Source organism: Thalia democratica, chromosome 1 (genome assembly GCF_965202585.1).
Source record: "Thalia democratica chromosome 1, ktThaDemo2.hap1.1, whole genome shotgun sequence".
NCBI classification, from domain to species: domain Eukaryota; kingdom Metazoa; phylum Chordata; class Thaliacea; order Salpida; family Salpidae; genus Thalia; species Thalia democratica.
This window is the reverse complement of record NC_139165.1, coordinates 46,790,236-46,850,858: the sequence shown is the minus strand read 5'-3', so window position 1 is coordinate 46,850,858 and position 60,623 is coordinate 46,790,236. Positions and strand designations below refer to the sequence as shown.

The following is a 60,623-nucleotide window of genomic DNA, read 5'->3' as shown; positions in this document are numbered from 1 at the left end:
ACTAAACGGATAACAAACAAAAAGGTTGAAAGTGATTTGACTTGAATTGATCACCGTTTAGTTCGAACTGTCGGGTGGGAATTAATTCAGGTGGGAATTGTTCGGAGAGGAATTGATTCGGGTTAGAATTGATCGGATGGGAATAGATTCAGGTTTGAATTGGTCGGGTTTGAATTGATCAGGTTGGATTAGAACAGATGGGAGTTGTGCGCGGGTTGGATCTGAACGGTTACCTGAGCAATCGCCTAAATCGCTAGTTACGGCGATTATCAGTTAGCTTTCTCCACTCATTGATTTCTTCATTAAGACTTTTAGGTCATACTTACAGAAGTCTTTGTAGAATATTCAATGTCGATCAACTTTACGCTTTCTCTAGAGCAAAGCATTCGGAATACACTCGTAATTCATCCCAAGAATATGACAAAGGTATTAAAATCTGCAGTGGCTTGTGGCGATTTTCATAACAATGAGCCCAGTACGTCTCATCACCTTTTCGTTACTTACCTGATGTTGCCATTTAATTCAGAGAACTTGACCGCGACATAGATGTCTTAAGGTTTTATTTAATAGATTAAGGTCAATCGGTAATTATTATTTTATTCACAAAGGCACAAATCATTTAAAAAAAAACAACTCTTTGTTAAACTTCTGGATAACTTAAAATTTAATTTAGCCAGCTAGTGAGCAAAAAAATCTTTTGACTTTATAATGTTTTGGGTAAAGTAATTTTAATAAGAACTGTTAAAAATATTTAATGCAAAAATATGAAAATTATAAAATTTTTGCTGACATTGAATATATTAAAGTTTTATTTAAATTTTAAATTTAAGTAAATTTACAACTAATGAAATTACAATTTATCTAAAGGGTTGTCGTATATGTTTCCATTAGAACTGATATTTATTAATACTATGTAACTCGATTTGTATTGCATCCAATTTTTTTAAAGCTTGTTTTTTAGCTTAAGATTTAACTGAAACGAGTTTATTTTAATTTTTTTAACATAATAAATAAATCGACATCTAACAATATAGTCCAAGCAGCTGATGTTTAAAAAACCTCACGGTCATCAAGCTACAAACCATTTATACACACACAATAACTATGTTAAGCTTTGAAAAAATGATTTTTACAATGATAGATACTATGTAACTTGATTTGTCTAATATCTTTTTTTAAAGCTTATCTTTACGTTTTAATTTTGACTAAAGAGAGTTTAATTTTTTGAACACAATAAATAAATCGACATTTAAGAATATGGTCCAAGTAGCTGATGTTTAAAAAAACCTTACGGTCATTCATTTACATACCTTTTTATTCAGTTTAACTATTTTGAGCTTTATAAAACATCTTTTATAACTTTAAGAATTTTTTTCAGTACAATAAAAAAAACAGTTGCATACAACTTAAAAAAAAATAGTAAATTTAACTCAGGTTAATGATATAAATTGATAATATAAATGGTTTTCAAAAAAAAAAAATATGTTTTAATTAATAAACTCAAGATTATTAACTTGTTGTTAATGGATAAATTCGTAAAATGTTAAATACGTGTTCTTACCTATTTTTATTGATTAAGTTTAATTCACACAGTCAAAACTATTAGTAGTCTTAATTTGAAAAAAAAACATAAAAAGTCTTTAAAAAATGTTTTAGAGGTCTCCTAATAAAATATACTCGAAATCATGTTTTCCAAGTTTAAATTTTATGGCTTAAAAAAGGTTAGTAAAATTTACCAAGCATAGTTTGAAGAGTTAAATGTAAACTTGAATAGTTATTCAGATAAAACAAACTGTATAAAACAAGATTTAATTAAATTATTTCAGTGTATTATAAAGTAAGATTTTATTCTATTTATAAGTAAAAACATTAAATTAAAGCAACTGAACATTAAAGTAAAATAATTAAAGCATCATGCAGGATTCAAAAGAGTTTAAAGGTTTATGTACTAAAGTTTTCAGCCAAAGTTTATTTAGTGTAAAGTTACAACGCTAGTAGGAGCTGTTGTCCTTTTACATTTATGTAGTTTTACATTTTGCGTTCGTACATAATAAAAACTTCGCAAAGCTTCAATTCAACTACACATGTCGATGGTATAGGAGGGTTCGGAATCTAAAATGGATAACTGCAAAAGATATTTCTTTGTAATACTTAACATTTTGTATGTGGTTAGAATGCAGTTTTTATTATTTTTACTAAACCTATGAAACAACTGATTTTTAAAAGTTTAAGATTAACTTAAAGTTTAAAACAAAAACGTTATTTTGGTAAAACGACTGGTTTAAAATCGGCTAAACTGTTTAGTTTTAAAATTATTTTACCAAATTTCAAACATCTGTATAATTTATAAAAACTTATTTTTATCAAAAAAAAATTTTTGTTAGTTAAATTTATAAAGTTTTGACTAATTTACTTGTTAAATTTTATAACAAAAACTTTTTTGAACAGATTGAATTAAACTTAGTTATCTTAAAACTTCAGCCGCAAAATTCCTTATACTAGTTTTTTTATGTTTATATAGTTTCAACCTTTTAGTAAATGTTAAAAACGATAAATATAAAAGCTTATAGTCTAAGGAGTTGGAAAAAATTTGTTGTACTTAAAGATAATATTTAACGAGGTGTTTTTGTTGAAAGCATTTAAAACTGATCATGCATAAAAATGTCTTAAAATTTTCACTTAAAACAAATTTCAGCTAAATTAACGTTTATACTAAATTAAACTTTTAGTTTACTTCGTTTTTTAGATAAAACTGCAATAGGATCTAACATCCTTTTTAAAAAGTTTAATTATTTCATGTTAAAAACAAAAATTTACTTTTGAAATAATAAATTTGTTGTCATTAAAATAGATACTATTACTTAAAGTTTTTTTCATAAAACTACTATTGCAACAGCATTGTTGACAAAAGTTACATGTAAAAGTAAAACCTGTTTATTTTTAGTCAGCAAAACACTCCTTTTTGTATTACAGCAATCAGTAATAAAACTCTGTTAAAAAAGGCGATAAGTTTTAATAGATTAAAAATATTTGCAGTTTATTATTCTAATATCAGGAAAAGTCGTACTAATTTTATAGATTTACTATTATTAAAATTTTTAAGTATATACAACATATATTGTCCTGGACATGGCTTTAAACTGTATCCTGGTGTATGACTCGATAACCGAAAGGTTTTTTTCGTACACCAGGTCCTTGGACCAAATATTTGAGTGTTTTTTTTTTCGTTCAATAAACAACAATATTATATGCTTAAAAGTAAACTATACTTTAATTAAATTTTTTTGTTTTTGTTTTAGGTATTAGGTTTACTGCTTTTATTTTTCGCTTTGTGGCTGAAATTGGGCTCACCAATCAAAGAAATAGCAACAGATGTCCAAATTAGCAGAATAATCTTCATAGTTACAATTGTTGTTGGTTGCCTGCTGACATTATTAGGTTAGAAAATTGTAACCTGTTATTTGTTTGTCTTATACATATAGAAAAATTAAAGTTTTAAGCGCAAAGCTTCTATGCTTCATGTTTTCCAAGCAACTTTAATGTTTTAAAATTAAGTTGGTAAGGTGAAAAGTTCATATAAAAACGTTAGTAATTACTTGCTGCGTCATAATGCTTTTGTTTCCTCGTACTTGACAAAGAAAATCGTTAACAATATTTTAAAATACTTTGTAAAAGTTTGTTTGCAATAATATTTAAGAGTTTTGACACAACATTAGAACTAAAAAATACTTGTAGAACTTTTTTGTAATTAGTTACTTTGATTTATTTTTTATTTTTAAGTTTACTACTAATTTTTAGTACTAAAAGAATTAAAAAACTTAGTTCATATAATTAACGTAAACTTGAAAGACTTATATAAAATTACTTTAAATAAAATTATATAGTGTTTGCGAGTAGTCTTTGAGAGTTAAAAGATTTATTTAAATTATTCACAACTTAAGCAGTTATTTGGCCTATTTTCCTAAATTTACAACAAGTTTAAGTTTATAATAATAGTTTTAAGTTAAATCTATTTACATTTGTTTAGTCGCTTTTTCGTATAATTTTATGTTATAAGATTAAGTAATAAGTACAGTACATATAAGTTCTTTGATGTATAGTCATAAAACCCATAGTTAACGATATTAACAAAAGTTATATTGGTATACAATAAACAAGTGTTGATAAAAGCTGTTAATAATATCATTAAGTCTAGATTATTTTTTACTAAAACACTGGTAGTAACTTTCTTACTTTTATAAATATTTTTTAATTAATTTAGGTGCTGTAGGAATTTGTGGTAGTTTGTTCAGAAAAAAAATTCTACTTGTTTCCGTTAGTTATGTCTTTTTATAAGCTTAATTGTTTTGTTTTACAACTAGGTGCTAATATGAGGTAAAAGATTTTTTTGAATCAATCATATTGACCTAAAACTATTGAAAACATTAAAAAAAATTAGTACATTAAAAACAGGATCTAAATTGTAACTTTAAGTATGTCTAATCAGTTTTGTTAACATACAACAACTTTTTTGATCATTAAGTGTGTAGCTTTTACCTGATATACTTTATTTAAAAAAAAAAGGTCAAAATATTTTTAAACACTACTTTTTTTACAGTACATAATAGTCGTTGGTTTGTTCTTGTTTATTGAAGCCGCTGCCGTGATATACATCGCATTTACGAGCATAACTGAAAATAGTAAAGTTATCGATTTGAATGTGTGGAAAGCATTCGGAGAAGAAACTCAAGACATACTTCAGGAAAGGGTTAATATCAAGCTTTTAAGATTTGTTTTCTCTTTAAATTCAAAAAAAATTTTAGTTTGTACAAAACAAAAAGTGTACTTGTTGAGTACTTTTTCTTTTTGAAAATTAATTATTATGGTATGTTTTTTGTCAGTTTTAAAGCTATAGGTAGACAGTATTTTTATACTTGATTTTTTTTTTTGAAGAAACAAAGTTTAAAATTTTTTTATATCTATGTCTTTTCGATAAAACTTGAACTAGCTTAAAATTTTTTCGTTAAAAATATGTATTTCATCTAGTTCCAGTGCTGTGGATTTCAAAATGTCACTGCAGAACTAATAAGTACTGATGATATCAGGTGTTCGTGCTATAAAAACCAAACAAAATGCGAGAATGGTGAAGACTTGGATAACTACTTCAAGGTAAGTTTTTGTGATTTTTAAATTTTTTTTATTACATTTACAAAAATACTACATTTAAAAAAAATATTACATTTCGCTCAATGCGTCTTTAATAAGGTTACAAAGCAATGTCTAGGCTTTTTTTATATAACTTGTTGTTATACTCACAATCAATGTAATCAAACTATAAGCTTGTGTTTTTAAATGTATTTGTTTAAGATGTTTTAAGCATGAAATACACATATACAAGAAACTTGAAAAATAAATCGATAATTTTTTTCATTTAACTATCATTTTTTAATTTGCTGATAAAGAAAAATATACTAATTATGAAAATTTATACACCATAATAAGTTCACACAACTTTAATCAAAATGAACATTGTCCTTTCATACGTAAAAATTTGATATTTAAGAGAAGTATATTAATTAAGTGTTATCAATTACACAGAATTACAAAAGGTTTTATAAATGAATACTGGAGTCTAGAATTATATTTTACTATAGTTTTTGCTATTTCACAATCCAATAAAAACAATTTACAAACATGACCAATAGATATAATTTACAAAAAAAAATATTTTAATTTTATTTGGAGATATAATACGAGTTTTATCTTTTACTTTAAAATGGTTTTATTTTTTTGTTAATAATTAAACTTCAGTAGCATTACAACAAAAACATTTCTATTTCGTTTAAAAAGTTATCGTCTCCTGCATACTTAAAAGAGATTTATTTAAACTTGCTTTTAAGTTTTACCGCGAAAAAAATCAAGCTCGTTTCTGACCGTGGCATTGGTGAAATCACTTTGGGCAGACAGCAAAGAAGTTAAGAGTATAAAAATCCGAAAAGTGAGATAAATAATAAATCATTTTGAGTTTTTTACGTTTGAAAAAATTACAGCGCTCCTACGACGCAACGAAACTTCGTAATTTTTAAACAGAGTTGGTGGTCAACATTTTCTTTGATTTGAAATGTTTTTTAAATGTTTAATAAAAAGTACGCAGTACGGTATAACTGTATTAGCGAGAACTTTTTTAAAATTGTATATAATGTACGAATAAAAGTATCGTGTATAAATGTACATAATCATTTTATAAAATAAAGCAAGTTTATTTTGTTTTTAAATTAATAGCCTTTATAATCTACAAGTAGTACTTAAAATAACCAGTATTTATAATAACATTTAGATAATCATACGTATTTATTTGTTTTATAGAACTATGTTTTACATAGATATTTATCTAAAATTAAAGTTACAGTAGGTATTCCTTAAAGTGATTCAACATTATTTGTTTATTTTGCAGAAAAACCTCTTTGTTTTTCAAAAAAACTTTGCCTTTCTAATCAAATAACATGTACAAAGCATGACTTAATACAACTACGTAACTTAGTTTTAATTTAAAAATCATGGGTTATCAAAAACCCATTATGAAATGTTGAACTTTCGGGGTAGGCTTTGCAGATTGAACTTCAAACCTTTCTTTTTACTCAGCATTTGTCCCAGTAATCGCTATTGTTAGCGATAAGCTGCTAAAACTTTGTTTACAACTGAATGCTTTGTTTACTTATGTTTGAGTTTGCCGTGGCTGTTTTTTTTTAAACTGCGTTGAATTGGGTCATTTAAAATTATTTCAGCATTTTATTTTTGTACTTCAAAATATTTCCCTTGATTTAAGTATGTTTTATAAGTATTTTACTCCACTAAAAACATATGTTTTCTAAAGAACTTGTTTTTAATAGAACTTTGTTTTATTTTAATATATATTTTTAAATTCTAACAAAAATTTGAAAGTTTATTTTTCTATCAATTTTAAACTTGAATATCTAAACTTTTAAATTTTTAAGCATGAAAGTTTAAAAAAATTATTTGTTAATAATAAATGTAGATTATCACTTTCATTAAGTCTAGTACAATGTATTAGCTCAAAATTTTGATAAATAGTCTATGAATTTATTATGATTAAAAATAATAAAATGTATTTAAATTGAAAAGTATTAAAAAGTAACTAAAACTTGTAGTTTATGTTTAAAAATGTAAACTCACGTTAACAAAGTTATTTTGAAATACAAAACAAAATGTTCAAATATTTACTTATTTATGAATAAACAGCATTTTCTTTCAAAGTTGTCAATAAATAATTCTTTTGTTTGTTCCTTTGTTCTTTTGTTTGCCTTATTTTCAACACCTTTAGTTTCAATTACAGATTATAATTACTAAAACTGAAAAACTTGTTATAAAATATAACTACAAAATAGCAAAGTGGTTTCTTACTTGCTTAAATCTTAAACATTTAAAAAGGTAGTTTTTTAAACAATCTTTACCTTATTAGAAGTTAGTTTTTTATTAATAGAAATTAAATTTAAATAACAAAAAGTTATAAGAAGTTAATAAAAACATTAAAAGCAGTTTTAGTTATGAAAGCAAATTTAAAAATGATTTTTACTTAGTAACTTAAAAGCATAACTAAGAAACAAATTCGTTGTATTTATAGATAATGATAAAATAATGCTATAGATTTTTTTTTAACAAACAAAATATTATTAAGTATAAGCTAAAAATTTTACGAAAATAATTGTTTTATTTTTCACTATAACTTTTCTAATTTTGAAATATAACGAGGCTAGGGGTGGACAATTACTGCGGCCCATTTAGTAGAAATCTTACGCCCGCTATGTGGTTATAGCATGAAAACAGTTTGTAAAAAAGCGTTTTACTTTGTTTTTATAGCATAGTTATTTTTCAAGACTGCTTGGCCTTTGAGCACTTGCTTTAGTTATACCTACCCGAAAAATACTTTTTTTTAATATAGCCCGCAGAATAAAGTGTTTGCCGCCTGTAAACTAGTAAGTCAATGTATAAATGCCTGTTCTAGAATTTTAAATAAAACTTAAATGCATTTTTCTATTATGTAGTTTTCTATCTAAGGTCTACTTTTTTAAACTTTAAGACCCCAGAAAATTTGAAAAATCAATCTGTAACTTTTATTGTGGAACATAGTAAAAACTTTAACAGCAAGGATGTTACGACACAGTAGTTGAATGGGTTGCAAACAACAAGTACGCTTTGATAGCTATCACAGCCACTGTGCTTTTCGTTGAGGTAAAAAACATTTAGTTTAACCTAATTTTTGTTTTAATTTTTATTTTTGTACGTTTAGTTTTTTAGTGTTTTTACAAAAACATTTCTTGAAGCTTTGTGTTTTGACGCAGCTTTTACAAGTGGTAGTCGCGTGTCTGCTCGTGAAAGACGTGAACCGTCGAAACCAGGTGGAGGCGGATCAAATAAGAAAAGAGAAGAGAGTGTCTCAACGTAGGGAGAGCCCCCGCAGAAGAAACAATAGGGCGCGATACGATGACAACGGGAGGTCCCCTCGTCGTTACCATGGCAACCAGCAGGGTTCGCCACGAAGGGGGTATTCGAGCGGACCAAGGCCGTACTCAAACGCAGGATATGACGTGGAACCGTAAATACAATAATTCAAAAATAATAATCACTGTAACTTTACTTTTATGAACAACTGCGACTTATTTGTGTTTATTTTAAAATATATTGCAGTTCACTAAACTATTTTTGACTCGACGTTCGAAACTGCTTTTTTAGACGCAGTGACATAATGTTTATATTGCACTAAGTTTTAATATTTTGTTTGAAACCTTATTTTAGTTTAAAATAAAATAAAAAAATTACAACCTATAATTTCAATACACAAGTTCCATTAATAGACTTAATGTTGTTTTTAAAAAATAATTAAAAGTAATTTAAGTTTGTATCTTCACTAAAAAACTTTACAACAATGAGTTTTTTGAGTTTTGCAAACGTGTAATTGAAATAAATATTTATTTTTCAACTTTAGCACTCCTTTTATTTCTTTTGTTGGCTCAAAGGTTTTTCCGTAATAATATTTGTTTATAAAAGTTTTAACAATAAACAAATTTATAGTGTGAGAAATTCTAGACATTAATTACGACTTGCTCAACATTAAAATTCATAACAAAAGCAGCTTTAACATAATTTGTTTGAACTTTTCATTATTTTGTTAACACAGAATACAAAAAAAACTGTTATAAGATCTAGTAAGAAAAAAATGGCATTTTTTTTTAGATTTTATAAAGAAGTTTGTAAATAGTCTAACAAAAGAGCATAAAATAAAATACGGCCTTAATTAAAAATAAGAAGAAAAAACTAAAGCAAGTAATTTTATGTAAAAATAGTTATACTTTTCATATTAAGTAGTAATTAAAGTTATTTTATTTTTTGAAGTTGGTCATTTTGACTTTTTTGTTAGTATTGTGTCAAACAGAACTAATTATAAAAATAATCTTATAAAAGCTTAAACTTGAAGGAACGGTATCAAGTAAGCTAATTAAATAAAAAAAAAAACTTTACTAAAACAAAAAAAAAAATATTTGAAAAAAAAACTATAACACCGCATTTAAGCATTTCCATTTATGTTTTTTTAGTTTTCAAATTACTTCAATGTCAGGAAATGTTTGATACCTTTGTTTTGATAACGAATTCTAACCCTTTACCTTTTTTAGACATTAAACTTTGGTTATTTATTAAAACTGTACCTAACTTGCAGTATTTAGTTTGTTTACAAGTTTGATGAATATTATACATTAGGGATGAGCAACATTTTTAGTCGGCTGGCTAGATGTGGAAAAATTTTAGTCTTTGACAGGCAGGAGCATTTAAACTTCAATCAATTTAAGAAAATTACTCAACTTTCCAATCTATTTCGATAGAGTCTTTGTTCTATATGCTTTTTTACAACAAAATTTATAAATCTGCTGTAAAGTTCCGAAAGCGTTTTTTCCTTTTCAATTCAAATCCAGAATATCTAGTGTAAATTACGAAAATTGGTTTATAGTGGCAGATTTAAATGCATGCGGGCCGCAGTTTTACTTTTTGTGGGCCGCATTAACTTAAGTTTTGTAAAAATTCGTGGGTCGGTCATTTTCACTCTGCAGGCCTGATCCAACCTGCAGGCCGTACGTTGCTCACTATTAGTATAAATGTTTTAGGTTTTCTTTTAAATTATAAAATTTCTTAAAGTTTGCTTAATTGATAGCTAGAAATTAGATACTGAAGCATTTTTTAATGTCTGTATTCTTATAATTTTAGCACAATCTATATTTAAAAGTATATTATTATACTTATTTAGGATATATGTCCTTGAAAAGACTTTAAAAGGTATCCAAGTGGTGTACGACTCGATAATCAAAAGGTTTTTTTCGTGCACAAAGTCCCAGGACTAAATATTTTGAGCGTTTTTTTGTTGTTAATAAACTATATATATATAAATGAAAATAGAAAGTTATTTTACTTTGATACCATGTTATCTCTGATTTTATTTATGTTTCTAATTTATTTGAAAGCTGTCCAAAAAATTCAAATGATTAGACGAAAGTAAAAGCCATTAAAAGTAATAAATATAAATTCAAGTAGTTTTTTGTACAAATTTTTAAGTGAAAAATGTATACTTTTTTTTTTTTGTTAAGGACTATTAACTTTATATTTTTCTTTTTTTATTGCTTCTTTACCCATTGAATAAGCTGGATAGAATAAAAAAAAACGTTTGTTAATAATTACTTAGCAGTTAACTTATTTTTATCAACAAAAGAAACATAAAGAAAACTAGTTTTTTTTAAGCTTGTTACTTTTTTACTATCTTTCTTTATGAATGTTGTTTTCCGATTAGTTAAAAGTTTTTATAATTAGGTTAATGCTTATATGTAATAAATTTTTTTTATTTGTATTGCAGTGGAGTTTTTTTAATTGGTTTCCTGTACGTCCCCTGAAAAACATTGGAATAAACGTAGTTAAAATCGATAGAATATATGTATATAAAAGGCCTCAAAATATTTGGTTCAAGGACCTCTGGCATGAAAAAACATTCAGTTATCCAGTCGCACACCACTTCGATACCTAATACATAACGTCTTGTGCTGGACAATTATGTTTTCTTTTCAAAAAGTTTACTTAAATTCCATATCATCTATCTGTTAACGTTTTGCTATCAAATAAAGTTTAGTTTATAGTTTTTTTTTTTACAAAAACGTGGTTGTTGTTTTTTTTTTTAGAAAAAGTTTAAACTTTATAAAAGTTAATTACGAAAGCGACACAGTTAAAAAAGGAAACTTTTGGTTTAAAGTTAGTCAATCAAAAGTGTTTTAGAAAACTATTTTTGAAATTATTTTACACCTCCAAAAAATGTCTTTTTAAATTGGAAACCATTAACTAATTTGAAAATTGTTTTTATTTATAGAACATTAGAAAAATCGTAGTTTTACAATTTGTTTTTTTTTTATAAAATTGTAAAATAGTTGTTCACGTTAGCTGCTAGTTTGTTTTCAAAATTATATTTATTTTTTATTAATCTTTGATTTTTAGCTTGGTTATCTTAACTAAAACTATTTAATTGACTAATTTACTTACATATTATTAAATATGTGTTTATATTATTGAGACAAGTTATTTACTAATTTTGATTTGCTTATTTTGATTTCTTTAGTTTATTATAGAGTTAAGCGTAGAGACTAAAATCTCACATTAAGCTGACAATGTCTTAGACATTGGGCTGTGAACAATTAGGCTGCGTCAATTTTTCGGACTTTACCCAGAAACGGTCGCTTCAGTGCATATGCACTTAACCCCGCTTGGTTAAGATCACAACAGCGGTTTCTTGCGACTATGCCTGCCTGATGAGTCCTAAAAAGGACGAAACTGGTCGTAGGTTGTCTCATAGGATGCTGTTGTTGTTGGTCGTGCGGTGAAGTTAATTGTTTATTATAGAACTAAGTACGCAATTTTTAGCCGAAAAACGCTGTGTACAAAATTATTATTTTCTTCTTAAAATATAAAAGTCAAACTTAAAAGTTAGTTATACAAAAGTATTATGTTTAGAATAAACTACACTGTATTGTGTTTAAATAATTTAAAGCTATAGGGATCGAAAAAAAAATTATAAAGTTACAAACTATGTATCAAATCCAATATTTGAAACAAACATATTACAGTTAGTTTAATACAATTCAGTTAGTCTTTAAATTAGGAAATAGTATTATAAAATAATTAAAACTGTAAAAAAAAACACAAAAAATAAGATACAACTAGAAATAATGTCCGTTTGAATCTTGATTTTTTTTTTACATATCAATATCTCTTGTTTATATATATTTTTGTAAAGCAATTTAACTTAAAAAATAAAACTCATTTGTCTCTTGAAAAACATAATGCTCAAACTTATACAAAGAATAAAACTTTATTTGATTAATAATTAAATGTGTAGCCTGATGGTGTAAGGGTACTAACGATGATGTTTAAAACTTTCTGAGTTTAACATTTTAAGGTTTAACCCTGTGGTAGACTCATAAACTATAAACTTTTAAAATAAGTAACAATATTAAAACATCATAAAAAGATAACTACATGAGTTTCCTGGTGTTGTAGATGTAGGGGCCTAATGTTGGTTTTGTAAACTCTATGTTACCATCGCATCACAAAATCTAAACATAGTGGTTGACACATCTACAAATAAGTAATTAAATATATATATATATGTAAAAAACACAAAATTAAAATATTTTAATTAAAAGTTTCACTAAACTAATGTTGTCGTCAAGTTGTTAACATAGCATGGTAAGTTTTTGGTAAGCTGTAAGAATCAAAGAAAAGTTATTGTATTTGTGTTGACCTTGCAATTTTAAACTAAATATTCAATTACTATGTAGTTTAAAGTAATATGCATTACTTTATCAAACTTGATTTTTACAATAAATTAAGTATAATTAAACTTAAGTAATTAAACTTAAAAATGTGTAGTAAAATTGTACTTACTAGTTCATATACGATGCACAAACAAAATTTATTTACATTAAATAGCATTTAAAAATGGTAATTTTAAGTAACTTAATAAATATTTTACCACTACAACAGTGAAGCCTTAAAATATTTTTTCTTTTTGACATCATAGTTAAGTTTTAGATTATTTTTTTCAGCTGACTTGAAGAGATGCTTAAGCTAAAGGTAAAAATTATTATTTCTAATAGTTCTATGTAATAAATTCAACATTCATTATTTAAAATTTAGCAAATAACCGGTTCAACTTTATAAAAAACATTTTTAGTAAATAATCTTATTCTTTTTTTTTCATTTTCAGGGGTTACCTGGAAACATGAAACCAGTCAAAGCAGGGTAGCTTGAAAAACTTGCAAATGGTTTTAACAAATTAGCGAGTCATTTGCATATTTGCTGCGTCAGCAAAATAAAATTAAGATTGTCTTATTGTTCTTAATTTTGATTATTTGAAATATATCTTTGATTTATTTTATATATATATTTGGATAAGTAAAAACAAATTATACAGTAATCTTCCTTTATTCTACCAACATATGTTTCTGTGTGTCAACGAATCAACACACTTCAACTGGGTTCTGTAAAAAAATAATTACTGTAATGAGAGAATAGAAGCATAGAATAAAGTAGGTGTATACATGTTTTCATTAAAATAAGATATTTTCTACAGATAATAGTTATTAATAGGTGAAATACTTAATATTAAATCCGACTGTTATAAAACTATATAATATTTGTGATTATTAAGTCTAAAATAAGTAAAGTAAGCTAAATTACACAACAATACATTATATAAACAAACAACTCACGTTAATGGGAAAGATAACTAATTCAAATATTATTGTTGTTAACTAATGAAAAATACATTCGTTACAACTAATAATTACGTCTCGATGTAAATGAGGTTATTCAAACTATTTAATTTGTATTGCAAAGAACATTAATTTAGTTTTTATGTAATCTATTTTTAACAAAAATAAAACATTAGCCATTAGTTAGTGAATCAATAATGTTTAATAAAACTAAACGACGCTATAGGCAATAAAAGTCACAGAAACTCGATGTAACATGTATATTATATATTGAATGTTTGTAATGATTGAATCAAATTTATATAGAATTAGGAAGCAGATTTAGTTCAAATGTAAAAATCTAAAATGAAAAAATTAAACTTTAAGAAAAAACAAAACGCAAAAAACAAAATTGTTATTGGGCTTACAATGTACTGACCGATAATTAATCTACAGCGACATACATAAAATCATAATGACCTAAATTAAATATATGTTGTATTTTGTAATTAATAAAATAATTAATTGGTAAAGTAGGAGTCGGCTGTTTAATTTAAATATCCCATACAGATATTTTAAATATTAAATAAGTAAATTGTGTTATATATGAAAGTTAAAATGTAAAACAACAAGGTAGTCATATGCTAAGTATAAACCTGCAGTAAAAAACCTACTAGCTCTCTTGGGCGTAGTAGGTAAAAAAGCACGGTTTATCTGTGATTTGAATACAGGCTTCCAACTAAACTTGGAACTTAACATATAAAGGTGTGAAGAATTATAGTCGGATGGTAAAAGGAATATAGGAAATTTCAGAGAATAGAAAGTGACTTGTGTGAAATAGATATAAATAATAAATGAATAAAACTATATGTTACTTAGGATATATAATTATATTAATATATGTTAAGTGAATGTGTGTGTGTATGTGGAAGGTGAATGAAAAGTATGAAAGGTGAGAAGGCGCCAAGAAATCTATTTTATTATATCTATATTTTGAACAGTTATATTTGGATAAGGGTATTTATTCAAAAAAAATTAAAAGAGCTTAAAATTAATTTATGTTGTAGGGGATGCCCGAAAGTAGAAAGTTTTAGAGTTTAATGTTAAGATTACTATATTTTTATTGGAAAGTATAGTCTTTTGTAAAATAGTTAATATTTTTGATTTTTATGAGAATGAATAAAAAAAAGCAGTACTGCACAAACATCTTATATCTCAAGTTATTGTCATTTTATAGAGTATACAGTAAAAGCTTCTATAAGGTTGTGCCCTCTACTAAAATTAATTTATATTTATAATCCCTTCTTATTGAGTAACATGTTTAATTTTTATGGTTGCTCTTGTAGAAAAGGTATGAAAAATGTAAGTTTAAATGATCCAAAAAATTGAAATGTAAGGGGGAAATGGCATGTAACTCATGATAGGTTGTGGTTTCAATTGTCAATATTATCTTTTACTATCTTTAACATTTTATTTATTTTTAAGTGAGATTTATTTAAACTTTTTTCTTTAATATATTTTTTGTATTTAATATTTAGTTGCATATCTATAACTGTGATTTCTTCATACATATTCTTTTTCTAACAACTGTTACAACAACTAAAAAAAATGTCCTGGACATGAGGTTAAACTGTTATAGTGTATGATTCAATAACCAAAAGGTTTTTTTTTGTGCACCAAGTTCTTGGACCAATATTTTTGAGCATTTTTTGTTGCTCAACAGTCTATATTAGTGTGAGAATAAGTGATTAAAACTAAGTAATTAAATAAAATATTTGAAAAAGTAATCTATAGTCGCCTGTACAGTTTTTTTTTTCTAAAAATAAAGTTCTAAATAATTCTCAGTTTGGTTTTCAACAGAATAATTCCACCACTTTAGCCTTGTCTGAATTTGTTGAAGGGGCTCTGTCAAATTTTGATAAAGGAAACCCAGTTTGTGCAGTCTTTTTGGATTTAAGTAAAGCATTTGATAGTGTAGATAAAAATATCTTACTAAGGAAATTAGAATGTTATGGTGTGAGAGGAAATATGCATCTACTAATCAGTTCATATCTAGATGAAAGGAAACAGTTTGTTTGCTTTGGCGGATATGAGTCAACCTGTAAAAATGTGAAGTTGGGGTACCGCAAGGCTCAGTATTAGAACCGTTGTTATTCCTAATACACATAAATGACTTACAAAATAATACTAGTCTTAAAGTCCTAAACTTTGCAGATGATACAATGTTATACAAAACATTCAAAAAAGACACATACCTAAATGACAGTAAAACTTTTAACATAGAACTAAAAAAGGTATCAGATTGGCTTATGGGAAACAAACTTAAATTAAACTTTAATAAAACCAGAAGCATGATTCTACAACAATCAAAAAATAGTTTTTGGAAAAATATAGAACTTAATGTTAAAATAGGTAAAACAGTTATTACAAACACAGATAGCTATAAATATTTTAGAATAATTTTAGACAGAAATTTAAAATGGACACAACACATAGAAGCTATAAAAACAAAATTACAAAAAACATTGGGTGTATTATATAAAACCAGACATATCTTAAGTGAAAAAGCATTATATTTGATCTTTAATTCTTTATTTATCAGCAATGTTAGATATGGCTTGTTGTGCTGGATCTTTAGTTACCATTATATTTAAAAAATATAAGTCATTTTGTGAAGTTCCAGGATGAACTTAAAAGTTAACTTTTAAATAGTGATTCTCAAGGTCATTAGTGATCATTCCTACTCGTCTGTTTACTTTGTTTAAGGAGTTAATAGTATTTGTCATTTAATATCCAAATTTTTTTTTTTTTTTGTTTGGAAGTTGATTTGTTTGGTTACAGTAACATTGGTTTAGTCTAGGTTTAAGCATTTTCTATTTGGTTATATTTCAAGATTATTCTTTAAGATTACTATTTTGAATTAAGTTCAAATTACTTAAAAACTTTTTTTTTCTTATGCTTACAATTTTTTTTCTTTTATAGCATGCAAATGTAAAAAAATATTTATAGATGTTTTTACTTTAGCTGAAAATAAAGTATTTAAATAGTAAGCTAAGATAACTGTTTCAAGCAAATTTGAGTTTAAATTTTTTTTTTTTTTTTGAGGAAATTAAAGAAAAAATTCTTCTTTTTTATGTTTGCAAGCGTTGCTTGCTTTCTATTATTACAGTTTTAGACTTGGACAAGTATTAAAAAAAAGAAAAAAAAAGAGAATATTTTAAAATAGAATGAAATATGTTGTTCTTAATATCATTATTGTTGAAATTATTATAATTTTTTATCCTTTTTTTCTTATTAAAAGCATAAATCTTAATATTTATCTTCATATTTTATAAAAGTTAAGTTCAGTTATTGTAAAAATCACTTCTTTAAAACTCTTATAAAAGATTACAATAGTTTATTTAACTATTCAAATGTAAAATGTTTTTACTGTTCGAGTTAAATTATTAAATAAAATCAAAATTACCTTTTAAACAAAATTAGTTATAAAAAAAAATGTTTGTAAAAAATTTCAGCGTATTTCATTTTACTTTCTTTAAAGAAGTTGTAACCTAAAATTCAAGTATTCACACGTTTGTTATTAGTGTTGTTATCTACTTTTAAAAGTTAATTTAAAGTAATATATATTTTTTTATTTCATATGTTACTAAACAAGATTCATAGTACATTATTAAACACAAAATTCAGTTTAGTTTTATTTTCTTTCATTTTCGTTTTTGTTTAACTTATTGTTTATTATTAAATCAGGGTTGCCACACACTCAGGGAACTCAGGGAATCTCAGGGAATTTTCAAACTGTAGAAAATCTCAGGGAAACTCAGGGAATCTCAGGGAAACTCAGGGAATTTTGGCATTTTTCTTTTAACTCAGGGAAACTCAGGGAAGTTTTGATTTTTTCTCTAAATTTCAGAGAAGTTTTTGAAAATCTCAGGGAAATTTTTTTCTAGATCTAGAATGAGGTTTAGATAATCCAGTTTCAATATTTTGTTCAAAAGTAGTAATTTTTATTATTTAAGTGGTTATTTAGAATTTTTTTAGCCTTGCGGCTAGTTCTTCAATATTCTTAGTATTAACATTGTAGTTTTTTTAAGTTTTAAATTTATATTTACTTAAGTAAAATCAAACAGTTTAGAGAAATGAAAGTTGTTGTTAACTATTCATTGAAAAGTTCTAATAAACTTTTTATTTTTAGTTACTTATGTAGTTTAAAAAACACTATGTTGTACTATTAGTTCTTATTTTTTAAATAATAAAGTTGTTTGTTATTTGTTTACAACTACTTGTTTTCAGTAAAAAAAATTAAAATGAATACAGATTAGTGTTGTATTACTTTTGTTAAAAAAATAGAGGTTAACAAGAGTCCTTGAGGCTGTTGTTGTGCTTCACAATGGCCAGGCAAGTGTTGAACAGGGCTTTAGCTTAAATAAGGAAGTAATATCAACTAATATGGGAGAGATGACAATAAGGTCCCGAAGAATGATCAAAGATCATCTATATGCAAACAGTCTAGAACCAAGCACAGTTGAACTAAGTTCTGAATTGTTTAAATTTGTAAAATCTTCTAGGGCCCAATATTTAGCATATCTTGAGCAACAGCGCTTTGCTAAAAATGTTCCAAATAAAGGTGATGCTTTGCGCAAGTTAGGAGAACAAAAAAGTAAACTTACAAAGCAACTCAAATGTTTGAATGAAGACTATGACAAATATACTGCAGATGCCAACAAACAGTCTGATTTAGAAGCAATGAAAGAATTATTAGCAAGAGGAATAGCTGCTAAGGACAACGCAAATAAACTTGAAAATAAAATTAAAACTATTGATTTAGAAATTGCATACTTAAAAAAACAGTATTAAGATTTTTTTATTAGGTAATGTGAAATTGTTTTAAAATACAAATTATGTTTTCAGCTATTTAAAATAGATTGTGTATGAACATCTAAAAGACATAAAAAAAAATAATTTTAGATTATTTTGTATCAGTTGTTAGGTATTAAGTTGTACTTTGATATGAGATATTTCTTGAGCTATTTCTTTAAACTTTCTTTTTGCAGGTTTTTTTACAATAATGTTAAGCTTTTAAGTTTTATTTACTGCATTCAGAACAGTTGCTAGGAAAGACATACAAGTCATAATGAAGTTATTATGTATGCATTTAAGTGAGTTCTTCATGTGAAATTATTATTATATATAATTAAATTTTGTCAATTAAAATGTCAAACAAATTAAACTTTATTCTTTTATGTAGAAAGTTAACTAACAAGTTTACACAAAGTTGTGCAAAAATTTAGTTTTTAATTTTTAATTGGTTTAAACCTTTTAAGATTGAGTTTTTGAAAACAGTTTTTTTCATAAATTTAATGCAGAAGCATACACATACAGCCTTCCTTTTATTATTAAAGATGAAAAATGAGAATGAGGTATTAATAATTTGTGTTAGAAGAGAAAAAAAAAAATTAAGATTTGAAAAATACTCAGGGAAACTCAGGGAAATTTAAGGTTACTCAGGGAAATTTTTGGTCACTCAGGGAAGATTTTTTGGCTCAAAGAGTGGCAACCCTGTTAAATATTTAAATGATAAAAAACAACTATGTGTAGTAGCTCGTAAGAAACTTTATAAGCATGTGGTGTACAACTCGATAACCAAAAGGTTCCTTTGTACACCAGGTCCTTAGACCAAACTATTTGAGCACTTTTTTTCTTATCATTTAATAAACAATACTAATTTACTTATTAATAAGCACATAAAAAGAACCTCTATAGAAAGTTTTAAAACATGTTATGCTTTACAGTTTATGATTAATAGTAATTTTAGCACTTCTCCCTTTTTGTTGTGTTGTTAACCTATATATTGCATATTCTTGGTCGCTCTTGTAGAATGCACATGGTCTAAAATATTGAATTCTAAGTAAGGCGACGGTTCAGTACCCATGTTAGACTATGGTTTCATGTAGACTATCAACCATGGTTAAAATAATTTAAATTGTAGTAAAAAAAAACTATTAATTAATAATAGTAATAATAAAAACAAGTTGTACAGTAATCTTCCTTTATTGTACCAACATATGTTTCTGTGTGTTAACGAATCAACACACTTCAACTGGGTTCTGTAAAAAAATAATTACTGTAATGAAAGAATAGAAGCATAGAGTAAAGTAGGTGTATACATGTTTATAGTAAAATAAAATATTTTCTTCAGATAATAGTTAATAATAGGTAAAATACTTAATATTAAATCCGACTGTTATATATTTGTATTTTACTTATTTTAGACTTAATAATCAAAACTATTATATAGTTTTATAACAGTCGGATTTAATATTAAGTATTTTACCTATTATTAACTATTATCTGAAGAAAATATTTTATTTAAATATAAACATGTATACACCTACTTTACTCTATGCTTCTATTCTTTCATTACAGTAATTATTTTTTTACAGAACTTAGTTGAAGTGTGTTGATTCGTTAACACACAGAAACATATGTTGGTACAGTAAAGGAAGATTACTGTACAATTTGTTTTTATTTATATTCCAGTGAAGTTACTTCACTAGGATCTTTTGTTAGCAAATGATTAAACCTATATTTTTTAACAGTAATAGTAATAATATTAATTTTTCATTGATCTTAAGTTTCTTTTTTATTGTTTCAATTAAAACTGCTCAACAAATGTTATAAAATGTATTGTGTGAGGCTCAATGACTAAAAGGTCTTTCTCCACACCAATCCATTAACCATAGTTGTGGATGTTCACATTTTTCTTTCTTTTTTTCTTTCCTGGTTAAATTTAGCAGAAACTGATTTAAAATACATTTTTTTTCTTTTGAATTTGTTATTACAATTTAATTTAAATAGAAATAAAAACAAAATTTATTTTGTTATTCATAAAGTTTCATTCATATTACTATTACTATATTACTATTCAATCTGCTCAAAAATTATTACAAAATATTTTAAGTGAGGCTCAATGACCAAAAGGTCTTTCTCCACACCAATCCATTGACCATAGTTATGAGTGTTAAAATATTTCTTTCTACTAGTGGGTTTTCAAAAAAGAGTGACTACAATTTTATAACTTATTTTGTCTTTTATAAAAAAATAGTGAAATTTTGTATAAAGTCTTCTAGTTTTTTATTACTAAAAAAATGATAGTTTAAAACAGTGTTTACTAGGGTTGCCACAAACTTACTAGTTAGTGGCATAGTACTAAATCTAACTCATGCTAGTTTAATGTTAAGAAAAACTCAGTTTAGTTCAAATCCTTTAAAGGATATTTTCAAAAGGCCAATATTGATTGTTTTTAGTAACCTTAGGCTAGTTTTAACAACTTTAAAATCTGTTTTTTCAATGAGTTTTATGTTTTTTTTTTCATTGGAATTTTAGTCAATTTATTACTATACAGTTTTTTGGTATTTGTTTTAGGCAATTATTTCTTATGCAGTAGTGCCACCTTAAGACTTAGCTCACTTGTTCAATAAAGTTTTAACAAATTAATGATGGATACTGTTTAGAAAGTTTAAATAACAATTTAGCTTATATAAAACTACTCATGGGTGCAGCTGGCTATAGTTTTATATAATTAATATGACATGATGTAAAAATAAGCAAAAAAGTTAAAAAATTTTCTATTTAAGGTCTAAAAGAATTCAACATAATTACTCAAATACTAGAATTACTAATAACTTTTATAGCTAAGTAATAAATGAATATTTTGTTATAAGTTTCTTAACTTAAAAATTAATCACTTATTTAGTTAAAAAATATAAAGTTATAGCAAAATAAGTGTAAAATTATAGCAAAATAAGTGGCTTTTCTATCTGATTAGTTCTCATGTTTGCACAGCTTTAAATATTCTAATTAGTAAAAATCATAAAACTGATAACAATAGCAATAAATTTCAATTCAATAAATAATTAATAACAATAAGGAAAAAAAATAGTTTGCTACTTAATTCCAAATTTGGAGTTTTTTTAAAACTTAAGTTAGTTCCTGCTTAAGTATTGCTCCATGCAAAAGTGACGCTCTATGCATTTTTGACACTTACCACTTTTTTTATTTTAAGTTGATGCGTTATTAATAAACTTATGTACAATTTTAGATGTTAGCTTAAATTTGATATTTATAGTTATAAAATTTAAAAAACATTTTATAACAAGAATTTGATGTCTATTCTTGTTTATAGAATCAAACTATAAACTTATTAATCATGTAGGTAATCAAAATTAAATCCTACAAATTGTAATTTAGTTATTTTAATATTAAAGACTTGCTTAAAGTTGTAAAAATTACAAACTTGATTAATTGCATTGGTGAAAAATAATAACACATAACTAACATTTTATAATGCAATTAACACTACAAAATAGTTAAGCAGTATTTTTTAAGAAAAATTAACAAAAATAATAATTTTATTTTAAAGTAACACTAAATCAAAAAAAAACCAATTTTTTATGTGTATAGTTGCTTTCTCGTACTGATAGAAATTATCAACTAAAACATAAGTCAATTTAACAAATTTTTTTTTAAGTCTTAAATGTCTCAAGACAGCAAGAAAAAGAATGGGTTGGTGCCGAAACAAGCATAGTTCATCACAGAAATCCTGAAAGAATCCCGTATTAAGGATTATGATCCTAAAGTGGTGAATCAGTTGTTCGAGCACTCTTATGAGTACTGCACTGAGATAATGAAGGTAAGCAGTATTATCATTAGTATGCGATAATATGTTTAGTTTTTGGTTCTCATGGTTTGGTATTGCAGGTAAATATTAGTATTGTTATTTACTGTTAAGTAAGAAAGTACATATATTTTTTGTAATACCTGATGATATTGATAGTAAGTATTAATTTAAATATTATCAGATAAGACAAGTTTGGAATGTTATAAACTTATCATTTGTTTTCATCAGGTAAATAGTTGTTTGGTAACTGTTAAAAATTTTCTTTGTTTAACAGTAACCTTGTAATTTAGTAGTAAGATAGAAATAAATTTATATTACTAATTGCAATAAATGCATCCTGAACTTTTTAGGATTTTTTTATTTACTAATATTAAAAAAATGAATTAGTTGTAATTTTCATTAACATTTGACTATAAAATTTTTCAAAAATTTTTACTTATGTTTTTTTTTTGGTAAATGGATTCTTTAATTTTAAACTGTTACTGTTTTAACTTTTATTTTGTTTATAATATTTAAAAAAAAACAGTAAGTAAAAATATGAACTTTTGACAACAAAATTTAATCAATATGAAATTGTATCATGTTTAACACAATAAGATAAAATTTCTTAAGTTAAAGTTTTTATATACTTAAAAATTGAAAAAATATAAACTTTCTTTATAAATATTAATTTTAGTTTCAAATCAATAACGTTCAGTTTTTATCCTTTCAACAGGGTTGCCACAAACTCAGAATAACTTAATACGTATTGAATTTTCTTTTTAACTCAAGCTGACTCAAAAAAGTTTTGCTTTTTATAAAAACTCAAGAGGCTTTTTCTAGGTTATGAGATTAAGTTAAATTAGTTTCAATATTTTGTTATTATATAACCAATATTGTCCAAGAACTTGATTTCTTATGATTTTATATACTTAATAAAAAATCTTTAAGAATTTGAAAAAGCTCAGGACAGTTTTCGGTCACTCAGGATATTCTTTTTTGATTGAAAGAGTAGCAACCCTGTATATCACTTGTGGTTTTAATAACTCAAAAATACAATATTAGTGCTGTAAAATACTGTAGGTGTTTCCGTTTGTACTAGCTTGGTATGTACTGCATATTAAGTTCTAGTACATATAATTTTTTGAACATTTTACATAACTTAGTTAATCAAAGTTAAAAATAAAACAAATAGATTACAAAGCTAGGCAAGCTTGTTTATATTTAAGTAATTTTTAACTTTAATTTACTTAAAAATAAATGTGGTGTATCAAACAATACTTTGAAAAGTACTAAATGTTCTTACTCACAGGAAAGTGAAAGTAACGCAAATCATGCAGGTAGGACCAATATCTCCCACAAGGACCTCATGCTATTCGTGGAAAGGCAAGCTAAAGAAAGATCCTTCAAGGTAGTGTCCAGGGAAAAGCTCATGGAAATAGCCAGGAAGAAGAACTCAACAAGCTTACCAGCGTTAAAATACAACCAGGGTTTGAGGCTGCCTCCTGACCGCTACACTTTGTACTCCAAGAACTACCAGCTGGTCGAGGACAGGAACATGGAAGTCGAGCTGCCAATACCTCCCCCTACTGCTTCAGGGGAACCGCCCAGTTTCATGAACCCAAGTTTTGGAGGTTGCCACTAGCAACAATGAGTTTGTCAACCCCCAGGTGATCATGCCCACCAAGACGCTGTCTCTTTATTTAATAAATTCAGTTTACACAGGTTAGATCGCTTGTAAAAGGATCAGAACATTTTTGCAGTAATGATGGTTAAGAAGATAAATTGCAGTTGCACCTTTGACACTTGGCCCGATTTGCTTAATTGTGTTGTGTAATACCAGGTTAGAAGACAGTATGTTGGGCACAACTAAGAACCTTAGTGAGCTTTTTAACTTGTTGAGGAGACAAAAAAAGTAAACTGACTGGCACCTCTTTTTTGTTCTTGTAAATTAAATTCAACTAAGAGTTGAATTAACATTACTATTAACTGTTTATTAGTCTTAAATGTTTAAAATGATTCTAAACCAAGTAAACACTACAATAAGTAAAACAACAATAAGAAAAATAAACCTTTTAGTTAATAATCCAAATAATAAATCATTTTAAAAATAAATTTAATATAAAAATACAATATCAAGATTTAGAAAGATTAGTCTGATAAAAAAAAAAACTTTCGATTAACATAAACTGTCCTTTAACTTTAAAAGTAACATTTCTAGAATATGTAGCTAAAAGAAATTTTCAGCTTGCTTTAAAATTGAACTTAAAATTTATAAATATTAAAGCTACTGACACACTCATAGTTGTCAATAATGTGTTAGCAAATTGCAGAAAAGTAGTTTTAATCAGATAGGCAATTAAATAACTTTTGAGGATATTTTGCACATTCTGATTAATTTGTAAATAAACATATTTTTTGCATATATTCACTAGCTTAATCACAACTGAAATTTTATAAGATTATACTTTTTGCTTTTTAACTATTTAAGCACAGTTGAAATTTTTGCTTTTGTAACAACTATCAATATTTAGCTACATGGATACCAAAAAAAAGAAAAGCATATTAAAGTGTTTTTTTCAACTTGTCTTCAAGATGGCTGTGAGAGCAAAGGCTTTTGAAAAGTTTTACCATACTTTTTAAAATTCTTTACTTTCCCTCGGTTGGTCCAAAAGATGCCAACAGCACATACAATGTCTCTTAGTTAAACATTCGATGGATTTTAATTAAAATTAAACTAATAGAGATAACATGTTTCTGAGAAGTTTGTTAATGAACATTTTAATAACTAAGTCTTATTTTTGGATCTATACATTTATGAACGATTTTGTACACTAATCCAACTGTTAAATAGAAATATATAGACCTCTCTCCAAATAATTAATTGAGTACCATCATCTTTAAGTTTAGTTGTCACGATGGTAGTGATTATTTGGAAATAAAAAATTCTTCTTCATTTACAATTTGATTAGCATGTGCTAGAAATTCTAAAAAGAGTCTTTCTGAAAAACCTAAACACTTTTAAACTTACAAAATAGTTGATGCCAACACTTATACGACAACTATGAGTGTGCAGTAACATTCAGGTTGAGCACTTTTTACTTTTACTATGAGCTAAAGACTTTTTCTAAGAACATATTCTGGAAGCGTTATTTATACGATTGTTAAAGAGCATTTAATGTAAAAAGAAAAAGTTTGTTTATTAGGCTATGTATTATAAATCTTTATATTTTTCACTAGTATGCTTTTTATAACAAATATTTTTCATATAATTAAAATGTTTATTTTGTCCTTATTCTTATTTTACTAGTTGCATCATAAGTTTTCTTTAGAATGATTATAAATTTAAAAGGTTCTAACAGTAATATTAATTAGATTTTTTGTTAAGCTCAAAATATAAGTTGGACAAAATAACTTGTTCAGTTATTACCTTATTTTGTAACTTAATTTGAAATGTGTTGTTTACGTTGTACTCTAGTTTTATTTGATTATCAAGTTACCGAGTTAAATTAATGTTTTGGTTTTGTCAAAAGTACTTTAAAACAAATCTAATAGGTAATGAAATAGTTTTTGTAGAAATCTTATTAAGTTAATGCACTACTGTAGATTTATTAAGATAGAAAATTGAAATGTTTTTTTATAGATTACATTATCTTATTATTAAAATAATACTAGACTGAAGAAAAACCTAAATAAAAGATAACATTTTTTTACTTTATAAAAGAATAGATCAACAGTAGTTTTCACGTTCACATTTCTTTATTTAAAAAAAAAAACAAGCTTAATTTTTATCTTAACCTTAAACTATTACATGAATAAATATAAAATAGTATAAGTATTCTTATTTTAAACAATGACTTTTAGTCTGGTATATTTTAAGATTTTTTTTTATATATTTGCAATAGAGTTACTTTTTTTTATAAATACTTAATTTGACAAAATTTAAGATGTACAATTTAAATAAATATTTTTTTAATAACAAAAAAATGTTTATATTTACCTTAATTGTTACAGATAATTAAAAAATATTAATATAACTATGGATTTCTTCCAATTCAATGACGATCTTATAAATGACAGTGTCATAAAATTGAAAAGAAAAAACTGTGATAGATGCAAGTAAATATTCTTTTTTTTTTAGTTTATTCATAGACTGTAATATAATATTTTTTATTATGATTTTTTTAACTAATTTATATTTTTTCTATACTAAATTAATATTCTGATTTTTTTTTCTGAAATATTATAACTGCAACTTGATATAAAACATACAAAACATATGCGTTTTCAACTCCAAACTTTGATATTATTTTCATTATACAAAATTGAATATTTAAAACATATCAACCATGTCTGTTAAGTTGTTATAATAAAGACATTATAAATATTATTAAATAGTATAATGCAGTTTAAAATTTAATTTGCAGCTAATATGTTTTAAGTATATCTATTCTAGTAGAACTTTTTATGTATAACTTTAGAATATTTTATATAGTTATTTTACATAAAGTTTATATTATTAAACGAAAAAAAAGTGCTCACATAGGAGCAACTAAACTGTTTTGATAAAATTTGTCTCAATTTACTGTATAAATATTTTCTCAGATTCATTTATTTCTAGTATAACCTATATTTATAAAAAAATAAATGGCTTGAATTACTTTTATCATATATTAAGTTATTTAAGTTCCAATTTAGTAGTATATTATAAGGTGAAGTAAAGTTATAAATAAGATATATTTTTGTATTTTATTTATTTTCAAATTTTTCTCGTTAAAGGATTTTATAATGAAGTTTTTTTTATTTTTTGGGAATTTTCATATGTTAATTAATTTTAATCCCCATAAAATATACTTAGGAGACCAACATCAGCTTGTCTCTGTTACAAACTTCCTGAAAAACCAGTTAGACTGCAGAAAACTAAACTGATAATACTGCAGCACCCCAACGAGATCAAAAGACCTCTTAACACTGTTCAATTAATACAGGCTTGCATAGACTCTACAGATTGTCAAGTTGGTAATGGTTAATGTTTGCTTAAACTACTTTTTTAGAACAATCACAGTAATAATATTATAATATTCAAGTTTCTCAAATCGTCCTTCTGGTTTGTCAATCGTTATCTGTAATATTTTTGTCTTTATCTTAAGAGTTATTTAAGAAAAATAATACCTCAAAAAACAACAAAGCTTTTAATTTGAACTTACTATTGTTGTTTGAATTACTTTTAAATGCGTTAGTGTACAATAATATTAATAATAAACTACTGTTAAAACCATGTGGAAGATGAATATCAACAGTAGCTAAAGTCAGTGGTTCTCTATCTCTTAATAACTTATGCACAGTAAAAACTTCAAGAAAATTCCTCTGTACACGAAATTCTTAAGTATTTACATTTTGTATGAAAGTTTTTTTCTCTAATATTATTTATATAATCGATACAAAAACTAACTAAATGCTTATACTGTAGAACTTTGTTGTACTAATAAAACTCGTTAGATTAAAATCAATTTAAATATATTATTTAAATAAGTTTAAAGGAAAAAAAAAAGTGTTTTGTTATATTTTTCAAATAAGTTATGCACCGGAAAAAAGCTAAACAAAATATTAAAGCCAAATGTCTACATTTTAGATGTAAGTTGAAGTAGAAAAGTGTTTAAAAGCACAGCTAGTTTTCTAACAAAGGTTGGGTATTAAAACTTTTTGAAGTAGATTTAAATAGCAAATCAAATTTTTAAATATGCTTTATTTTGAAAATTTATTGATTAAATGAAAAAAAGTTTTAACAGTTATAGTATGGATCATCTTTTGTTCCTTATTTTAGTATTTTTAGTTTTAATATGTAACGTAAAAACCTACTTGACTAACAAATGATTATGTATGTCTTTATACTGTTCATTTGGTACGTAGTATTTATGTTGTAAATCTTAGCTTTTGAATGTTTACTAAAATAAGGGTTGCCAAAAAGCCTGGAATAAGCTGCAAAAACCTGGAATTTGACAGTTTAGAAAAATTTTTTAAAAACCGGAGAAAGTTTGCCATAAACATTTGGCAACCCTGTAACATATTGCTAGCTGATATTTTAAATCCAGAAATTAATTGTCTAGTAAATGGATTATGGCCATATGGGTCCAACATTTAAAAAAAGATTATCTTATTTTAAAAGCTTTATGTGTATACTTCATGACACTTTTTACATTAACTTCTTTTAAATTTTTTACATTAAGTCAGTTTTGTAAAAAGTTTCTAAAACAAAAAAAGATAATTTATGGTAGTGGTGAGCAACATTTCTAGTTAGCAGACCAAATTTACTGAAAAAATATATTACAGTACGGATGCGTTAAGAAAAAGTCAAAGCAGACAACATACTTTTGAAAAATGAACATTATATTTAAAAGAAAATAATAGCTTTACTAGCACTACTGTGAATATGTAGAATTAAGTTAAGAGCACATTTCAGTTTTTTTTGTTTACTATTTTGCTTAATTTTGTCTGATTTGCACAAGATGATTCAAACTGAATAGTTTGTCACATGCAAAATATTTCTGTTGACATGGATTAATTTAGCCAAATTACATTGCTCACCCCTATTTTATGTTTTTTTTTCCTCATATAAAATTTATTTAAAACTCTATTTCTTATTGCATTTTTGTAACAATTCACCCAACGTTTTCAGGGAAAGTTTGTTGCAATATTTAAAACAGTAACACTGACAAACTTAAAAATTAAAAAAAGTTTGACTATCAAAATATTCTTTTTTAGAAATGTTTAAGAAACTAAAAACATCTTTTTTAATAGTTGTTTGTTTTTGTAGAAATTACACTGTAAAGTTTGAAAAATACTTCTCAAAAACTGTAGCTTCTATTCTACTGTAATGATACATTTTTAATAAAATTGTTTTTTTTTTCCTAGTTTGCGCCATTCATAAGAAACTTTTTGAAATCTCCAACTTTGGTTGCTTGTGTTTCAAAATTTACTCTGAATTTTTAGAAGCTGTAAAAATCAACTAGTAGTATATAACTAATATAGCTATTTCATGAAAGCATAAAATAAAAACTAAAGGTCAGTTTTTGTAGAACATGACAGTTTTAATTAACTTTGAAGTATAATCAGTTTTGTTAGAAATTTTCGATACAAAGGTATGGACAGGACAAGTTTAATTAAATTTCTAACGTTTTAAGTATATATAACTTTGAATTATTATAAATTATCTTTTTGTAAAAATTTTGCTTTTTCCAAATTTATAATAATTTTTTATATAAAGCTTGATAAAGTTTAAACCTTACTAAACATGATAAATTTATATAGATAAACAGTTATAAATTAAATATATTTTAATTTAGTTTTGAACTTAGTAGATTTAAAAATAGTTTAACTTAAAGCCACTTTTAGAGATTTTGTCCTTTATATTTTTTATAAGATTTATAATTTTCATGTTTTTGAAACATCAACTTTTAAGAAAATTTAAAAACTCACTGAAAATATGTCTTTAAAAAAAATTTCGAGCTAGAGACCTCAAGTTTTGAGCAAAAATTACTTTGATTGTTTGAAAAATTTTAGTTACAAAATATAAAAACTAAACAATAAAATGTGTTAGGATAAAAAAAAGATACGATGTTTTATTTTTTGAAGTTAATATTTTTTATCTTTACTAAAGATTAAAATATTATTAATTGGACTTACAGTAGAAATTTGAAGAGTTACTTTAAAATCAGAAAGATATATTTTTATTCAATTAGTCATTTTTCGTATTTTTAATTTGCCTTCTATAAGGTACCTATAAAACTCACTAAATTTAATTCCTTGTTAGTTAAAAGTTTCTTTAATTACTTTAGTTGATTGGTAACAAAACTGGATAGTTAAGATAAAACACTAATTGAGGTTTTTTCGAACTCCTACTTTACTGAGTTTTAGTGCTACCAACTTAATTAACTGTAAAAATAGCTTCTTCACATGTTGGAATAGAAGATAAAACCCAAAAAAATAGATAAAGATAAAAAAAACAAAGTGGAAACCTCCTTCTGATTCTAAATATTTAACTCAGACTAATAAAATTAGTAATATCAAGTTATTTTGTTGTTTAATGATATGTTAATTTTATTATTTACCACCTAGTATCTAATATTTTACCAATATTTTATGGTTTGAATTTAACTACTTGAAAAATAGTGGGTTAAAAAAAAAGTTTTCTGGTAAATAAATTTTTTGAAAAAAATTGCTAGCTAGCTAACATAAAAAGTTTACTTAACAAAAATTATAAGGTAACTGACTTATAAAAAATTAAAAAGCAGAAATGCAGAAACATAAAGTTGAAAAGAAAACGTGAGAGTTAAGTAGTAGATTTTAAAGTTCTAAATATTTTGAGTAACATTTTCAAAAGCTGTTCAAAGTCAATTGCTGTAAATAAAAACTGTCCACACTAGACTATAATAAATGTAAAGTGTTTATAAAATACATTATTTTTTTGTTTAGATGTTTTATCACATAGATAAAGTGTTAAAAACTTTATCTAGTAACTAAGGTTTTCTAATAGAAAACAAAATAAAAACTTCATTCATAAAATATTTTTTACCTTCCTAAATATTCTGTGCATACTACTGTTCACAGAGTGCACATTGTAAAGACAATTTCCTCATAAAGGGCTAAATATTTGGACCAGTACTTTGTTGGATCATTAACCTACTACTTAGGATATATTATTTTCTTTTTTTATTAATCCTTGACTTTTTTATTAAATTAAAGTACTTAACCTTTTTTCTTTTACTTTCAAGGTATTAAGAGGCAAACGGTTTTCAGAAGCCAAGTTTCCGTATTTGTACGAGGTAGCCAAGATGGAAAACACGTTTCTGCTGTTTCCCAGCGACACGGCGCAGGACGTGGCAGAGGTGAGGAAGATGAACTTGCCGCGTTGCAACTTCATCGTGCTGGACGGCACGTGGAGGCAGGCAGTCTCCATTTACAAGAACAACGAGGTTCTGGATCAAGTAAAAAAGGTTCGTTTATTTGTTTTTCATCAATTGTAATTAGTACAAAAGATTTAACTGATAAAATGGAAAGATAAATGAAGTCATAAAACAAAAGCTAATGATATTTAACTGATGTTGCTTTTTAATAGACGTTTAAAACATACTTTCGGAATGATGAATGATTTGCCTCATTTTAAGATAAATAAAACAAATTTTACACTTACAAAGTAGTAAATAGAAATACTTAATTATTAATTTACTTTCCTAAACCTAACTGTTTATGTTTTGAAGCTCATTGGTTTTTAATTTATCAAGTTATATATTGTATTGTTAACTTTGTAACTTTACTTTTAATGGTATAGAATTTGAATGCACTTCAAATTATAAATATTTTATAAAAGTTATTCAAAATTGAAAACTTTACATAGATCTCTTCCATTAAAAAAAGGGCTTTTATATTTCATCCTTAACATTATATATGTCGTTCGCTACACTTTTAAACCCAAAAGTAATTTTTTAAAGCATAGTTTTTACAAATAAAGCTTTTCCATACCTAGCTGTTATAAAACTATACCTTTTGTACTTAATTTGTCAAATAGACTAATAAAAATTAAAGGATTAAATATTTCAAAATGAGGAACTGTATCATTAAAAACACAAAAATTTGCTGAAACTTAATATATGGCTAAAACAAAATAAAATTTCTTAAAGCATGAAACCTAAAAGCAAAAAGAGTTTTTACACGCATATGTATCTTAAAAAAAAAAGTCATAATTAGGACATAAAAAAGTGTTGTGAATTTTAAGGAGCTAACTATTAATATTTTATACATAATGATTTCTATACTCCATATTAAGTTATAAAAGTTTTTTTTTACGCTAAAATTTTGTATGTTTTATGAATGAAGAAGGCTATTTAAAACAATATCTATAAAAAAAATTAGTAGAATAATAGTTATAATCCTCGTATTAAAAGTTTCGAAATGCTAAACTAAATCTAGTTTCTAAAGTTTTAAAAATATAATAAGACTTAGATGTTGTACTTCTAATCTTTAATGTGTTTTTTAAACTTTCAAACTAAATTTATTAACAAAATACAGATGATCATAAAAGCAGACGTGTTGAGCGAGTATGTGATTCGAACGCAGCCAACAGACAAATGTTTGTCGACAATCGAGTGCGTAGCCCATGCGCTGCACCACACTGAAGCGAATGACATCAGAGAAGTAAGATTTCTACTTTATTTTAATAAGTGTTAATTTTTTGTCGATTTATTAAAATCCAGGTTTTAATTGATTTTAGTCAAAATCAAAAAAAAACAGTTTAATTTAAAAAATGTTTCAAATTTCAGGTTTTATGGCAACTTGGGTTTTTCCTATGTGTAAACCAATCAGATCTGTAGCTTTTTGTTAAATTGTTATTTTGACAAATTTGAGCATTTAAATTTTTTGCAGATCCTGTTGAACCCCCTGAGGGAGCTGTGTCAGATTCAGCTTGACAACGGAGCAGTGAAGCATGAAAGCAGAGAAGCTGTCAACAGAAGGTACAAGCTTCCTGAGCAGAACTAGTTTCGTACGTCAAAAACTTTTATAGGAAAATGTGATAAATTAGATAAATGCAGTTTTGAAGTTAAAGTGTTTAAACTTGGTTTGTATTTTTTTACTTGGATGGTTTTAGCTGACATAGCTTGTTGGTTTAAAATAAGTAATCTGATATTCCTTATTTAAACTCAACAAAAATTTTACTATCATTTTTATCGTAGATATAGATTCAAAACTCTTGAAATTTAAGATTAAAATTATTACTCTCAGAAAAAATAAATATATAGTACAAGGTTGAGTAATAAGATGTAATAAGAACAAAAAGTTAACTTAAGCCTTTTTTTAATAAACAATTTAGTTTTAAAAATATAAGTTTTGTTTTTAAATGCTACCTTATGTTGTCTTTTGTAATGTTAAAAAAAATTGATAAAACATTTTTCAAAATAATTTTCTAAAAATATTGTATAATTTTAAAATTCTCTGTTTGTCAGCTACTTTCGTTCTTGTCTTTTTTTCTTGTTAACAAGTAAATGTACTAAGTTATCTGCATATCATGTAATTTAAGTAACAGTTAAATTAATTTTCATTTTATATCTATACATTTATTTTTGAGGTTCTAAGTTGAACAAAAATTGTTCTCAATTTATTTAAAAATAAGCAGATAAATATACAAGATTAATTATCAAGATTTTTATTTGCAAAATCAAGTTTCACCCTTTAAGGGATCTTCAGTTACAATTTAAATCTTAAAAATAAAAGTTAAACAAAACGTGGAAGATATTATAAAGCAAAACAAAGTTAGAAATTGTAAATAATGTTAGTTAGAAAATTAATCATTAATTTGAATAAAATACTTAATAAACACGATGGGTTTAGGCTCTTAAAAAACTGAATATGAAAGTGTTATATTTAAAACAAAAAAACATTAGTGGCTCAAAAATTAAGGAATAAAACAAGCTACTTACATACTATAATATACAGAGAAACTTTTGAGTCTTTAAATTGAAACTTACTTGTACTGAATGCAAAACTTTTAACTTCAAAAAGCACTATTAGCTTGAAGGCAAAAAGCTAAATAAAATTAAAACTATATCAAACAAAGGATTTGAGTCTTTAATTTAAAAAAACTACTTATACTGAATAAGCTGTTAACTGGGAAAAAAAAACTTTTAACTATGAAAAAATTATAGTGGCATAGATTCTGAGCCTTAAATATGAAAACTGTATGTACTAGAATTACTATTAACTAACATAATTTACAATTTCTAGTTTACTTGTTTTGATTTATAGTATCTTCCATCCATGTTTTGTATGACTTTAATTTTTCAGGTTTGAATTGTAAGTGAAGATCCCTTAAAGGGTGAAACTTAGTTTTGCAAATAAAAATCTTGAATAGTTTTATATCTATTTATTTTATAAGATCAGACAAAAAATAAACAGTCATCAACAAAACTCAATTAATTTTCAAAGCCTTATTTATAAAGGCAAAAGACTTCAGCGACAATTCCTGTGTAATAAACAATTCAAAAACTTCAAATTTGTTTTACATCATAACTTCCTTGTTTTACTGGCACTAAAAAGAATTTGCTCGAAATGAGCTTTTGGTGATGGAAGTACACTTTGATCCTCAATCAACATTTTACATTCCTCCTATGAGATAGTTCTTATTGCTGCCGTGATAGGGGATTGAGGTATGCGTTTAGGGTTTTAACATAAACCTGGTGCTTAAGATATTCACATGGATAAAAAACTTGGCTTAAAAGTCAAGACCACACTTGCGGCTGATCGGTCGGTCAAGAAAACGTTTCTGCAGCCAATTAGCTGTGAGGTTTTCAGTTGAAGCACCGTCCTGTTGGAGCCTTTAAATGACTCTGACAACCTGTTTTCACCGACCAAGTGCTTTCGAGCATAGTTGCCACCTAGACATGTCAGTCGGTATTGATTGTCACACACCATTATTGTCTACAATAAAGCGTTATGGTCCAATGTCGCCAAGAAATAAGAAACCCAGGCATTGCACTTTACAGAATGTAATGTTTTTGCAAATTTGTTCTTAGATTTCACAACATCTTAAACGTTTTTTGAGTACAAATTGAGCTGCGTGGATATACTTCTTCCAAAAGTATAAATAGCAATTGCTCAGTAGTCCACGGCATCTCGAGAGTGAAACTTTTTGTAGACTATTAAGACATTAGTACTTATAAATTAATTTTAAGTAAATAAAATAATATTCTAACTTTATTTCATTTAGTTGATGATTTTTGTGCCTTCCCGTATATGGTTTGGTATAAGATAAACAGAAAATGTTTTATACAAAAGGTAATCTACACTTAAAATTGTTTTAAAAATCCGATAGAAGTTTAAAATTTTGTTAACTTAAACAATTCAAAGTTATAATCCTCTTTTACAGCTTTGTAATAAAAAGTTGAGAAAATTTATTGTAATAAAAATCCGGCACTGAAATTTCAAGTTTTTAATCAATTTACAATATCAACAAGTACAAGATTTTCGTTTGAAAATCAATTAATATTTAAAACGTCGATGAAATAAAATTTTCCTCAAATTAATGTTCAAACAAAAAAAACTAAACATGACTGTGTTTATAATTTTTTGTCGTGCATAAGTTACAGTTTTAAATTTGTTAGTTTATAACTTTTTATTACTTAGTAATCCACGTTGTATATCAGTGAGTATGCATACAAACAATTATATTTTCTAAGCTTGGTAATTCTTAAAATAGTAAATTGTATTTTATAATAATTAATCTTTATTTATAATTTAGTAGCTCAAATTATTTTTAGCTATACACTTAATTTATTAAATAGTAAGGTATACTTATAGATTTGTTTGCCAGAAATCTTCGTCTATAGAATTAAATATTTAATTAAATAATTTAGTATAATTTTAATGAGTTTGGTGGCCTGCAAAATCATTCTTACTAAACAGAGTTGCTAAAAAAACTGGGATAAAAGAAAATTTGAACGAAAACTACTAAAGGACCTAGAGTTTCAAACTATTTTATGTAAAGTATTTGAATTTTGATCATATGAAAAAATATATCGTAAACAGTTTTTTTCTGAACTATTCATACTTTTTTTTAATATTAAACGCATTGAAAACTGTTTTACAGTAATTTTTCAACATTTTTATGCTATTTAATTATTTTTCATCTTAAACATAATTTTATACCAAAAAATGACAGAAAAACTTGAACTTTCAAAAAGCTTGAAGAAATTTAAAAAACTAGGAAAAAAAAATTTAACCAACTTTTAGCAATTTTAACTAAATTTTGCTCATAAGTTGTATAAGACTTTCGACCTAAAGTCCTATATAACGTTTAAAAAATTTTTGCTGCTTTAAATATCTGAAAATATAAAGATAATGTTAGAAATGTAAGTTAAAAACTTTTTTATGAAGCATTTTACTTTTGATATAAGCATGTTTAGTGTTTAATAACCACTGTTTTTGTTGTATTGCTGTTTAACTAGGATAATTTAAAAAATTTCAGCGTTGTATTCGATTTTTAAGTTTAAGTGAGTAGTTTAGATGATAATGAATGGTCAATTGTAGTAGAAACTTTTTAAAAAGGTTTACCTATTCACTGAATTGCTTATCTGTTAAATTTTACATTAGTATTTATTTTAAGTAGATGATTTAGCAAACTAAATGCAAAAAAATAAAGTAAAAAATTATAGGTTGTTTTAGTATATCAGAAAAAATATTTTTTTTAACAATTGCATTGTTTTTACAAGTTTACTGCACAAAAGTCTTATTGTGTTCTCTTCAAAAACTTAAAAAAATATAGTTTCGAGTCCTAGAAGCTAAAATGTAGTGATCTACTAGATAAAATTTTGATAGTAAGATCGAATCCTAACTAAAAAATATCTGAATCATATTGTTATGGATCCGGTAGGTAACTGAATTTACTTAACTTGAGTTAGCTTATTCCAGTTTTTATTAATTATTTGAAAAATTCAAGACAGTAAAAGTGTTTATAGCTCTTTAGTACCTTAATATTTGATAACAAAACATTTTACATTTTGTATCCTACAGTTTTAAATTTAGAAAATCTACATAACTTCTTTGTATCAACATCTTTCTAACCTACCCACTGATGTCTATTCTGAAAGATTGTTTTCGATTTCGTTTTTTAAGCAGTTACTGAAATCTAAACTTAATTCATTTTTCTTTTACAGCAAACAAATAACGAAAATACAAATTTATCGTAGATTTAGCTTGTAATTATATCAAAAATTCTAAACTGAGATCTCATGTTTTTAGCTTGTATTTTTTTCTTATTCTTAGACGTATAATCTTTGTTTGTTTTTAATGTAACAGTTTTATAATATTTAAAACTCTCAAATCGTCCTTAGGTATTTCAATTATTGTTCGTTTTTAATGCAAAGTATTTAAACATAACTAGCTAATGTTATTTACTTATTAACACGAGAAAAATGTTATTCAAACTCTTTTTTACAACTATTAGTATTATAATACTTAATTATTACATGTTAGCTTGTATTAGACTTACATTACCAACTAAAATAAGCATTTTAACCAAGTTTATTTGATGTTAAAAACATTAATTGCTGCTCATTTTTTATTGTAATCGATTCTACCTTAGCTTCTTTTTGAGAGTGTCAATATTTGTAAATAATCTAACAGTAACTTTGTTTTATAAAGGTTCTTTTTAAATCACAAACGTATCAGTGAAGCTGAAAAGCTTATTTTTTATATAAATCATTATCTGCATATTTTAGAATTTACTATACAACAAAGAACTAAGTCAGTTTATTAGTTACACGACAATATAAAAACTGAACTAACTTTGTATACATCTAGTATAGGGGTGGGCAACGTTTTTCAATCAACGGGCCTGATCCCGAAAAATTAAGTTTTTTGCGGGCCGGAGCAATTCGAATTTGTGATTTACCGGATCCAGTATCCGGGTCCAGCCGAATAATGACTTTTTAGATCTGAATCCGACTGGAAACTGATTTTGGATCCGGCCGGAATATAATTTTTTGGATACAGTTGATCACTTTTTTAAATCCTTCAAATTCAAAAAACATTCTCAAGTCTGACAACTTAAGATGTAGCTTGAGACATGTCAGATGTTTAATGTACGTAAAATAATTGTCCATAAAAAGAGTTGAAACTATAATTGACAAAGGTACGTATGTAAAATACCGTACTTAAAAAAGCTTTGCTTGTGGTAATTAGAAAAAAAGATATTCCAACTAAGTTAGAACAACAAAAAATATATTAAGACAAAATAGTGTATTTATTAGTACAAATTAATTTATAAAGTAATTTTTGAACATGTTTTTGAAGTCAAATTCTTACAGTTTTGTTTTGTAAAAATATGAGGCAAAGTTTTACAAAAAGTTTGTAATATTGATCCTTTGCGGGCCGGTAAAATTTCTCGCGGGCCGATCATTTTCATTTGCGGGCCGGATCCGGCCCGCGGGCCGTACGTTGCCCACCCCTAATCTAGTACAAAATGTAAAACTTTTATTTACCACGACTGTAAATGAAATTAAGTTAGATTATAAATTTATGATGTTTTAGCTAATCAAAACTTTATATCATACTTTAATTAAAAGTAAACAATTGGTAAATTTAAAAAATAATGTTGTGTTAATTGAAACTTGTCTAAAGTTGGACAACCTAAACAAACTAAATGTACTTTAGCCTTAAGCTGAAAAAAGTATTATAAAGTATTTGTTACTTCGTTAAAGGAATAATCTTGATTTTAGAATAAAGATAAAAAATAAAATTGAAAAAATTAGAGTTTTTCAAATATAGGATTAATAATTTCATACATCTTGATCCAATTTTCATCATAAAGAAATGTTAATTAGAAAATAAAACTCAATAGTGAACTCCAGAGCTAAAAAGCGAAATGTATAATTTTATTTTTTTTTATTAAAAAAAGACATCAAGCATTTATCAAATTAAACAAACATTTAAGTACAAACTTTGTTCCTTAGAGTAATTGAAAAAAATAATAAGATAAATAATTGTCTTATTTTATTTTTGCAGCATTAGTAAATGCTTTAGTAAAAATTTAAATTGATAAGTTTATAAAATAATAAAAGCTAAATAGTTCTATTTGTCAACGTATACTCTTGTAATTGTTATCTGACCAGAGTTTTTATATTTAATAAATCTTCTTAACTTAGTGATTGATAAAAACTTAGTTATAAATATATATATATACAAAGTTTTTCCAACTCACTACTTATTTATCACTTATAGTTACAAAAAAAAAGATGCTAATATAGTTTTTACATTCAATTATAGTAAATACTGTTGTAAATATTTTTTTAAATCTCGTCTAAAAAAGTTGTTTCAGAATAAATACCAGAGATGCATTGTTAGTTTTTTAGTTTTGTAATATCAAAAACAAGGAAACCTGTAATTGTTTTATTCATAATTGAAAGATATTGAGAACAAATAAAGATATTAAATCAATGAAATTTAAGAATTCTACAAACCAAAGTTTAAAGTAGGGTTTTCCATTTTCATGATCGCTTCCGACAGAAATTTGAAAATAATCTTTAATTAGATTTTCACCCTCTACTAGTTAATTATTCATTACTTATCCACAACCTTACTAGCCACTGCCTTTTGAAAATCATTTTGGAAAACCATGATTAAGAGTGTGTTTTTTTTTTACAATCATAATAGATATAAGCAAAACGAATGATTTATTTAACTATTTTCTTTGATTAACCTAAAAATACAAATTTCTTAAACTTTTATCTGATTAGAGTAGGGGTCGGCAAACTGCGGTCTGCGGGCCAAATGGGGCCCTAAAAGCCAAATTTTTCCAGATTTTTTTTAAACAACTGTAATCTAAGAAAATATTTCATTCCGTTTTTATCTATAGTTTTCTAATTAACAACTATTTATTTTGGTAATTTTTTCAATAGCTGTTTGTAACAAATACTATAAATATGTAGCTTAACTTTGTGCACTAATAAGTAATAAAAATAATTTGATACTGTATGTCAAAGTTTTGATCATTAAAAAACATAGATATTTTTAAACTTTAACGAACTTTTAAAACAAGAACAACCGTTGTTTTATTAATATTAACTAATATACCGATTTTTTTTAATTAAAACATTAAAATCATAAGCTATTCAACTTGTAAAACAAAACCAAAAGATTTTATTTCTACTCCGGCATTTATTCTCAAAAAGTATATACGTACATTCAGTGTAATAGCTAGAATTTTACGATAAAATTATGCAGAATCAATTTAGACTGGCTTGAAAGCTTTCTAAAAGTTCACAGATAATAAACAGCAGCGAAAAATCCCATCAATGCCAAAGCTCCCCATACCGACACCTCCATCTTCTCCGTTGCCACGCAACCCCTTCTCGCCCCGACGTCCCTCATCTCCGCTTCGATCCAGCCCCTGAAGTGCGCCACCTTGGTGTAAATCATCGGTGTCTCGGGTCCCCCCCGGCACTTGGAGTTCTTCCCACAGCAGTCGCCTTCGGTGTCGATCGTCGTCGAAGACACCCCGTGGATGAATTTCTTGTTCGTCCTGGGGTCCCGGCACACCAGGGCGCTGCCCGAGTCGCCCTGGCCCGCCGCGGCTCCGTTTCCTCTATTGCGGCCTACGCACACGTTCCGCTCAAAAAAATCCCCGGAAAGGTTTTCCGCGCCAAGCTTCTCGCTGATGTTCTCCCGCCACCTCTGCCGACACGCCCTCTCGTCCAGCACCTTCACCCTTCCCGCCCTGAGGACTTCCGACGCGGTGCAGGAGCGGTCGTGGAGGCCCCAGCCCGACACGTGGCACTCGGTCCCGACCGAAGGCTCCCCGGTGGCCAGGAGGTGCATGGCCGGCTGGACGTACGGGCAGAACTTGACGGCCTTGTTCAGGTAGACGAGGCCGATGTCGAAGCCGGAGTCCGAGATCTCCTTCTTGACGTACCCCGGGTGCCTGAACCAATGGGCGGCCTCTATTCCCTCGTTTCCCGCGCAATTTTCCACGAAGCCGATTCCCACCACCACTTGCTGGATCTTCAGGTTGCTGTATCCCTGCTGGAGGTGCTCGTTGATGCAGTGAGCCGAAGTGAGCACCCACCTGTTTCCCAGAAAGTTGTTTTTAAGCTAAAACTTTCTGAGTTGTTGTTTGAAATTATTTATCTTGAACAAAAATAAACCGTTATGTCATAAAAATTATAAGATATTCATAATCACGCTGCATCTTTTAAATACCCCTTTTGTTTTATTTCGGTTTAAATTAAAAAACTGTTTTTGAATCACTTTATCTATTGCTTAATACCGACCTATCGCTGAGTATGATTCCGCTGCAGATGGTGGAAGTTATCGGCTTGTTGTTGTTTCCGTAGTACACGTCCAGCGACACATGCCACGGTTCCTCTCCCAACTTGACGCTCCTCTCGGAGTTGAACACTTGCCCGTTTGAGTGGCAGAATATTGATAAGACCAACAGTAGCACAAACATGTTTTCAAAAAATAATTCGACGAAAATTAATATTTTTCCAATTTTTATCGAAGCTTATTTTTATAATTTACAACTTTCATTATGACGCATTATTTGTGATAAAAGCTATCTGTCAACTGCAAATCTAAGGCGCTTCTGATTGGCTAATACTGTAATGACTTTGATTTATGTTTTAATTTTGTAATAAAATAACTTAGTTTATTTTTATAAATTTAGGTAAGTTTGGCTAGGAATAAGGGTATAGATTAAGTAATCTGGGTAAAAGAGGTTAGGAATAGGGCTTTACATGTAACATACTTCTGTATTGTTACTTTACCTCATTTGCATAATTTTATGAATGAAAAAGATTCCAAAACCTGATAACTGCAGCCGGCCCAAAAGCTAACTTTTTATTATGTTTTGATAAGTTAAGCAGCAGCTAATGGTCTTAACTTTATAAAAAGTCTAATTGCAAGATACTATATACATAAGTGACTATGACATAAAAATAAATTTTATAGTAAATTTAAGTTTAGTTTAAAAAAATCAATATAAGTACACAAAAAGGGTAAAAGTTTAATAAATTAGCTTAAATGCCAACTAACGAGACTCGAACTAAGATTTTTTAAATGATGAAGTTATGCTAAAAAAATGTAAATAAACTATCGTTGTTATAAAAATATTATTTTGACAATTTGTTTAACTACAGTTTAGTTTTAAAAAAGTTTATTGTACCTATTATATATTATTTTGTTATTGAGCTACTTATTGCTTATTTATAAGTCAAACGCAACGAAAAAGTAGAAGCTAAAGAGTTTTATATGTATAAGATATCCAAAATACTTAAGTGGTATTTAATAATTTATAATCAAAGTAAGATCATATACAAAAAACATGTTGAGAATTTTATTTTTAATAGTTATCGAAAATCGAAAAAGTTATTATTTTGATGTGTAAAAGATTTCTAAAATTTGTAACAGTTATGCAAGCTGACCAAAGAAAAGAAGTAATCTGTTATTTTCAAAACCAAGATATTGCTTTCAGTGTATCAAAATTATACTTAACAAAGTCTAAGTGTTCTTCAACGATTATTTTTTTCTAAAAAGCTATAAATTAAAGTTAAAAGTTTAGGTTTGTATATGGTACATTGTTTCCATAAAATGTGTTCTTCTGAAAACAATGTACCTGGGTTTACTGCCACATCTAGCTTTTTACAAACGTACGTGTTTGACATTGTTACTAGTGACATAATACAAATTGTTTTCATGCTGCTCGTGATGTTATTATTCTTTTGTTAATAATGTTTACTTTAAATTTTTAAAAAGGTGTGAACTTGGTTTTATTTCTATTATTAAATGTTTAATAACATTATTTTGGCATAAGTAAAAAGCGTTTTATAATAGTGTAATGTGCATAACTTCAAGCTTACTTAGATTTTATTAGCTATTATTTCAAGACAAGAATTTACTAGTAAAGCAGATTTTTTTTTTTTTTTATCAACCTAAACTCTATTAAACATTAAAACAAAATAATTTGTTATTTTTTGCAGTTTATTTGAAATTTTTACAGTATATAAACCTATTATAAGCAGCTTAGACTCTTAAGTACTTGTCTAGGTTTTTTAACAAGCTATAGAACTTATGGTAGTTTTCAATAAACGAAAAATTAAATAGTATATTTTTTAAATACTATTTTGTATAAGCAATTAAAAATTACGAAAGTAAGTAAATATATAAAAAAAATTTATCAGTTTAAGTAGAAAAGTATGTTAAAGAAAAAATTAGTTTTATCTATATAAATATCTATTTTATCTAGCTCAATACTTTCTTTTGACTTTTTATGTTTTTTTACGCAACTAGTTACCGTATATGGTATATAAGTATAGTTTTTGAGTATTAAAATAGTTCAAGATAATGTTTAAATACCTTGTACTTTTAAAATTAGAGTAAGCTGATAAAAAAATCTAAGTACAAAAACTATAGAAGCTTTAGCTATAGAAGTAAGAGTGTATGGAAGCAAAATAAGACATAAACAAAACCGAAAACTTTAGTGTATTTTAGCAAAAAACTTGTCCCAAAATTAAAACTTTTAAGTTATTTATGAGTCGTATAAAACTTAAATGTTTTTATTGGATGCATAATTTGTTAAAATTTCAAATAAAAGTTCTATAAATAAAAGTCTCAATAAACTTATAATGTACTTAAAACTCAAATTAAGCTTAAATAAAATATTGAAAAAATAATAATATAAAAATGGGTTGTGCGTCTTCGAGAGCAGTAGATGATGTTAATAGCAGTAAGTTTTTTATTTATTTGAAAAATTAAAAAAGTTTTATCAAAATTAAAAAAAAAAGTTAACAAACGTTGTTTGATTGAAACTGTTACTGGAAAAGTCTATTTGAAAGAAAATTAAACAACATACAGACTAGTTTAGAAATTAACATGCTTAATTTGTAGGGTTAAAAAACTGTTTATTAATCTTTATAAAAAGGTATTAACAAAAAACTCCAATAATTGTAATTAAAAACAATACATTTGTCCTGGACAAGACGTTAAAAGGTATCCGTGGTGTGCGATTCAATAACCGAAAGGTTCTTCGCGCACCAGGTCCTAAAACAAAATATTTTGACCAACTTTACTTTCGTTGTTTAATAAACTATGTTAGTGTGTTAAAATTCACAGTAATAGAAATTTTAATTACTTGATAATGTAGTACGAGGCTTAAACTAAAAGTAACAAAAATGTGTAACATATTTTATTTGTAAAGTTAAAAAACATTACAAAATTAATTAAAATTAATTAAGCTTAATCTACGTGCACCTTTATCTAAATTTCAAAGTTTTATGTAGGAAAGCGAAGCCAGTCCAAGCATTTAAGAAAAAACCAGGTGCATTCAGAAAGAAGAATCAGCGACGATTATGATTACCATGGATACAATAAAAATAGCTACCGTGGAAACCAGCCAAATTATGGACAGTCAGCAAACTACCGACCACCTGTAATAGATAATAGAATCTCAAGCACGACTCAAAAACAAGCGAACCGGGGATTTTCTTATTAAAAAGTTGTGTGTGTATTTTTATGCTATACCGTAGTTTTTACATGAGTAAAATGAAAAAATATAATATATAGATAATAGTAATAGTAATAAATAGATAAAAGATAATAGCAATAAATAGAGATAATTGTATGTTGTCTGATGCTTTTATGGAAAATAACTGGTATAGCTTAAAACAAGTGTATTAGATTGTTTATATTAACTTTTTTTCAGAAATCATTTTTTGTTCACAAAATCAGAAATTAAAACCTTTATATTAAATGCAACATATTAACGTAATTTTTACTGGTCTTCGCTTCAAGTATTTATACTTTTTTATAAACTATCTGAAAAGTTTAGATCTTTTTTTCGCTGCAAAATAATACTATAGACTTGAAAGTAAAAGATTTATTGTTATCATAAAAAACATATGTGATTCATATGTTTCTATTTTACCGGTAATAGATTATAACGATGATATACTAAAAAATTCTTTATACGTAGTAAAAAAATTTGAAATTTTTCTTTTATAGCTTAATTAACTATCAAATTTTAATACAAAATTTTTCAAATTCTTAAATGTTTGTATCTAACCTATTAAACCTTTACATAACTACTTTTTTTTTGTATCTTAATTTAAAAAACTTTCTGTTTGCGTTTTCTATATCCATCCTATTATAGTTATTAAGTGTTATAATACATTTTCGACCATTATTTTATAATTATTTTATTAACTTGAGAAAAACTATTTTTATTGAACAAATACACTTTATTATAAGTATATACATTATACTTTCTACTGTACTCACTGTTTAAAGTGTTATCCACTTGAAAACATTGTTAACTAATAAAATAATCTACACAACTGTCTACATAGCCTATAACTATATTATACATTCAAGAGGTGTTTAATATATCTAAATACTTAAATATAAGAATTTTTGCAAATGAAAAATATATTCTTGTTAAGTTGCAAGTGGTATTAAAAAACAACAAAACACCTTACGATAATAGAACGTAAAAAATATATTTTTAAGAAAGATCAGTTTTTACTATGAAGTTGATAATAAATTTTGATACCTTAAAATATATGTCATGAATTTAACAAACACAACAATACAAAGTGTATCTAGTAATAAACCATAAGTTCATAAGTCTTTAAAGGTCATCACAGATTTTACTTAAATAAAACTTTTAGACTAATTATCTTTTTAAAATAGTTATTTAGAAATTTTAACCTTCTTAAATTTTTTCAAAAAATTCATAAACTGTTTAAAAGAAGAAGAAACTTGTATTTCACAAAAACTCACCTTAATATTATTTTACTGTAAACTTATTATGATCATTATGACTAGTAAAAGCTAATATTAAATATTTTTATAGCAATTTAAAAATCAAAAAGATTTGACGTTTATCAAAACTACTTAAATTTTTTTTTGCTTAAATACGATTGGTCAATTTAAAGGTGTTAGAGCTATTTATTTACATCTAATATTTTTAAAGCAAAATTCATATCTTTATTTGACTAGCAACTAAGTTGCTTTAACCTAAACAGATAAGAGCTCATAAAATAAAAACATTTTAAACTTTATTTATAGGTTTTTGTAGAATAATGCAATAAAATTATTTATTTAAAACAAAGTTTATATCTTTATTTGACTAACTACTAAATTATTTTAAACTAAACACAAAAGCGTTCATAAAATAAAAATATATAAAATATTTTTGATAGGTTTTTGTTAAACAATGCAAAAACAAAATAAAATGTTATAACTTTAAATTTTCAAGCAGAACTTAAGCTATTTTACTCAGTTCGATAAACTTAAACTCTTTTTTTTTCTAAATACCTTTTGTAAATACAAAATATCCAAGCACTAGAAAATATAAGACTTTGGTAGAGAATGATAAAAATTATTAATTTTTTTTACGTTTTATTAAACTTTAAGTAGACAACACTAAAAATTAGTTCCAATTTTTATATACGTATAACGTGTTTTTTGTAGTTTCTTAATTTAAAAATTTCTAAGCTTATGTTAAAAAAGAATTGAAAAACTACTAGTTTTTATTTTCTACAAGTGGTTTGAAAAAAACCAGACTAATTTAAAAAATGACTAATTTGAATCATTTCTGCAAACAAATGCTGCAATTCTATTGCTAGGAAAAGCACCTAACAAATTTATAATTTTTAATCGTATAAAGTATTTAGCTGATACTTTATATGTTTTTTTTCAAAAATTATAATATAAATATCCAAAAAATAAAAAATGTACAATAAACGATAATAGTTAGCAGTTCTAACAGAAGCTTTAAACACGTTTCAAAGTGTAATTTTTCAAACTCACACTTTTATGAGAAATATGATTTAGGTAAAAGTTCAAAATACAGGCCTGTGTCTGAATGCACACCAACTCAAGCTGTGCTTGCGTAGTTCACTAATTTATTACTAACATATGTTTTTATAATCATATAAAAACTCTCAAAAACATGAGTAACACTAATAAAATTGTAATAATGTAGTCTGTCATTGGCAATTTAAACACAGTACAAAAATGGGAATTCTAACCAACAATATGAACTTAGTAAAGTTTTGATACTGATTTTATTAAAGCAAAGTATCTGCATTCTATTCTGATTTTGTATTTGATTAGGATTGTAATAAAAGTAAAATTGTTAATTCTAACTTTTAAATAATACGTCCAGTTTTAATAAAATGAAAACAGACATACATATTCATATACACACAAAGTTAAACATTATAACAAGAATACTCTGTTTACGTTGTTACTTAAAAGTGGATAAAATGTTATTTTGTTGATTTATTTTATTAAAACTTATATTTGTGTATGAAAATAAACAACTACCTTTTTTGGGTAGCTGTCTAAATTGCACGAGCGTACAAAATTGCACGAGGGGACAAAATTGCACGAGTGCACAAAATTGCACAAAGATACTTTTGCACGAAGATGAAATTGCACGACGATATTTTTGCACGAACAGACAATTTTGCATGGAGACAATTTTTTGTTATTTATTATTCAATGTTTTATTAATTTTACTATCGCTTTACAATTTACTATCTCTTTTACCCTTAACCCTTACCTTTTACTATGACTAGTAAAAGCTGATATTAAATATTTTCATAGCAATTTAAAAATCAAAAAGGATTTGACGATTATCAAAACTACTCAAAAAAATTTTTGCTAAAATACGATTGGTCAATTTAAAGGTGTTGGAACTATTTATTTACATTCTAATATTTTTTAAAGCAAAATTTGTATCTTTATTTGACTAGCAACTAAGTTGCTTTAATATAAATTATAAACAGATGAGTGCTCATAAAATAAAAATATTTCAAATATTATTTATAGGTTTTTGTTAAACAATGCAATAAAAATACTTATTTAAACCAAAATTTATATCTTTATTTGACTAATTACTAAATTGTTTTAAACTAAACACAAAAGCGTTCATAAAATAGAAATATATAAAGTATTTTTGGTAGGTTTTTGTTAAACAATGCAAACAAAAATTAGTTAATGCTATAACTTAAAATATTTAAGCAGAACTTAAGCTATTTTACACAGTTCGATAAGTTTAAACTCTCTTTTTTTAAAGTACCTTTTGTAAAAACAAAGTATCCAAATACTAAAAAATATAAAACTTTGGTAGAAAATGATAAAATTTATACATACTTTCTTTTGTTTTAATAAACTTTAAGTAGACAACACGAAAAATTAGTTTCAATTTTTATATACGTAAACGTATTTTTTGTAATTTCTTATTTTAAAATTTCAAAGCTTATGTTAAAAAAAAAATTGAAAAACTGCAAGTTTTTTATTCTATAAGTGGTTTGAGAAAACATAGACTAATTTAAAAAATGACTAATTTGAATCATTTCTGCAAACAAATACTGCAATTCTATTGCTAGAAAAAGCTCATAATAATTTTCTTAATCTGTAAGCGTACAAAGTATATGTTTTTTAAGAAAAAATAAAAAATAAAATATAGAAAAAAAAAAACAATAATAAATAATAGTTAGCAGTTCTAACAGAAGCTTTAAACACGTTTCAAAGTGTAATTTTTCAAACTCATACTTTTATGAGAAATATGATTTAGGTAAAAGTTCAAAATACAGGCCTGTGTCTGAATGCACACCAACTCAAGCTGTGATTGCATAGTTCACTAATTTATTACTAATATGTGTTTTTATAATCATATAAAAACTCTCAAAAACATGAGTAACACTAATAAAATTGTAATAATGTAGTCTGTCATTCGCAATTTAAACACAGTACAAAAATGGGAATTCTAACCAACAATATGAACTTGCAAGTATCTGCATTCTATTCTGATTTTGTATTTGATTAGGATTGTAATAAAAGTAAAATTGTTAATTCTAACTTTTAAATAATACGTCCAGTTTTAATAAAATGAAAACAGACATACATATTCATATACATACAAAGTTAAACCTTATAACAAGAATACTCTGTTTACGTTGTTACTTAGAAGTGGACAAAATGTTGTTTTGTTGATTATTTTTAATAAAACTTATATTTGTGTATGATAATAAATAATTACCTTTTTTGGGTAGCTGTCTAAGTTGCACGAGGGGACAAAATTGCATAAATGCACAAAATTGCACAAAGATACTTTTGCACGAAGATAAAATTTCACGACGATACTTTTGCACGAAGACCCTTTTGCACGAGCAGACAATTTTGCATGGAGACAATTTCTTTGTTATTTATTATTCAAATTTTTTATTAGTTTTATAATTTTATTTTTATTTTTTTTTTTACTATCACTGTTACCCCTAACCCTTACCCTCGGTCGGAAAGTTGATTTTAATTTTTTGTTATCATTTTTAACTTTTTTTTAATTTTATTTAATTTTATTTATTACTATCACTGTTACACCTAACCTTTACCCCTAGTCGGTAGCTTTTTTTTTCTTTTTTTTTTTTCTATTTTTTTTTTATTAAAAGTTTTATTAGTATTTTTTATTTTATTTTACTATAACTGTTACCAATAACCCTTACCCTCGGTTAGTAACTTTTTTTTTTTTTGTTAAATTATATTTTTTAGTTTTTTTTTCTGTTAATTTTATTTTTTCTATATTTTTTACTACCGTGCATAAATGTAACTCTTGCAAAATTGACTATTGGTGCAAAACCGTCTTCGGGCAGTTTTGTTCCCTCGTGCAATTTTGTGCCCTCGTGCAAACTTGTAACTTCGTGCAATTTTGTCTTAGTACAATTTAGACTCGTTCCGACTTACCATATAGTATTATATTATGGTATATAAGTGTAATTTTTGAGTATTTAAATATTTTAAGATAATGTTTAAATACCTTGTACTTTTAGAATTAGAGTAAGCTGATAAACAAATCTAAATTTAAAAACTTATTATAACACAAAAATTCTACTAAAATTAGTTTAGCTATAGAAGTAAGAGTGTATGGAAGCAAAATAAGACTAAACCAAAAACTTTAATGTATTTTAGCAATAAATCTAGCACTAAATTAAAGTTTTTTTAATTATTTATAAGAAGTATGAGTCGTATAAAATTTATATGCTTTTATTGGATGTATATTTTGTTAAAATTTCAAATACTAACTCTAAAAAAAAGTCTTAACAAACTTATAATGTACTTAAAACTCAAGTTAAGCTTAAATAAAATATTGAAAATAATTAATATAAGAATGGGTTGTGCGTCTTCGAGAGCAGTAGCATGATGTTAATAGCAGTAAGTTTTTTATCTTTAAATTAAAATAATTCTATCAAAACTAAAAAATAGTAATGAACGTTGAATAATTGAAACTCTTACTGGAAAAGTCTATTTGAAAGAAAATCAAACTGTATACAGACTAGTTTAGAAATTAGTATGGGTAATGTGTAGGGTTAAAAAATTGTTTATCAATTTTTATAATAAGGTATTAACAAAAAACTCCAATAATTTTAATTAAAAACAATACATTTGTCCTGGACAAGACGTTAAAAGGTATCCGTGGTGTGCGATTCAATAACCGAAAGGTTCTTCGCGCACCAGTCCTAAAACAAAATATTTTGACCAACTTTACTTTTGTTATTTAATAAACTATGTTAGTGTGTTAAAATTCAAAGTAATAGAACTTTTAATTACTTGATAATGCAGTACAAGGCTTAAACTAAAAGTAACAAAAATGTGTAACATATTTTGATATTTTATTTTTAAAATTAACAAACATTACAAAATTAATTAAAATTAATTAATCTCAATCTACGTGCACCTTTATCTAAATTTCAAAACTTTATGTAGGAAAGCGAAGCCAGTCCAAGCATTTAAGAAAAAACCAGGTGCATTCAGAAACAAGAATCAGTAACGATTATGATTACCATGGATACAATGAAAATAGCTATCGTGGAGACCAGCCAAATTATGGAAATCAGCTAAATTTTATGAAAGTTGTTTTATGAAAGTTATATGTATTTTTATGATATACCGTAGTTTTTACATGTGAAAAATTAAAAAATAATATGAAGATAAATATATATTCTGATTCTTTTTCGAAAAATAACAGGTATAGCTTAAAATAAGTGTATTAGATTGTTTATATGAACTGTTTTTCAGAAATATTTTTTTGTTCACAAAATAAGAAATTAATAACCTTCATATTAAATGATAAATAATACCGTAATTTTTACTGGCCTTAGCTTAAAGTAATTATATTTTTATAAACTATCTGGAAAGTTTAGATCTTTTTTTCACTGCAAAATAATACTATAGACTTGAAAGTAAAAGATTTATTATTATAAGAAACATATGTGGTTCAAACAAATTTTGAAATTTCTTTTTCATAGCTTAATTAACTATCAAATTTTAAAACAAAGATTTTTTGTTTCGAAAAAGTTTGTATTTAATATATTAGCCTTTTACATAATAACTTTTTTTTTTTTTTTGAATTTGAAAAATTTTCTGTTTGCCTTTTCTATATCTATCTTATTATAATTATTAAGTGTTATAATACATTTTAAACCATTATTTTATAAATTTGAGTAAAACTGGTTTTATTGCGCAAATTAATTTTATGATTATTATATACATTGTACTTTTTATTGTACTCACTGTTTAAAGTGTTATCCACTTGAAAACATTGTTAACTAATAAAATAATCTACACAACTATCTACATAGCCTATAACTATATTATACATTCAAGAAGTGTTTAATATATTTAAATATTTAAATACAGGAATTGTTGAAAATGAAAAATATATTCTTGTTAAGTTGCAAGTGGTATTTAAAAACAACAAAACACCTTACGATAATAAAACGTAAAAAATATATTTATAAGACAGATTAGTTTTTACTATGAAGTTGATAATCAATTTCGATACCTTTAAATATATGTCATGAATTTAACAAACACAACAATACAAAGTGTATCTAGTAATAAATCATAAGTTCATAAGTCTTTAAAGGTCATCACAGATTTAACTTAAATAAAACTTTTAGACTAATTATCTTTTTAAAATAGTTATTTAGAAATTTTAACTTTCTTAAATTTTTTCAAAAATACATAAACTGTTTAAAAGAAGAAGAAACTTGTATTTCACAAAAACTACATTAATATTATTTTATTGTAAATTTATTATGTTCATTATGACTAGTAAAAGCTAATATTAAATATTTTTAAAGCAATTTAAAAATCAAAAAGGATTTGACGATTATCAAAACTACTTAAAATTTTTTTTTGCTTAAATACGATTGGTCAATTTAAAGGTGTTAGAACTATTTATTTACATTCTAATATTTTTTAAAGCAAAATTTATATCTTTATTTGACTAGCAACTAAGTTGCTTTAACCTAAACAGATAAGTGCTCATAAAATAAAAATATTTCAAACATTATTTAACGGTTTTTGTTGAAAAGTGCGATAAAATTATTTATTTAAACTAAAGTTTATATCTTTATTTGACTAACTACTAAATTGTTTTAAACTAAACACAGAAGCGTTCATAAAATAAAAATATATAAAATATTTTTGATAGGTTTTTGTTAAACAATGCATAAAAAAATTAATTAATGCTATAACTTAAAATATATAAGCAGAACTCAAGCTATTTTACACAGTTCGATAAGTTTAAACTCTCTTTTTTTAAAGTACCTTTTGTAAAAACAAAATATCAAAATACTAAAAAATATAAAATTTTGGTAGAAAATGATAAAATTTATACATACTTTCTTTTGTTTTACTAAACTTTAAGTAGACAACACGAAAAATTAGTTTCAATTTTTATATACGTAAACGTATTTTTTGTAATTTCTTATTTTAAAATTTCAAAGCTTATGTTAAAAAAAAATTTGAAAAACTGCAAGTTTTTTATTCTATAAGTGGTTTGAGAAAACATAGACTAATTTAAAAAATGACTAATTTGAATCATTTCTGCAAACAAATACTGCAATTCTATTGCTAGAAAAAGCTCATAATAATTTTCTTAATCTGTAAGCGTACAAAGTATATGTTTTTTAAGAAAAAATAAAAAATAGAATATACAAAAAAAAATAAACAATAATAAATAATAGTTAGCAGTTCTAACAGAAGCTTTAAACACGTTTCAAAGTGTAATTTTTCAAACTCACACTTTTATGAGAAATATGATTTAGGTAAAAGTTCAAAATACAGGCCTGTGTCTGAATGCACACCAACTCAAGCTGTGCTTGCGTAGTTCACTAATTTATTACTAATATATGTTTTTATAATCATAAAAAACTCTCAAAAACATGAGTATCACTAATAAAATTGTAATAATGTAGTCTGTCATTCGCAATTTAAACACAGTACAAAAATGGGAATTCTAACCAACAATATGAACTTAGTAAAGTTTTGATACTGATTTTATTAAAGCAAAATATCTGCATTCTATTCTGATTTTGTATTTGATTAGGATTGTAATAAAAGTAAAATTGTTAATTCTAACTTTTAAATAATACGTCCAGTTTTAATAAAATGAAAACATACATACATATTCATATACATACAAAGTTAAACCTTATAACAAGAATACTCTGTTTACGTTGTTACTTAAAAGTGGACAAAATGTTGTTTTGTTGATTTATTTTATTAAAACTTATATTTGTGTATGATAATAAATAATTACCTTTTTTGGGTAGCTGTCTAAGTTGCACGAGGGGACAAAATTGCATAAATGCACAAAATTGCACAAAAATACTTTTGCACGAAGACCCTTTTGCACGAGCAGACAATTTTGCATGGAGACAATTTCTTTGTTATTTATTATTCAATTTTTTTATTAGTTTTATAATATGTTTTTTATTTTTTTTTTTACTATCACTGTTACCCCTAACCCTTACCCTCGGTCGGTAAGTTGATTTAATTTTTTATTATCATTTTTAACTTTTTTTTAATTTTATTTAATTTTATTTATTACTATCACTGTTACACCTAACCTTTACCCTCAGTCAGTAGCTTTTTTTTCTAATTTTTTTTTTCTATTTTTTTTATTTTTATTAAAAATTTTATTAGTATTTTTATTTTATTTTACTTTCACTGTTACCAATAACCCTTACCCTCGGTTAGTAACTTTTTTTTTTGTTAAATTATATTTTTTAGTTTTTTTTCTGTTAATTTTATGTTTTCTATATTTTTTACTACCGTGCATAAATGTAACTCTTGCAAAATTGACTGTTGGTGCAAAACCGTCTTCGGGCAGTTTTGTTCCCTCGTGCAATTTTGTGCCCACGTGCAAATTTGGCTTTGTGCAAACTTGCTTTCGTGCAATTTCGTTCTAGCGCAATTTAGTCCCCTCGTGCAATTTTGTAACTTCGTGCAATTTTGTCTTAGTACAATTTAGACTCGTTCCGACTTACCATATAGTATTATATTATGGTATATAAGTGTAATTTTTGAGTATTTAAATATTTTAAGATAATGTTTAAATACATTGTACTTTTAGAATTAGAGTAAGCTGATAAAAAAATCTAAATTTAAAAACTTATTACAACACAAAAATTCTACTAAAATTAGTTTAGCTATAGAAGTAAGAGTGTATGGAAGCAAAATAAGACAAAACCAAAAACTTTAATGTATTTTAGCAATAAATCTAGCACTAAATTAAAGTTTTTTTAATTATTTATAAGAAGTATGAGTCGTATAAAATTTATATGCTTTTATTGGATGTATATTTTGTTAAAATTTCAAATACTAACTCTAAAAAAAAGTCTTAACAAACTTATAATGTACTTAAAACTCAAGTTAAGCTTAAATAAAATATTGAAAATAATTAATATAAGAATGGGTTGTGCGTCTTCGAGAGCAGTAGCATGATATTAATAGCAGTAAGTTTTTTATCTTTAAATTAAAATAATTCTATCAAAACTAAAAAATAATAATGAACGTTGAATAATTGAAACTCTTACTGGAAAAGTCTATTTGAAAGAAAATCAAACTGTATACAGACTAGTTTAGAAATTAATATGGGTAATGTGTAGGGTTAAAAAATTGTTTAGCAATTTTTATAATAAGGTATTAATAAAAAACTCCAATAATTGTAATTAAAAACAATACATTTGTCCTGGACAAGACGTTAAAAGTTATCCGTGGTGTGCGATTCAATAACCGAAAGGTTCTTCGCGCACCAGGTCCTAAAACAAAATATTTTGACCAACTTTACTTTCGTTGTTTAATAAACTATGTTAGTGTGTTAAAATTCACAGTAATAGAAATTTTAATTACTTGATAATGTAGTACGAGGCTTAAACTAAAAGTAACAAAAATGTGTAACATATTTTATTTGTAAAGTTAAAAAACATTACAAAATTAATTAAAATTAATTAAGCTTAATCTACGTGCACCTTTATCTAAATTTCAAAGTTTTATGTAGGAAAGCGAAGCCAGTCCAAGCATTTAAGAAAAAACCAGGTGCATTCAGAAACAAGAATCAGTAACGATTATGATTACCATGGATACAATGAAAATAGCTATCGTGGAGACCAGCCAAATTATGGAAATCAGCTAAATTTTATGAAAGTTGTTTTATGAAAGTTATATGTATTTTTATGATATACCGTAGTTTTTACATGTGAAAAATTAAAAAATAATATGAAGATAAATATATATTCTGATTCTTTTTCGAAAAATAACAGGTATAGCTTAAAATAAGTGTATTAGATTGTTTATATGAACTGTTTTTTAGAAATATTTTTTTGTTCACAAAATAAGAAATTAATAACCTTCATATTAAATGATAAATAATACCGTAATTTTTACTGGCCTTAGCTTAAAGTAATTATATTTTTATAAACTATCTGGAAAGTTTAAATCTTTTTTTCACTGCAAAATAATACTATAGACTTGAAAGTAAAAGATTTATTATTATAAGAAACATATGTGATTCATATGTTTGTATTTTACCGGTAATTCGATTATAACGATGATATACTAAAAAAAATTCTTTACACATAGCAACAAATTTTGAAATTTCTCATTCATAGCTTAATTAACTATCAAACTTTAAAACAAAGATTTTTTGTTTCGAAAAAGTTTGTATTTAATATATTAGCCTTATACATATTTACTTTTTTTTTTAAATTTGAATTTGAAAAATTTTCTGTTTGCCTTTTCTATATCTATCTTATTATAATTATTAAGTGTTATAACACATTTTGGACCATTATTTTATAAATTTGAGTAAAACTGGTTTTATTGAACAAATTAATTTTATGATTATTATATACATTGTACTTTCTATTGTATTCACTGTTTAAAGTGTTATTTACTTGAAAATTTTGTTAACTGATAAAATAATCTACACAACTGTCTACGCAGCCTATAACTCTATTATACATTAAAGAAGTGTTTAATATATTTAAATATTTAAATACAGGAATTGTTGAAAATGAAAAGTATATTCTTAAGTTGCAAAAGGGTATTTAAAAACAACAAAACACCTTACGATAATAAAACGTAAAAAATATATTTTTAAGACAGATTAGTTTTTACTATGAAGTTGATAATCAATTTCGATACCTTAAAATATATGTTATGAACTTAGCAAACACAACAATACAAAGTGTATCTAATAATAAGTCATAAGTTCATAAGTCTTTAAAAGTCATCACAGATTTAACTTAAATAAAACTTTTAGACTAATTATCTTTTTAAAATAGTTATTTAGAAATTTTAACCTTCTTAAACTTTTTCAAAAAATACATAAACTGTTTAAAAGAAGGAGAAACTTGAATTTCACAAAAAACTACATTAATATTATTTTACTGTAAACTTATTATGTTCATTATGACTAGTAAAAGCTGATATTAAATATTTTCATAGTAATTTAAAAATAAAAAAATATTTTTTTTTGCTAAAATACGATTGGTCAATTTAAAGGTGTTATAACTGTTTATTTACATTCTAAAATTCTTTAAAGCAAAATTTGTATCTTTATTTGACTAGCAACTAAGTTGCTTTAATATAAATTATAAACAGATAAGTGCTCATAAAATAAAAACATTTCAAACATTATTTATAGGTTTTTGTTGAAAAGTGCAATAATTTTTTTTATTTAAACTAAAGTTTATATCTTTATTTAACTAATTACTTAATTATTTTAAACTAAACACAAAAGCGTTCATAAATTAGAAATATATAAAATATTTTTGATAGGTTTTTGTTAAACAATGCAAATAAAAATTAATTAATGTTATAATTTTAAATTTTTAAGCAGAACTTAAGCTATTTTACTCAGCTCGTTAAATTTAAACTCTTTTTTTTTCTAAATACCTTTTGTAAAAACAAAATATCAAAATACTAAAAAATATAAAACTTTGGTAGAGAATGATAAAATTTATACATACTTTCTTTTGTTTTAATAAACTTTAAGTAGACAACACGAAAAATTAGTTCCAATTTTTATATACGTATAACGTGTTTTTTGTAGTTTCTTATTTTAAAAATTTCAAAGCTTCTGTTTAAAAAGAATTGAAAAACTACAAGTTTTTTATTCTATAAGTGGTTTGAGAAAAACATAGACTAATTTAAAAAATGACTAATTTGAATCATTTCTGCAAACAAATGCTGAAATTATATTGCTAGAAAAAGCTCATAATAAATTTCTTAGTCTTTAAGCGTACAAAGTATATGTTTTTTTACAAAAGATATAAAATAAAATATACAAAAAATAAAAAAATGTACAATAAACAATAATAGTTAGCAGTTTTAACAGAAGCTTTAAACACATTTCAAAGTGTAATTTTTCAAACTCATACTTTTATGAGAAATATGATTTAGGTAAAAGTTCAAAATACAGGCCTGTGTCTGAATGCACACCAACTCAAGCTGTGATTGCGTAGTTCACTAATTTATTACTAACATATGTTTTTATTAATCATATAAAAACTCTCAAATAATGAGTAATACTAATAAAACTATAATAATGTAGTCTGTCATTCGCAATTTAAACACAGTACAAAAATGGAAATTCTAACAAACAATATCAACTTAGCAAATATTTGATACTGAATTTATTAAAACAAAATCTCTGCATTCTATTATGCTTTTGAGCTTGATTTGGATTGCGTTAAAAGTAAAATTGTTAATTCTAACTTTTAAATAATACGTCAAGTTTTAATAAAATGAAAACAGACATACATATTCATATACACATAAAGTTAAACCTTATAACAAGAATACTCTGTTTACGTTGTTACTTTAAAGAGGACAAAATGTTATTTTGTTGGTTTATTTTTTGTTGGTGTCAAAACTTATACTTGTGTATGAAGATACAAAACTACCTTTTTTACTATCAAAAGTTTGAAATACAAGCATATTCAATCACAGAGTATTCAAAGTAGACGTGATCTCAAAGGATATTTGTTACACATGAAGGTCATACTTTATGTGTGTACATTAATTTGGTAGTGATTCTTTAATTTGTTTTATCTGATTTAGTATGGTTCATTTTGGATAATAAATATTTTTTCTTTTACTTAATTTAGTTTTAAGTTTTTCAAAACTTTAAAGTTTTATGAAAAAAAAAACACTTTTAAAAACAAAAAGTTATAAAAAATGAACTCAACCGGTAAACTATGGCTTTTGTAAAATGTACTTGGTTCACAAAAAAAAGCTTTATACGAAATTTCTATACTATTTCTCTTCAATTTTTAATAATTTTTTTTTCAGTTTTAATATCAACTTCTTCTTGTTTTAATCATATTTTTTTTAGTTTGGTCTAATTCTTTTAAAACTAAAACTTTTGTACTAACATAAGTATTGGGTTTATTTATAACATTATATAATGTTTTATAACAATTTTATTAGTTGTGTGCTGAGCTGGTTACATGTATATAAACAAAATTATAAAAAAGAAAATTTCGAAATCGTATTTATGTTGTTTTGAAACTTCATGTTATTTACAAATGAAAATAATTCAGCTTTCAGATTTATGAACCTGTTAAACAAACTTCGTGCATAATGAAAAGGTATCATTCACGAAAGTAAATAACCTAATTAAAAACGAGCAAATACAACTTGATAGCGCAAAACAAATAAATATTCAATTAAAAAATATTTTTATAAAATTTCCATTTATCACTATACTAACATTATTTTTCAACTATTATGAAAAAATAATACAAAAAGTATTTTTGTTTAGTGTTGTTTAAACTTTTTGGAATGTTTTTTTTAACAATTAAAATTGATTAGTCTAAACAGTAAAAAAAAACTTATTTATAACTTCTAATTAAAAAAAAATACTTTAATTACAGTTTATAATATGTAACTTTTACTCTGTAGATAGTCAATTGAGAACAAGCTAATGATGTATATCATATGACCATTACATTTCCCTAGAAAACATGTATGGTATTTTGTCCAGCAAAGTTATACTTTATAAAATTTGATTCAAACTTATGATATTTTATATTATTCCTAGTATAAAAAAGTTGTGCAGTATTTTTTCGCTGAAAATTATCAAGTTTATAAAGCTTTGTTTAAATATCAGTTTGATTTTTTATGTAAATTTCAAACTAGTTAATCCGTATAAAGTAACTTTCTGATAAATATTTAAAAGCTGAAAGAAAGCTATCAAACAGCTTTGACTATAAATATTACCTCAAAACGTATTTAGCGAATGTTTTATAATTACATTTAATTTTGTGTGTTATTTAATGCTGTTAGCATCAAAAACTTAAATTAACTTAAATGAGTTGATAAGTGTTAATAAAGTAAAAGATTTTCTTTGAAAAAATAACAACAAATTTTAATTCTGTACTAAAAAATATAAAGTACAATCCCAATTGAAAACACAATAGATGACCTTTATAGATTATTTAAAGGTTATAAAAAAGTACTTTTAAGAATTTATAATGATTTTAGCTATTTCAGTTTTTACTTTTTTTAATCTAGTTAATTTTAACTAAAATGTTTAACTTAAATTTTATAAAATTATTTTAAACTCTTCATTTAAATAATATTGATTTTTTTTTGTTTTAAAAAAAACTTGTCATCTTTTTTTTCAAAAATCATTCTTGCAGCTTTTTAGAATTACAATATTGTTATTTTGTGAATATTTTTTTGAATACTTTCTTTGTTAATTTAACATTTAGCATAGTCGTTTTAAGTTTAGTTTTGTAATGTTTAAAAAAACAAATACTTTAAAGTTATGTTCATATTGTAATATTGTAATATCTGTTTTATTTTAGTTATAACTAAATATTCAACTGGACTTTTTTAATACTTTTAGAACTTTTGTTTTTTGATCAATACGTTTAAAATAAATTAAATAATGTTTAACTAAACATGATATCGTGTTAACTTTTTTTCTAGCGTTTCTCTCGTACAAGCTAGCATATATAAGCAACAAAGTAACTAAGTTGAAAAAAATTGTTTCCGTTTTGTTTTGTGCTTTGTTTTGCTTAATATAAAGCTATGAGATGAAAAATATTCTAATCTATTATGCATGACAAAAACGTTGGAATGTTATTAATTCTTAAAAAGCATATCAAAACGTTTTGATGTCGTTAGTACATTTTAGATTTAAAGTCTTGTAAATTTTCCAAAAAAAGAACATTTAACATAACTATAGTAAATTAGTTTGATACTAAATTAAAACTTGATTAATATGACTTTTTTTCTTATTTCAATATTTTCTGTCCAAATTTTCCATAAGTGTTTTAACTTTA

At 25.3% G+C, this 60,623-nt stretch overlaps 4 protein-coding genes and 1 long non-coding RNA gene across 5 annotated transcripts; 4 read left to right on the top strand and 1 right to left on the bottom strand.

The window, feature by feature from the left end:
* The first annotated feature begins 2,085 nt into the window (after positions 1-2,085).
* LOC145848108 (tetraspanin-8-like) lies at positions 2,086-8,740 on the top strand. Its single transcript, XM_082953823.1, has 7 exons — positions 2,086-2,168; positions 3,300-3,438; positions 4,262-4,314; positions 4,598-4,747; positions 5,026-5,148; positions 8,143-8,229; positions 8,340-8,740. Exons 1-7 carry the CDS (start codon positions 2,118-2,120, stop codon positions 8,595-8,597), a joined length of 861 nt encoding a protein of 286 aa, XP_082809949.1. The 5' UTR covers positions 2,086-2,117; the 3' UTR covers positions 8,598-8,740.
* Positions 8,741-18,387: 9,647 nt separating this feature from the next.
* LOC145836643 (transcription initiation factor TFIID subunit 9B-like) lies at positions 18,388-24,079 on the top strand. The gene is made up of 3 exons (XM_082944433.1): positions 18,388-18,418; positions 22,373-22,467; positions 23,747-24,079. The coding sequence occupies exons 1-3, from the start codon at positions 18,388-18,390 to the stop codon at positions 24,077-24,079; spliced, it is 459 nt and encodes a 152-aa protein (XP_082800559.1).
* Positions 24,080-26,452: 2,373 nt separating this feature from the next.
* LOC145842877 (tRNA-uridine aminocarboxypropyltransferase 2-like) lies at positions 26,453-33,210 on the top strand. Its single transcript, XM_082950357.1, has 5 exons — positions 26,453-26,553; positions 27,293-27,449; positions 31,206-31,427; positions 32,500-32,625; positions 32,854-33,210. The coding sequence occupies exons 1-5, from the start codon at positions 26,474-26,476 to the stop codon at positions 32,965-32,967; spliced, it is 699 nt and encodes a 232-aa protein (XP_082806483.1). The 5' UTR covers positions 26,453-26,473; the 3' UTR covers positions 32,968-33,210.
* Positions 33,211-40,239: 7,029 nt separating this feature from the next.
* On the bottom strand, positions 40,240-41,428 carry LOC145836633 (kallikrein-8-like). The gene is made up of 2 exons (XM_082944423.1): positions 41,250-41,428; positions 40,240-41,044 (listed from the first exon to the last, which is right to left on the bottom strand). The coding sequence occupies exons 1-2, from the start codon at positions 41,426-41,428 to the stop codon at positions 40,240-40,242; spliced, it is 984 nt and encodes a 327-aa protein (XP_082800549.1).
* Positions 41,429-43,624: 2,196 nt separating this feature from the next.
* LOC145849155 (uncharacterized) lies at positions 43,625-44,585 on the top strand. The gene is made up of 2 exons (XR_014372329.1): positions 43,625-43,702; positions 44,256-44,585. It is a non-coding gene; the product is annotated as an uncharacterized LOC145849155 (long non-coding RNA).
* The last annotated feature ends 16,038 nt before the right edge of the window (positions 44,586-60,623 follow it).

Excerpts from the sequence above, each read along its gene's own strand:
- LOC145836633 (XM_082944423.1), bottom strand. The coding sequence starts at position 41,428 with ATGTTTGTGCTACTGTTGGTCTTATCAATATTCTGCCACTCAAACGGG. Across the intron at positions 41,045-41,249 it reads GGAATCATACTCAGCGATAG|GTGGGTGCTCACTTCGGCTC; the intron begins GTCGGTATTAAG and ends TCTGGGAAACAG.
- LOC145842877 (XM_082950357.1), top strand. The coding sequence starts at position 26,474 with ATGGATTTCTTCCAATTCAATGACGATCTTATAAATGACAGTGTCATA. Across the intron at positions 26,554-27,292 it reads AAAAACTGTGATAGATGCAA|GAGACCAACATCAGCTTGTC; the intron begins GTAAATATTCTT and ends AAATATACTTAG. Across the intron at positions 32,626-32,853 it reads AAGCGAATGACATCAGAGAA|ATCCTGTTGAACCCCCTGAG; the intron begins GTAAGATTTCTA and ends AATTTTTTGCAG.
- LOC145836643 (XM_082944433.1), top strand. The coding sequence starts at position 18,388 with ATGTTCCAAATAAAGGTGATGCTTTGCGCAA. Across the intron at positions 18,419-22,372 it reads AAAGGTGATGCTTTGCGCAA|AAATCCTGAAAGAATCCCGT; the intron begins GTTAGGAGAACA and ends AGTTCATCACAG. Across the intron at positions 22,468-23,746 it reads ACTGCACTGAGATAATGAAG|GAAAGTGAAAGTAACGCAAA; the intron begins GTAAGCAGTATT and ends TCTTACTCACAG.
- LOC145848108 (XM_082953823.1), top strand. The coding sequence starts at position 2,118 with ATGGATAACTGCAAAAGATATTTCTTTGTAATACTTAACATTTTGTAT. Across the intron at positions 3,439-4,261 it reads TTGCCTGCTGACATTATTAG|GTGCTGTAGGAATTTGTGGT; the intron begins GTTAGAAAATTG and ends TAATTAATTTAG. Across the intron at positions 4,315-4,597 it reads AAAAAATTCTACTTGTTTCC|TACATAATAGTCGTTGGTTT; the intron begins GTTAGTTATGTC and ends CTTTTTTTACAG.